This window comes from Polypterus senegalus, chromosome 9, assembly GCF_016835505.1.
Source record: "Polypterus senegalus isolate Bchr_013 chromosome 9, ASM1683550v1, whole genome shotgun sequence".
Lineage (NCBI taxonomy): Eukaryota > Metazoa > Chordata > Cladistia > Polypteriformes > Polypteridae > Polypterus > Polypterus senegalus.
The window spans coordinates 115,757,938-115,818,885 of record NC_053162.1 but is presented as its reverse complement, the minus strand read 5'-3'; the positions used below and the strand labels follow the sequence as shown (position 1 = coordinate 115,818,885).

Here is a 60,948-nt window from a genome sequence, read left to right as displayed (position 1 = left end):
CGGGTCTCCTAACTGCGAGGCAGCAGCGCTACCACTGCGCCACCATGCCACCCTACTCTAGACTTTCTGTACAGTAATCCATTAAGTAAATACCATGTCAGGAATCAATGTGGCGCAGCAGCAGTCCCCGTAAGGTGTTACATGCTTCGGGTTTAGTAAACAGCAAATTGCTGCTGCTATACAGGTGCTGCCATCTGGCAGCCATGTCAACGACATCTAGTAATATATCCGACTGATGTTACAGCAATTACATTGGTGTATGTTTAGACTTTATATATACAACAGCTTGGCACCATAAATTAATGCCATTGAACGACAGAATTATTAGCAGTGACTCAAACAAGGTTTTGCTGCAGTGATGCTAAACTTATGGCCATGACTGTATACAAAATGTTGGACAGAAGTGACAAAACCAATGCTCTGACTCAATGGATGATTGTTAGTAGTTACTTTTGACCCAACAACACGAAAATAACATTGTCTTGTCAGGAACAAAACAAAAATTTTTTTTTGTTGCCTTGTGATGTGTTTCCGGCCTGAACTGGGAGAAGGAGTTGTGCTACTACGTTGATTATTTATTCAGGAATGGGCATCACTTTTTCACATTTTGTTGTTTTTTCTGCTTATTAAAAAGTGCAGGTGGGATCAGCACATCTGACAGGACATTTACAGACTTTGACTTTATAACTGAATGCTCTGCTACTTAAATTTTGAGACTGTAAAGCGTTAATCCCACATGTTAAATTTCAGGGCATTGGTTGTCCCAGTAACTGAGGCAGATTTTGTCAAACCTTTTTTTTTCTGATAGAGGCAAATCCTGAAACATTCCAAAAAGCAGGATTAGCACATTATTTGCATCTTTGCCTCATGGATCAAGTATTTCTGTCTGTTCCAAAAATGCAGGCTTGTCTTAATCCTGTATTTTTTGGACTGGAATTTGAGCGATTTCTGTGAATCTTGATTTACTTTAAATGTATCTGGCCATAAGGATTGTTTGCATCTCTCAGACTGACACAGACAACCTGACTACAGATCCACATTGTATTGAAAAACTCATCAGAAACTTCAAAAGACTGTTGGACAGTTATCTTATCCAAAGATCTTGCCGATATATTGTTCTTCTCTCTTGCTTAATGAATCTTAGCCTGAAGAGGTCTATTCATTTTTTACATTTAAGATGTCTCACAAGGTTTTCCAATCTTGTATCTGTCCTGGTGTCTATATAAACACAGTTAACTCTAGTTTCTGTATTACATCTTGCCTGAAGAAAGGGCCTGAGTTGCCTCGAAGACTGCATATTGTAATCTTTTTAGTTAGCCAATAAAAAGTTTTATTTTAATTGACTTCTCACCACAGCATTTTCAGAAATCAAAATGCATACTATATGTAAAAAAGTATATTTTTTATTTGACATATCAATTTAAAGTAATGTATGTACATGTATATAAACAGTAAAAATAATAAAATGTAAACAAGGGATTTATACTTAATTTAGGGTGAGATTTTGATACACATCTACATGCTACATGAATGATATTATTAATCATAATCTCATACAGACATTTTGTATCAAGATCATTTTTCCATTTAGCATTTGTAGTGATTAACATTTAGTCATTTTCTTTAAAATTTGTAATATTGTGTTGTATTTTGCATCTTCTATTGGTCTCAACAATTCATAAACTTAATGTTTAAAACTTTTTTATTTTAGTTTTTAACTTTTAGTAATTATCTTTACAATTTGTAAACCCTATGAGTCTCAACAATCCATAGACTTTCATTTTTAATGTTCAGTATTGTTTTTAATGTTCAATACTTTTTTTACTTTAAAGAATTTAGGAGAAAAATAAAACTTTTCTTTATTTTTCATTAATCAGACCAAGAAGATGCCAGCTTAGAAAAAGATGTGAGGATGTTTCATCAGCAAACCCAAGTGGCGTTGAATTTAGACAGTGAAAGAGATGTTTTTATATTAAAGACTTGGTCTGATCAATTAAAAACAAAACACATACATCATGTAGTCACTGTTTTTATTAAGTTTCATGTATGGCACACCAAACAAGATCTTTCATATACCTCCCAGTCACTGACTGTAATGTGAATTTATAATATAAAGTAACATAAATATCATACAGAATGTAAGCTGCTGACAAATTCCAATCTTTAAAAGTCTACCGATCCAGTTTGTGTAACATAGGACCCGAGTAAATATGAAATACCAGTTGGAACCGTGAACTGACTGTCTAGTGCTGAAATCTAAATGCAGAATTGTTATTCAAATCAAATAAATTCATCAGGTGTAAAAGTAATTCACAATACTTATGACATCACTTGCAAAATCCTCACTTATGAGCACAACTCTTGACAAGCCCATTCCAGGATATTTGTCATGTGTAATAATAAAGTGCATAGCATTCTTATACCAAACAGATGGTACATACAAGAGACACTATAACCTAATAAAAGAATTTTTAAGTTGGAACAGACTGACAGAAGTACTAATTCCATTATAGCCCAGTGACAGTTACACAGAAGGAGGTGTTCGATAGTATGACTGCAGGCATCTCAAACTCAGGTTCTGGGATGCCAGTGTACCCACTTTATAGCTGTTTGTGAGATTTGTTATTTATTTACACAACTTACTGTATTCCTGCTCTCATTTTGCAACTTCAATGAGGGCAGATCACCATAATGTTTATTGCACTTAAATTAGATTAATACTCCTTCTATCATTTGTTTTTGTGTTTTTCTGTTTAGATTATCTTTTATTAAGTTATAATGCCAGTTTGTCTGTTGTCTCAATTATATGGCATTTGCTGCAGGATTCTCAGCAGGATGTGTCTAACTCTAGCCCCGATACCACTGAGGTCAGCAATGTAACACCCACAACCTCACAGAAATCCCACAACTGATGTCAGTCTTGACATGCCAATCGTGTTCCTTATTGGAGTTCACATGAATGGCAGTCAATTTTCACAAAACTTTGCATAAGTCTATTGGTCTAATTGAGTAAATAAGAACAAACTTGTCATGAAATGTAGTCTCACACATGGCAATAAGTTTGGAGGCCTCCAATAGAAGCTACACAAATAGGTCAGGAACTTTACCAATGAGCCCAGAAGGGGCTAACCAGGTCCAGCGTACTCCCAACTACAACAGTAGGGTTCAGCCTCACTATGGCCATAAAATGGGAAAACCAGATCAAAGGTTAAAATTTAGCAAAATGCTCAAAAATAAAACAAGTGGGAGAAACTGAGCAAAACTACAGCTTGTGACCAAAGGAAAACAGCAGCTTATGATTCTAAAGAGAAAAAAGGCATTAACACTGAGCATGATTCTGGCTTGGAATGCTATTTTTTAATTAAATTATTCAGCCTGTATATGATGTTAAACTGCATCTGGCCCTGCTGTTTTCCTCCATCTTGCAGGGAAAACTTGGGGTTTGATGGCAGGATTGGCAGTCCAGCCACCATAAAAATTTCATGTAGTTCCAAAATGGCAGACAGGGCTCCTTTCTGCTCTCCACAGGAGTAGCTCTGCTGCACAGGAAGGCTGCTCGGATTATGAAGGGGATGGGGGAAAGCCCTTTGGAGTTTCAGCCCCAGAAGAGTCAAAACTGCCGGAGAGCCAATGGGGTCTGGCCTGCTGGGAATCAGAACTAGTGTGGAGCTAAGGTTTCGACCTCTGCATGGCAACACTTGAGTCTGAATTGAAAGCATCCCATCTGGGTGGGCACGTGGAATCTGTTGTCTTTACAGCATGACAACCATCTTCCTCTCCTGTCGGAGAAGCTTTGTAAACTCCTCATTTCAGTGGTGGCACTCTCTGAGGTACACAGACCTGGGACAGGCCAGATCTCTGTAGATGGGTACATCTTTTAATGGTCTGGTTGCTCTGATGGCTGTCATACTCAGGGAATAGATGTTGCTATGGCAGATTGGCTCCTCTCAGGGTGTCCAATGTCACTCCTTTCAAGGAGCGTATTATAAGACTCAAGTTATGGCACTCTCTGGGTGCCTTGTCTGTTTCCTCAATGTATGCTCTCACCACTTTGAGTGGTGTCTCTGTGAGGGAGACATTCTGTTTGCAACTTCGGTCAATGGCTGATGGGTGCCTGCAAGGTGATACTCCTCTGGTCATGGGTGACTTCAATGCGACCACTGGCACTGACAGTGCTGGCTATGTGTTGGTCCCCATGGGTCTGGAGACCGTGGTGAAAGTGGCTTCATGTTTTTTGACTTTGCAAAAAGGAAGGGACTGCAGATTGCTGGTTCCTGGTTTTAGTACCCTGAACTGCATTGTTGGACTTGGTTCTCCAATATTGGTGATGTGGTGAAGGAGATTGATCATATCCTTTTGTGCAGATGCTGGAGGCTCCTTCAGAACTGCAGGGTATACAGATGGGCCCAGTTTGTGAATTCTGATAATTAACTTGTTGTTACTACTCTGAAGATCCAGCTTAGGTTCAGTAGGCTACCACCTACTGGAAGAATAACGCTGGTCAGACTCCAAGATCAGACTGTTTCTAATGAGTCTGCATGCAGTTTGTGTGAGGAACTTGCAGACTTAGGTGCAACTGCTGATCCTAATGTGAATTGGTACTCCGATACTGTTGGTGCAGCGAAGGAAATCAGTCACATCCTCGTGGACAGATACTGGAGGAACCTACAGAACTGCAGGGTTTACAAAAGTGTCCAGTTTGTGAATTCTGAAGATCTAGCTTAAGTCTAGTAGGCTACCACCTACTAGGAAAACAAGGCTGGACCTGGCCAGAGTCCAAGATCAGGTTTCTAATTTGTTTGCACACATTTTGTGTGAGGAACTTGCAGAATTAGGTGCGATTGCTGATTCGAATGTGATGTGGGATACCTTCCGTGACAAAACCTTGATGGTTGCTGAGGGTTGTGTTGGTGTTGCCGGTGTTCACAGAAGGAGGTATTTCATCTCAGAGGGCACTCTGGATATCATCGAGAGGAGTTGCAGTGCATGGCTTATTGGCAACCCCGGACTATACTGGGAACTGAGAAGGACGGCTGCAAGGATTCTGAGGGCAGATAAGCAGTTGTTTGTTAGAGGAATCTGTGAGCAAGTGAAATGTCATTTATGGTCAAGTGACCCACGTCATTTTTACAGAGGAATCAAAGCATTACGCACATCCAAATAAGTTCCTTGGAGAGTCACAGTCAGGGTGGGTGATGGAACGGTTCTTACAGATGATGCTGCAGTTGTGACCTGCTGGGCTGGCTACTTTAGCAGCTGTGTAATGCTGATCCTCTGGCTAGGATGTTGGACATCACGGTTCTTGAGGCTGACCTCCATTTATCTGTGAACCACTCAAACTCACTGAGGTTGCACAAGTGGTGAACCAGCTGGGGGGTAGGGAAGGCTGCAGAGATCTGTGGTATCCGAGGCAAACCTCTCCAGGCTGATGGTAATTGGCATTGCAATTAATCTTTGCTTACATATGGAGACAAGTGTCATCCCAACTGACTAGAAAACGGGACTTGTTGTCCATATCTGGAAAAGGAAGGGTGATCACCTGGATTGCGGCAACTACAGGGGGATAACACTGATCTTGGTGCCAGGTAAGGTCCTTAATAGGAACCTACCAGCGACTGCAGCAGTGTGGTTTCACGCCTAAGAAATCTACCATTGACCACATCTTGGCATTGAGGGTTCTTATCGTGCTCAAACACAAATATCTGTATAGTTTCTTTGCAACCTTTGTTGATTTTTATAATGTGCTTGACTCAGTTGATCAAGCTGCAGTGTGGGACATCCTGAGACTTTGTGGGATGTCATAGCTGGCCTGTACACTGTTAGTGTGACTGCTGTGCAGAATGGTGGCAAAACCTCTCCATTTTTCTCAGTTGACTCAGGGGTTTGTCAGTGTTATGGTCTTGCTCCTTCCCTGTTCAATGCTTGCATGGGCTGGGTGTTGAGCAGGGTCGGGGGTTCCAACTGTTGAGGGGCATCTGTTGGAGAAGAAGGATTTAATGATGTTGACTTTGCTAATGATGCTGTGATCTATGCGGAGTCAATGGAGGATCTGATAGGGGCTCTTGAGAGACAGAGGGAGGAATGTGAAGTGTAAGTGTCCTGGATAAAAGCCAAAATCCAGGCCTTTAATGACCTCTTGGGCATAGCCATCAGCAGTGTGTCTGTTTGCCCAGAGAGTGTTGACTGCATTGAGCGGTTTAATTACCTTGGCAGTGATATTCATGTCTCTCGTGACTCTTCCGATAAAGTCAGTAGATGGATTGGGAGAGCAAGGGTGGTCATGAGATTGCTGGAATGGGGTATGTGGTTCTCCCAATATCTTTGCAAAATGATGAAGGTCCAAGTCTTTACAGTCCTCGTGCTTCCTGTTTTGCTATATGATTGTGAGACATTGATGCTATCCAGTAACTTGAGATGAAGAATGGAGTTCTTCGGTACTGTCTCTTCGGAGAATCCTTGGGTACTGAGCAATGAGTGGTTGCTCACAGAATCCCAAATGAGGTCTATTACATTGTTACCTGCATTGTGAGGGAGAGCAGTTACAGCACTATGGCCAGGTGGGGCGACTACCAGAGGGTGATTCGGCTTGCAGGATCCTCATTGTTGAGGACCCGAACAGCTGGACCAGGCGAAGGGGACACTCATGTAACACCTGGGTGCAACAAATACGTGGTTACTTCCAGAGTTTGAGATTGGACGATGTGTCTGCCTGGGGAGTTGCCAACCGGTAACTCGAAGTGTTTCATCGTGTGGTGGGTGCAGCAATGTGCACTACCAGTGTATGCTCCCCAACCTCAACTGACCTGGCCAAGTTAGGCTTAGGGTAATGTTTAATGATCCTCTTTAATCCTAAATAACTCTTGGGACAGTGTTCTGCTGTCATCTAGTGGATGAAATACCATCATGGTGCAAAAAAAAAACATGACTATTTCTATGTTTTCTGCCATTTTATGGTAACGCTGAGGTAACTCATCAATATTCATGAGTGAGGTGGAGCCTCCAACTAAAAATACAATGGCAAATGCCATATAGGCAGTTTTAGAGCAAACTGAAATGGAACCATTGCTTAAATCCAGTGATAGTGATGACAATGTAAACTGATCATCTGATGTTGACATGGCATTGTAAGACCAAACCTCATGATCATCCCTGGTGAATTTGGTCATGTGAAGCTTCACCTTGTGTGATAGTATCTATATGACAGAAAGGCAAAAAATTGCTATCAAGTGGAAAGAAAAGGAAGATGTTAGTCCCCAAAGCAATTGTCAATGGTTGTGTTAGGGCAAATGTGGTAGTCATTAAGGCTTCCGCAGTGGTAGCCTGGAATAACATAAGGGGTGTGTCAAACATGCAGCTCCAGCACTGACATTCTACCCATTCATGAGCAAGCAACAGAAAGCAATATAAGTAAAGTGTGCAAAGAACACGCTTCTACTGTCCCAGTTACAACATTGAGTTGAGCACTGATGACTTTCTCAAAACATGTACTATTTCTGCATCACTTTAGTAGTGGGCACTGGACATTCCTTTTCTACTGTATTTGTGTTGACATTTAGATATTTACATGTTTCTGTTACATGAAATAACATTTTTTTTTATTGAAAAAAAACTCAATGTTTTTGACTCATTTTTCCTGTGTTAAATATAATGCTAAGGAAATTACACACAAAAGGACTAACAAAAAGTGCTCAAAAGAGCAAAACGGAGTGGCCAAAAGGCAAACCTGTCTCAATATAAGTTTCAGTAAAGAAGATCCAAAAACCAGTACTAAAAAGTATAAAAAAACTTGAAAATTCAAACAAAAGAAACACAATACTGACAACGTCTACAAGATTTCAATGAAAATTCTGTCTGAGCTTCACTCCTTTGGGCTTTAAATAGCTAGGGGGGGTTTGGCAGCAGTGACGTCAGGATGGCCCTACCACCCACAAAGAACATGCAAGATAGCACACTTAAATAGACAATACATAATTATAAAAATAAAAGAAATTCTGAAAAATTATTCAGATTCAACAGAAATGTAACCATGCATAAACACAGGTTAATACATAACAATGATGTAGTTAGAGTTTAATATTAAGATGGCATTGAGTTTGTTGTAAATTTTACTAATATTAGATATCATCCTATTTAACTGACAAAGCACAAATTATATGAAGTGTGATGAAGACATCAGTTAAATTGCCATGCAAAGAATTTACTAATACCAAGTGTTCTAAGAAAATATTGATAGTTACAAACAAACAGGTCAGTTTGTGTAGCATGTTATTACAGGACTCTGTGGAATACCTGATTCTGACTAGTAAATCAAAGCATCTCGCCATCAATTATTTTCTGTAAAATTATTGTTTATATTATTGTTAAATATATTTGACATTGCTACGTATAACTGTAATCAAGTATTAGTGGTTGCATCTAAATAATTAAGAAGAAAAAACAGTTTGTAATACGGTACTTTAGATACGTAAATACACTCCAGAAAGATAACAAAGACAGGCAATATAAGGTGTTGTGGCACAAAAAGCTTCTTGTGTGCAGAAGTTTGAAGACTAATAATAAAGTTTTTACAAATACAGTAATTATACTAGTCAAATGTTTAAGTACACTTAGGTCACTTAGTCAATCTCTTTCCTTAATTGTCAGTGTATTAAGCTTTACAGTACATATGTACAACACATACTGTAAATCAAAATGTAATCAAATGACTGCAAACAAAACATTCCATAAGTACCAAAGCAATGTTCAGTGGCTTAATGTTCACTAAAATTGAACTTATGCCCTACACAGTTATGGAAAAACATGATTCCATTCTGACTGTGATATTTCTTTATATTGAAGGTTTATGTATAAACTTTCAAAACAATATTAAAATATTAATGCTTACATGTTCTGCGTCCTTCAAAAATACTACATTAGTATTTTCTAATGATATGATAAGAAATATTTTTGTCATCCATACTTGCCAGTTTTAGTATATGTTTACATTTCTTTTATTTTTTAGAGATACATACTGTAACTATATCAAAGTCAACAGAGAAACCAACAGTTTTGTTCATTGCTCAGAGTATGGTCACAAAGTAACAGATTATGCAGTCATCATTAGCCACTTACATAGCTACAGAAGGACAGTGCTGATTCATGGAAGTACTGTACTGGATAATTTAAAAACTGCACTTCCATAGTCGAGTTTACAGACAGCTTAGCATTTAACACTGTTATACCATCAAAACTGCTTGCCAAACTCCTATATTTTGGACTTTGTGCCACCCACTATAACTCAGTATTGGACTCCTTAAGCAACAGACCTCACCATCACATCCTTCTTACTGACCCTTAACACGGGCATGTCACAGTGTTGTGTGCTGAGCCAGCAGTTATGACCGTGTGTCAATGCACAGAACTAACTCCATCATTAAATTAGCTGATGACACCACCAACATAGGGATCACCAATAATGATGAGTTGGCTTACAGAGAAAAGACCTGGCTGCTGACTCAGTGGTTATCAGGACAACAATCTCTCCTTTAATGTGAACAAAAGTAAGGATGTGGTCAATGACTTCAGAAAGCAGAAAGGAGAATTTGTACAGAGGGTAAGCAGCTTTAAATTTCTTGAACTAACCATCACTGATGAACTGAAGTGAACACAGCACATTTTGACTATTGTTCACCAATGCCTTTACTTCCTAAGACATCTAACACGTGTGCAGTTCGGTTCATCTTCACTGGCTGCACCACATTCTGGTAGAGCACACCCGCTTGGCTCAATGCAGAGGGTAGTGAAGGTCACATAAAATATTACTAGCACCAGCTGTTCAGGACATCGGTAATACATGCTGGTTACATTCTGGGAGATGGTTATAAGGTTATTGATCCTCGCACCAGTAGATTCAGAGAAAGTACTTCTTTCATATTAAAATATTTAGATATATATGTATAAAAGTGTGGGCGGCATGGTGGCGCAGTGGTAGTGCTGCTGCCTCGCAGTTAGGAGACCCGGGTTCGCTTCCCGGGTCCTCCCTGTGTGGAGTTTGCATGTTCTTCCCGTGTCTGTGTGGGTTTCCTCCCACAATCCAAAGACATGCAGGTTAGGTGGATTGGCGGTTCTAAATTGGTGCTTTGTGTGTGTCCTGCGGTGGGTTGGCACCCTGCCCAGGATTGGTTCCTGCCTTGTGCCCTGTGTTGGCTGGGATTGGCTCCAGCAGACCCCTGTGTTTGGATTCAGCGGGTTAGAAGATGGATGGATGGATGTATAACAATTGTGACTGACAATCCTGGGTGGCTGCAGGATTTCATTCTATTTTCTTAATTAGTGACCAGTTTTTGTTACTAATTAACTCTTTTCCCCTTATTTTTATTTGTCTTGCTATTTAAGATTCTGCCCCCTTAAATTGTTTCTTTTTTTCTTAATTAGCAGTCAAACAGTAATGAGTTACAAAATAAGTAAAAGCATGACCAGCTAACCTTTGTCCATCAAACAATATTTGAAAATAAAGTAAAAAACATTTAGACTCTTAGTATTGTCTGCTGTGACATAATGAGATCAACAACAAGCTGTGAAATTAAATAATGGGTTTAATTAACAAGAAGAATTGACTTCTAATTAAGAAGCTAGTTGGAGTGAAGTTGGTTGGAATTTAAAGCCTTGACTTATCTGGTCATCTGTTGGCTCATTTTACTTCACATCACATTCTTGTTTGGTTGCCATTTAAAGAAAAACAGAAGCAATGCAGAAGACTGAGTATTAAAAGCATAAGGCAATTAAAATAAAGGGAACAGAATAAATTGGTCACTGATTAAGAAAGTGGCAGCAAGGAAAATGAACAGCTACTGTAGCCCTCCACGATCAGAGTTGGCCACTACTGCTATATTTAAACAGTTGTAAATACATGCAGTAATTTGCAAACTGGTTCAAGGTTAATCATTGTTTTCTCAGACTCAAAAGTTGTTAAAAATGTTGAATTATGTAAATCTCAGCTCTCACATAATAGCCATTTGCTTTAAGCATGGCATATTTTACACCTACAACTTTTTAGTCAAGAAAACATCGATGAATAAAATATTTCCTGAGCTGTTCCTGTCAGTTTTTTTCAACCAATTTTACTTGCAACACTGTCTTGGAAACATTGAAAATCTGTGGAGTTTTATAATGTTTCACATCTGTATCATCGACTGATGGGGAGGCAAAATAAATTTGTAAACAAATCTCTTTGTAAATATGTACTTTTAAATATGTATATGCTTTTGCCAACATCCTGTCTTGTGTTGAATAGTACCAAAAATATAATTCTATAATACAGTATATATGTATATCATACATTTTTAGATTGCTGATTGGAAATCTCTAGATATAACTTCCATTCATTTAAGTGCATTGTAAGAAGTGTGGATACTTGGGGGTGATGTTGCCCCATGAAACCCAACTGACAGATTCTCTGGACACAAGTTTAAAAGCACCAAGCAGATTTTTTAATTCTTTCTTTGCAATAGTGCCTCCAAAGCACCAAACCTACCAAACATACAATAAATCAATAGAATACACACAGTAATTCTCCTCCTCTCCTCCCAGCAGCTTTGTCACACTCCCTTCCAACTCTGGCTCGCCTGCTGAGTTCCAGTCAGTCCTTTATATAATCCTTGACCCAAATGAAGACTTGACTTTTCTTCAGCCCGGAAGCACCTCTGTCCCTCTGTCCCCATGACTTGGGAGCACTTCCGGGCTATAGGAAAAGTAGAAATCCCCTTGTCTTCCTGCAGCATTACCTGGCGGCACCCACGGTACCCAGCAGGGCTGGGAAGCTAAACTCCATCCCCCACAGTGGCCTGCGGGTATCCGAGGTACCGCTATACTGCAGGGGAGTCTCCACTTAGCATCCCGGCCGTCTATAACAGAAGGTAATGGTGTTTCTTAATATTGGCCCCTTAAAGTTTATGTATTCAGTACGTTTTAAGGCTTTTTCATTCACCTAAAGACCTGTGTGCCCTCTATCCCCATTTTAAGGTGCAAGAATTGTCATATTACAAACTGTAATATGTGTAGCCCTCAGAATATTAAAACAGAGAAAAGCCACACTTGCATACAGCATGTCTATGTCAAAAAACAACTCTGCAGTCCTCCTGCTTTTTCTTGTACTTACAGTAAGTCGATCTGTAATGTAACATAACTAGTTGCACCTCTCATATTCTTTAACCACCCTTTTGTAGTTGTTCCTCTCATTCCTCACATCTCTTTTTCCACTCTGTCCAATTTGTTCTCTTTTCACTTTAGCATGACTTGACCATCCTAAACTAATGTGGTTTTCTGCTAGACACACTGCACCATATTTATAAATACCATACCATACCATACCATATTTATTTGTTGAGCGCTTAAAAACACAGCATTACAACTGACCGAAGCGCTGTACAGTTACAACAAGCAGGACTAAAAGCAAAATATTAAAAACAAACATTAAGAGAGAATTAAAACAGAGATACTAAAAACAGGTCAGGGGACCAAATAAAATAGAGAAAATAGCAAAAGGCAAGTGGAAAATGAAACAGGTTAAGAATTAAAAGCCAATGTGAAGAAGTGCGTTTTTAGGCGAGATTTGAATGTGGCAACTGAAGCGGCTTGCCTAACCACTAAGGGCAGGGAGTTCCAGAGCCTGGGTGCACAGACGGAGAAAGCCCTTTCACCACGAGCTTTAAAACGTGCCTTGGGAACGGTTAGGAGCAGTTGATCTGCGGATCTAAGAACACGAGGGGGATTGTGACAATGGAGCAAGACACTCAAATAGGCGGGGGCTAGACTGTTTAATGCCTTATAGGTTAGGAGGAGAATCTTAAAATCGATTCTGAATCTAACCGGCAGCCAGTGTAGGGTTTTTAAAATCGGTGAAATGTGTTGGATTCTGCTACTTCCAGTTAGAAGCCTTGCAGCCGCATTTTGAGCCAGTTGGAGTCTAGAAAGAGTGGCTTTACTGATACCAAAAAGGCAGGAATTAGAGTAGTCAAGCTGGGACGTAATGAATGCATGGATTACTGATTCCAGGAGGTGGTTAGACAGAATAGGCTTGAGTTTGGCGATTCGCCTTAGATGGAAAAAGCAGGATTTTACTGTGCTGTTGACTTGAGCATCCATTTTCAGGAACGTATCCATTTTGATTCCAAGATTGGAGACAGACGAAGTTACTGGAATGGGAAGAGAAACGAGGCCAAGGGGTGGAGCCTGTTTGCAGTCGGGACTAAAACAATGACCTCGGTTTTGAATCGTTCAGGTGAAGGAAGTTTACAGCCAGCCAGTCCTTAATGTCAGATAGGCAGTCGAGGAGAGGTTTGGTGGAGTCAGTTGGCTTGAGGGAGAAATAAATTTGGCAGTCGTCAGCATATAGGTGATATGAAATTGCATGTTTTCTAAAAATTGCACCTAAAGGCAGGATGTAGATTGAAAAAAATAGTATGTATATACTATATATATTATACTGTATATAAATGTATAGACAGGTTCTAAAAAATGACAATGGCCAAGTATCCCAGACTTCCGCTAGAACATGGAGCGTACTCAAGCTCACATGGGTGTAGTCTTACGGGACTTTCTCTTTCCTCCTTATGTCTTCTATACTCTTGCTCCAAGGGTGCTTTACAATGGCTGACACAGCACTCTGACCTTCAAACGTCATGCGAAAAGACAATTTGCCCTCAGAGATTAATAAAGTATTTAAAAAAAAAGGTGATGTGAAGGGAGATTTGGGAGATAGGCATTGCTGCAGTAATGAATGCAAGTGAAGAAGAAGTAACAAAAGGAATACTGATAAGAGGAGAGAATATTCTTAAAAGACAGAATTATGTATTTAGGAGAAGGAAAAGAAACTCAGAAGGGATAGTCCAAATGCAATAAATCACACAAAAATGTTTTATTAATATTAATGAATGGAGGTAATAACATTACAAAAGGAAATAAGGTTAACTATTTTATAGATTATAGCATGTACAAGTGTTAGAAGGAGGAGCTGTGAAGAGATACATAATGGCCGAAGAATGAACAAAGTGAAATAGTGGACATGCAAACATAAGTAAATGAAAATTAAAAGGTTATAAAAACTAATACAGCAAAAACAATTCTTGGCAGAGACAGCTTGGCAGTGAGTAAGCATCAGACAGATGCAAATGAGGTTTTGGACAAGCATACATTTGAAATAACTATAAGATTTTTTTTTGTATTTATCAGAAAAAAGTTTATTTTCAATGTTACAGAGGGAAATTATGACACTAGTTTATGTAAACTAGTGAAAAGCCAGTTCAAGTGTTAATATGAATTGGGAATCCACAATGCAGACTAGAAATGAATTATTACGCTGAGAGAGGAAGATGTGAAAAATTACAATATGAAGGAAAGCTTCTAATATATTACAAATGCTTTGACTTGAATGTTTTTAAACATGATAGGCAAAGGTGGACTGATGCTCCAAAGAAACCCACAGTCACTATATGTGGAGTGCTGCTTGTAGATTTTGTGCTACACAGACTTTCTGCTAAACCGTAATAGATGTTAGTTTTCTAGGGTCAGTTCCTGGATTTCTTCACTGTTCTTTAAACACCTTAAAGAATTGTATGGAAAATAACAACAAATAAATAAACTTGATCATGATTTTCTGACAAACCAGATGCAATATTGCATCACAACCAAAATTTCCTTCATAAGTGCATTTAGGGCCAACTTTTTTTTGAGAAAAATATTCAAAAACGGTAACATCGCAAGTTTCAGACACCTTTAGCAAAATAAAAATGGTCAAGACAGAAATGCAAACAAATTTCCAATAAACAATTATGTAATTGAGTGAGATTCATGATTCAATTTAAGTTATATGTTTCAATCGGAATGAGTTGTATTTTTTTTTTAAGTTCTACAAAGTACATACTAGATAGTTACATACTGTGCAAAATGTCAGTGATAAGGTGACCAACATGGCACTTTTCTCCTTAAGCCAGTTAGCTCTTAAAAGTGAAGTGCAATTTATGAGTGGCCCTTTAGTGGACCAAACCACAAAGTCTAGAAAAAGGATAGATCTGTAATTACAGTATCTTAAAAGACATAAAGTATAAGTCAACATTATATACAACTGCTGCATATTTACAATCACACTTTGCTAGATGCAACAGGATGTCATGCATGAACAGCAGCTAGATCATCTGCCTTACAGCTCTGCAGACTGGTATTAAATCCCAATTATGTCCTTTGATTTGATGTTTCAATATTTTCGCCAAGTCTAAGTGAGTTTTCCTCAAGTATTTGCCCAACACACTAAAGAAGTTCAAGTTGTTTCATTACAGACTCTAAATAGGCGAATAATGGAGGTGAGTGTAAGTAAACCCTGCAATGGATGAGAACGGCCCAATTAGGATTGTTTCTTATCTTGCAACCAGCGCTTCCAGAACAGTGTACCAATGATTACAAATAGGGCTAAACGGATTTGAAAATGGATGAATGAAACATTTATTGCAATGAATTGTGACAAACCTACAGGATTATTACCAACACATCTGACCTGCTTCATAAAATAAAGAAGTGACAGTTTTAGTCAATGGTGCTATCTGGTATAACAGGTCTGTCACCCCTACTCTTGCTACTCTCTCAATTTGTTTTTTGTTGGGATTTTATTGATTTTAATAACAAACAACATTCCATACAAATAAGTCAAGTTTTAGAAAACAAATCAACCCCACCCACGTTACTCTCTCAATTTTGATCTGTTAAATGAATTAAGATAAACATTAGAATGTTACTTTACAAGGGTTTTGAAAGACAAGATAATAAAGACTAAGCAGATAATCCACTTTTGATAACTTGTGCCTGTTCACTCATCACAGACTGCTGGATTCATGTTCATTCATGCAGTTTGTACATATGCTTTCATAACATCAGAAGTAATGAGAGTATTAGAAACTACTGTTTTACCTCATTAACTTTATTTAATAAGGTACAAGAATACATGACTCTTAAAACACAATGGCATACTAGATAAAATCAAAAACATATATCACGATGACAAAATCAAAGTAAAATGGAAATATTTCAAAATAATAACTCAAACATAGGTGTGGGTTAGCTTCCAGTTATAGCTATAGTAAATCTGCATGAACTAAGGATTTTTGATCTACAGTATATATGGTTAAAACTACTTAAACTCCTATATATTGACAACTGAAAAAAAAGGTTGCAAATTCACCAAACAGAATAACTTAACATTCTCAAATCTGCTTAATTTATTTATGTTAAGGGGGAGCCAAAGCCTATCCTGGCAGGATTAGGTGCAAGGTAGGGATCAGTTCCAAGGCACTACATTCATCCCAGAACTCAAACACACAAGAGCAATTACAAACCACCAATCAACTTAACACACATAGAATTTGAGACGTGGCAGACGAAGTAGAGTAATGTGAGAAAAACCCACACAGATGTGGGGTACATGCAGACATAATGTCACAATAATTATGCAAGGGGCAGATGAAGCACAGTTTTCAATAAATTATCTGCCACTTCAAACTACTTTCCTTTCTCACAACATGTGGGTGTCATTCCCATCCATCTACAATAACATCTGAAAAGAACCATCACAGGGTGAACACACACACATGCCAATCTAACAGTGGGGCAATTTGCATAACCAGCTTGTATTTAGAATGTGGGAGGAAACCCAAATGGACATGGAGAGAATACACAAACTTCACATAGGAAACACCCAGGGCATTGATTATCATGTGATTCAAAACAGCTCACAGAATCTAAGTGGAATGATTATCCAGCCAGGACTGCACAGACACAGTATACCAAAAAACACATTAAAATATGCAAACAGATGTGGCAGCTCTCTCACTGTTAACAAATAGATGAGAATACAAAAGGAATAAAATTATGTAATTAACTCAAAATATTTTGGAAACTATTCCTTAACGTTTTCACTAAATTTCTGATTTTTGCTATCCTTTATGTTTTAAAATCTTATTAAAAACCGTTTTCTTTCCTTTATGTAAAATACAAAACTTTCATGATGTGCTTAATTAGATTATTAATTATACTTAAGTGGTTTCTACATTGTGCGCCTTCTGGTGCAATTTGAAGCTACTCTGGTGTCGGAAGCTTGCTCCACATTTACAGTGATAAGGTGTTTCCCCTGTATGGACTCGCAAGTGGATTTTAAGGTGTATTAACTGAAAGAATCTCTTCCCACATTCTGTACAGTGAAAGGGTTTCTCTCCTGTGTGGATTCGCTGGTGTTCTATTAAGCTTAAACGTTTTCTGAATCCTTTACCACATTCGGTACAATGATAAGGTGTTTCTCTCATATGGATTCTGCGGTGTACTTTGAAGCTGAGTTGTTGACTGAAACTTTTACCACATTCGTTACAATGATAGGGTCTTACTCCGGTATGAACTAGTTGGTGTTCTTTTAAGCGGTACATTTGCTTAAAAGTCCTTCCACATACACTACACTGAAACGCTGTCTCTTTCATATGAGTTCTTTGGTGCACTGTAAGTCCATTGAGATGTCGGAAACTTTTTCCACACTCTGAGCACTTGTATGGTTTTTCTCCTGTATGGATTCTGAGGTGCTCCTTAAAGCTGTTGCGAAGTCTAAATCTCTTCCCACATTCAGAACACTGATATGGAGTTTCTCCTGTATGAATACGCTGGTGACCTTTAAATGTAAAAAATCTTCTAAAACTCTTTCCACATTCATCACAACTGTAAGGTTTCTCACCTGTATGAATCTGCATATGTTCCTTTAAGTGTCCTTTGAGAATAAATCCCTTCCCACACTGTGGACAATGAAAGGGGGTTTCTTTAGTGTGAAGTCGCTGATGTACTTTTAAGGAATTCAGCTGTCTAAAACTTTTTCCACATTCTTCGCAACTATATGGTTTTTCACCAGTATGAATTTGAACATGCTCTTTTAAATGACCTTTACGAACAAAACTCTTTCCACATTGAGAGCAGCTATAAGGTTTCTCCCCTGTATGTATTCTCTTATGTTCTTTGAAATCACCTTTTCGAATAAAACTCTTGCCACACTCAGCACACTGAAAAGGTGTCTCCCCTGTGTGAATTCGAAGGTGCACTGTGAGGCCATTGAGGTGCCGAAAACTTTTACCACATTCGTTGCAATCATATGGTTTCTCACCAGAATGAATTAGTTTGTGATCTTTCAAATGACCTTTGCGTACAAAATTCTTTCCACATTCAACACAATGATAAGGAGTTTCCCCAGTGTGAATTCGCTGATGTTCTTTAAAGCTGCTGTGCCACCTGAAACTCTTGCCACATTCAGTACAACAATATGGGTTCTCACCTGTATGAATTCTCTTGTGAGCTTTAAAATTCTGCAAACTACTAAATGTCTTTCCACATTCAGTGCAATTATGAATTGTCCTTCCTATGTGATTTTGTTTGTGTTTCTCTAGATTTGACAACCGTTTGAATCTTTTCCCACACTCAGAACAACAGTAGACTGTAGTTCCAGCAGGTATTTGATCTGGGTGTATAATCTTCATATGTGTCTCAAAAGATGAGGCAGGTAAAAATATTTTGCATTGTGGACAAAGATAAAATAAGATCTCTTTGTTGTCTTCAACTGTGGAAAGAAAAGAAAATTGGTTATTAATATGAGTTTTGTAATACCTGTAAAAATGTAAAATATTAATTAATTTCTCTTCATTATATAATTTAATTATACAGTATTCTTGCAAACTTACCCATTATTTTACAACTGGCTATCTCTCTTAAAGCGGACTGTTCATTTACTGCTGTAGACATTTCTTCGGACACACTGTTTCGTTGCCTCACCATGACCTTCGTCTGGCAATTTTTCATATTTATATTCTGTAGAATTCCGTCCATAGCGTGATCTGCATCATTGTGATCATGTTCTTCTTTGATCTGAATACATTTCAACTGACTAATATCACTTGCAAAAGACTTTAGGTCTTCACTGGGATCACTGGAGACTTCACTTTTAACCAAAACTTTATAGTCATCTTTTAGTTCTTGCAATTCAAAACATTCCTCTTTAATTTGAAATGATTTCACATCACTGACTTCATTTTTAACTGGACCACAGTTCAGACTACATGTCTCCTTCTTAACGTTCCATTCATCAACTACTTTTTGTTTAAAAATACAGTTCCCTTCCATTATAGTCCTTGTAAAGCATTCTTGCTCTACGGTCTCATCCTTGACGTCAGTTAACTCCATTGCCGCAATATCCTTTGGAATGACAAAAGTCTTTACAATCTGATGGAAAAGAAAAAGAGAAGAAAACAAAACTTAAGAAAGAGACTTGCACCCTTCATTAAAAAGAAACAAAATAGCCAAAATGTACAAATATAATATTTGATATTGACTGTTCTAATTATTTGAACCTCACCACACCAGAGAAATTGTGACTTATTTTTTAAACCTGTGCCTGCCTGCTCACGCAACACTCCATCCAACGCCCACCAGTTCCCAATACACTTGGCCATATTTGTCCTGCTCCTGCCTGCACCCTAAGGTTTTGTCCCATTTCCATCCACAGAAACACATTGCTTCCATTAAGTAAAAAAGGTGATAGATAGATAGATAGATAGATAGATAGATAGATAGATAGATAGATAGATAGATAGATAGATAGATAGATAGATAGATAGATAGATACTTTATTAGTCCCAAGGGGAAATTCACAAATTTCATATATGGCTGATAAGCCTGTTTAACATGATCGTGTATGAGAAGGTGGCTGAAGCTTTCCTCTCTTTGGCCCAGTTGTCCTTTTCACTTTTTTGTGATGATTCTCCATAAGTATTTATTACAGATCATCTGATGGGACTTAAATAATTATTTCTGAGCACAAGTCCATATGTCTTTTTCACAGATAGGAATAACAAAAGAGCAGTGTAATCAATGTGTCTTGTTAAAGCTTTGCAAGAAGGCAACCGCTTACTATTCTAACCTTCTAAACTTTCACAACACTGTGCTCATTCAAAGTTCACCATAATTAACTACCAAACTGTATGTGTTGCAACATCAGAATCCACACATATTATGAGGCATCTCTTTGTTTTGAATACAAAGCAATGGCATCTAGTGATGGGTCGTTCTTGAACGATTCGTTCATTTTGAACGATTCGTTCATTTTGAACGAATCTTTAATGTGACTCGGGAAGAACGAGTCGTCACGTGGGAGTGATTCGTTCAGTCGCGCATGCGCATTTGCGCAACTTCCTATAGTTTTTGTATTGGAATTGATTCACTTGTTTCGAGTCTTCGGGTTTTTCGAGTCGTTCGTTCATCACGTGACAGCCCCATACGTTTAACCAACTCAGTCTGAGCCAGAAACAGAATTGATTAGTTCATCTCTCGAGTCTTCGGGTTTGAGTTGTTCGTTCATCATGTGACAGCCCCATAAGCTTAACCTATGCAGTCTGAGCTGGAAACAGAATTGATTAGTTCATCTCTCAAGTCTTCGGGTTTGAGTCGTTCGTTCATCACGTGACAGCCCCATAAGCTTAACCTATGCAGTCTGAGCCGGAAAAAGAATTGAACGAAATGACTCGAAAAATGATTCATTCATTTTGCTGAACGAGACTCAAAGGTCCGAGTCGGTAAAATGATCCGAACTTCCCATCACTAATGGCGTCTACTTTATAAAACAACTATATCATCTTGCAAATAATATTATTATAACATAATGAAATATTGCTTCTTAAATAATAGATGTTATTCAATAACACATTCAGATGTTATGAATCTCCATGTAAACACCCTTCAACTAAACTATTAGCCAAATTTATTTCCCTATTGGACATTTAAAATAATCTTGAATAGTTGAAATTAAAGATACAGTAATCCCTCCTCGATCGCGGGGGTTGCGTTCCAGAACCCCCCGCGATAAGTGAAAATCCGCGAAGTAGAAACCATATGGTTGTATGATTATTTTTATATATTTTAAGCCCTTAGAAACTCTCCCACTGTTTATAAATATTCTCCGCACAGTTATACAGTAAACCCTTGTTTATCGCGGTTAATCCGCTCCAGACAGATAAATGAATTTCCACGAAGTAGGATTCTTTATTTATAAATCTAATATTTTCGCAGTTAGCGCATAGAAAACCTGTTTACGACCTTCTAAATACGTTTTTTAACATTATTAGAGCCCTCTAGACATGAAATAACACCCTTTAGTCAAAAGTTTAAACTGTGCTCCATGACAAGACAGAGATGACAGTTCTTTCTCACAATTAAAAGAATGCAAACATATCTTCCTCTTCAAAGTGCGCGTAAGGAGCGGAGAATGTCAGAGAGAGAGTAAAGTAAACAATGAAAAATCAATAGGGCTGTTGCGCTTTTAAGTATGCAAGCACCGCGATAAAGCAGCGGCAATGAAGGGATCAATGCGAAGGTAGCCTTTCAGCATTTTTACAGGAGCATCCGTATCTTCTAAGCAAACAGCCTCTGTGCAAAAAGCCCCTCTGCTCACATCTCCTCCGTCAAGCGCAGAGAACGTCAGAGAGAGAGCGAGAGCGAGATTAAAGCAAACAATCAAAAAATCAATAAGTGTGCTTTTGGACGCACCTCGATAAAGCGGCATTTCTTAGAGGAGCGTCCGTATCCACTAGGCAAACAGCTTCTGTGCAAACAGCACCTCTGCTCACACCCCCTCCGTCTGGCGCAGAGAATGTCAGAGAGGGTGAGATAGAGGCAGAGACAAGCAAACAATCGAGCACCGCGCAGGAGGCATATCTTATAGCATTGAGGAGTTTTAGTTAATATGTAATACGTGCTCTGATTGGGTAGCTTCTAAGCCATCCGCCAATAGCGTCCCTTGTATGAAATCAACTGGGCAAACAAACTGAGGAAGCATGTACCATAAATTAAAAGACCCATTGTCCGCAGAAATCCGAATCAGCTTAAAAATCCGCAATATACATTTACAAATGCTTACATATAAAATCCGCGATAGAATAAAACCGCGAAAGTCAAAGCACGATACAGCAAGGGATCACTGTATAGCAGGAAGACTTGTGTCTTTCTATATTCTTCAGTTGCTTGAATTGTAGAGGTAAAAGAAAAAGAACCGGCCATCGTGACTGATAACAGCACTACTATGGAGCTACTTCAAGTCGGCTGCTTTGAGAACACGCTCACTTTTGTATCATATGTTGCTCTAAAAATTCCAATAATTGCCCACTTACTTTCATGGGAGAGATGCTTTGCAAACTTTTTTCATAGCAGCAGTACAGTGAACCACATGCTAAAAGAGAAGCAGCATTCATTGGACTTGACAACACACAAACTTGAGGTTGATTAAGTCACTCTATGAAACAGCGAACTGGAAATGCTAGAAATGTTTTTGGAACAACAGTGAATCATCTCAGCAGCTCTGCATATAGGCAGCAAGGGTGCTCCTAGTGTGACTGGTATGCAATACGTTTGTTCTAACACATCCGCCACAGGTGTCCAGTCATTTTCAATATGTGATTGTCACAAAGCAATCTGTTGCCCTGGATGTTCAGCATCAGTTAAAGAAGACACACTACTTTATGGGAGATAGTAAAGTGCTTTTTCCACAGAAAGCTTTAAAAGGCGCATTAGCAACATCTACTGGATTGGATGCCAAAAACGAAGATAAGCAAAAATCTACACATAGTAATTGAACTGATATCAAATTGTTTAAACAAAAAATCAAGACTAATTGGAAAATCAATATTTTAACACTAATTTAACATTAATATTTTATTTTATTTGTTTAAAATGGTCCACAGAGTTAGCGTGGCAAATTTCTGTAGGGGCCAAGGAGGTTGGGTGCAATGTGAGTTGGGTGGTGGCCGAAGGCGGGGACCTTGGCGGTCTGATCCTCGGCTACAGAAACTGGCTCTTGGGACGTGGAATGTCACCTCTCTGAAGGGGAAGGAGCCTGAGCTAGTGCGCAAATACAAGCGGCTGAAATGAGTTTCCTCCGCAGGGTGTCTGGGCTTTCCCTTAAAGATAGGGTGAGAAGCTCAGTCATCCGGGAGGGGCTCAGAGTAGAGCCGCTGCTCCTCCGCATCGAGAGGAGTCAGATGAGGTGGCTCGGGCAGCTGATCAGGATGCCTCCTGGACGCCTCCCTGGTGAGGTGTTCCGGGCACGTCCAACCTGGAGGAGGCCCCGGGGAAGACCCAGGACACGCTGGAGGGACTATGTCTTCCGGCTGGCCTGGGAACGCCTTGGGATTCTCCCGGAAGAGCTGGAAGAAGTGGCCGGGGTGAGGGAAGTCTGGGCCTCTCTGCTTAAGCTGCTGCCCCCGCGACCCGACCTCGGATAAGCGGAACAGGATGGATGGATGGTAAAGTATTCCAGATTTTAGGTGCATAGCAGCAAAAGGCCGCCACACCACTTTATTTAAGCTTGGTTGCAGGAATAACAAGCAGACCACCATTCGAAGATCTGAGGTTATGACTTGGAGTGTACGGAGACAAACATTCCAAAATATAGGTTGAAGCAAGATTATTTAAGGCTTTATAATCCATTAATATTTAAAGTCAAGTCTGAATGAAAAAGGAAACCAATGTAATCATGCTAAAAATGGCGAGATGTGCTCAGTTTTTTTTTTTTCTAGTTAAGATTGTGGCTGCAACATTCTGCACTAATTACTGTCTTTCTTAGGTAATCCTGTTAGGAGAGCATTACAATAATCAAGTTGACTAAAAACAGCATGAACTAATGTTTCAGCATCTGAAGTTATTAGAGGTCTAACTTTTGCTATGTTACTTAAGTGAAAGAAAGCAGTCCTAAGAATCTAGTTAATAGGTGATTTAAAGTTTAGGTCAGAGTTGATGATTACCCCTAAATTTTTCACTTCTGACTTAATTTTTAAACCTAAGGGATCAAGTTTATTTCCAACACCTCATTATATCCATTATATCACTAAGATTTCTGTTTTATCCTTATTTAATTTGAGAAAGTTACTACTCATCCATCTGGAAATAATGATAAGAAACTGGACACAGAGCTAAGAGCATTAGGGTCATCAGGCGCTAGCGATTAATAAGGCAGTGTGACATCTGCATAGCTGTACTTTGTGGTGATCTGACCTAATGGAAGCAAATAGATAGAAAAAAGCAGCGGATCCAGTATTGATCCTTGTGGTACACCATATATCTCTAAAGAATAATCACTATAACAAACAAAGAATCTTCTACCTCTTAAGTAAGGTTGAAAACAATTTAAGACACTCCCAGATAGGCCCACCCATTGTCTAAGGCGATTTATAAGAATGCTATGGAATATGGTATCAAATATTGCACTTTAGTCTAAGAGAACAAGAACAGATATATGGCCTATGTCTGCAATAATTTGCAAATCATTTACTACTTTAACTAGTGTAGTTTCTGTGCAATGATTTATTCTAAAACATAACTGAAACTTATCAAGAATAGAATGTTTATTCAAGTAATCATTGAGCTGCTTCATAACTACCTTTTCTAGAATTTTACTTAGGAAAGGCAGGTTATATATTGGTCTAAAATTGTCTAGCATGTTTTCTTTAATTAAAATCAGACACTATTTGAGTCTTCCATGGTATAACAGGGATGGAGGATTTCTTAAATATCTTTTCAGGTGCCACTATGTCAGCTGCAGCTCTTACCTCAGCATTAAAATTTTCCACTTTATTATTAACATTAGTAGTACTAATGAAGCAAGCACTAATACCGGATTGATTTTTTAGAATATTAACAAACATTGAAGCTGCAGATGTATCAAAATAATGTTTTTTTAACGATATGCTTCACATTAGTTTTAGTTATCTGTATTTCTACACAAAATAACATGCAGAAATGGTCTGAAATCATGACATTTTCACAAACTGCCTCATATCCTTTAGAAATCACTAAATCCAACATATGGCCTCCCTTATGTCTGGGCTGGCTGACATGCTGAATCAGATCAAAAACTGCAGTAAATTCAGGAATTATCTTGCTTTTGGGTCACATTGGCTATCCATATAAAAAATTAAAATCACCTACAATTAGATACCTATCATTGTTTGTTGTTATTATGGACACTAAGTCTGAGAATTCCTCAAGAAAAGACACATCATATTTTGGAGGTTTACAAATGGATAACATGAGAGACTGGGAGATTTCTTAAATAATGACTGATATATACTTGAAAGTCGTGAAGGGACCAAAACTGGAGATTTTACTGTTTAATCGACTTAAGCAGATATTTGCAAAACTGCCTCCTTTGTTGCCTTGGCAAACCGAATGAGCAAATCTATAGTTCAGGGGTGCTGCTTCAATTAATACTGCAGCACCATTTGAGGTAACCCATGTTTCACTTGGTGAGAGAAAGTCTACATTCCTATCACTGAGCAGATCGTTAATGTAAAAAGTTTTGCTGGTTAATGATCTAATATTTAACAGAGCAATTTTTAAGGACTTGGAAGAACAGAGCTGAGTGTTGCAGCAGCTTGAAATAGTAATAAAGTTATTCGTGTTAATGCTGCTTATCATTATTAAGTCAGAGAAAATTAGAAGAGAAAAAGGATTTTATTTCAGAAAGGCAGTCAGAAAGGATGAGGGAAGGAAGGGCAGAATTGGGCTTGGTGGATAAATACAGTGTAACAGCGAAACTGAATTCCAAATCTCCTAAAGATAATAGCAAGTGGCAGAAGATAGATAATTAATAAAAGATGGCCGAAAACAGAGCCTTGGGGAACACCACTAGAGACTGGGGTAGGCTGAGATCTAAAATACATGAGTTGAACAAATTGTGTACGACCGGAGAGATAGATTATAAACCAAGTGCAAGAAATATCACAGATTCCAATGGAGACTAATTTGTCTAAAAAAATACTATGAGACTGTATCAAATGCTGCACTCAGGACAAACAAAGCCAAAGAGTCAGCAGCCTAGAGTCAGTGGCCATTAGCAAAGCATTATTTATTTTAACCAAAGCTGTCTCTGTACTATGGAAATGGTGAAAAACAGACTAGTTCTCTGATAAGTTATTCTAGTGTTAATACAAAACACATCTGAAGGTGAATTCAGAACAGAATTATCAAATGCCAGCAAGGCATTATGGAAAACATTAGAACTAAAATTTCATAGTCAAGGAATTCAGATTACCATTGAGATGTTTTTGGAGAGCACAGAATCTGTTAGGATGCAACCTCTTTGTTCTGAAGAGATCCCCGTTCTCCACAAAGCAGATATTTCATCTTTTGCAGAAGCCTATCAGCCAGTTGTTCAAGGAGAGTAGTTAAATGTAGGCTTCATTCAACTTTCTAACTAATGTGGGAGACCTTCTGTGGCAAGACCCTAAAGGTTGATGAGGGTTATGCTGGTGTTTCCAGTGCTCCCAGAAAGAGGTATTTTATCTCGCAGGGCACCCTGATATCATTGAAAGGAGATCTGTACTAGGAACTGAGAAGGACTTGAAGGGCTCTGAGGGCAGATAAGGAGGCATTTGTTAGAGGAATCTGTGAGAAAGTGACTCCCCATCTATGATCTAGTGACCCACGTCCTGCTTACAGAGGAATCAAAGCATTATGCACATCCAAATCTGTTCTTCGGACAGTCACAGTCAGGGCAGGTGATGGAACGGTCTTTATGGATGATGCTATAGTTGTGACCTGTTGGGCTGGCTACTTTGAAGAGCTGTTTAAAGCTGATCCTTCAGCTAGGATGTTGGACATCCCTGGGTCCAGGGTTCTTGAGACTGATCCTCCAATTAGCTGTAAACCACACATTCCCACACTGAGACTGCACAGGTGTCGAACCAGCTGAGGGTAGGGAAGGCTGCAGGGATCTGTGGTGAACTTCTCCTGGCTGGTGGTAAGGCTGTCCTCCAGGCATTGCAAGCAATCTCTGCTTCCATTTGGCCTTTGTTGAATTTTGTAAAGCTTTCGACTCAGTTGATCGAGCTGCCCTGTGGGACATCCTGAGACTTTACAGGATTCCCCCGGAAGTTGCTGGATATCATGGCTGGCCTGTACACTGGTACTGTGAGCGCTGTGCAGAGCTTTTCCCAGTTGATTCTGAGGTTCATCAGGAATGTGATCTTGCTCCTACTATGTTCATTGCTTACATGGACTGGGTGTTGGCAGGGTCGTGGGGCCCAGCGGCTGTGGGGCATCTGTTGGTGAAGAAATATTCACTGATCTTGACTTTACTGATGATTCAATGCAGGCTATGATCGGGGCTCTTGACAGACTGAGCAAGGAGTCTGAGTGTCTGTGCTTGCAAGTATCCTGGATAAAAAACAAGATCCAGGCCTTTAATGACCTCTTGGGCACAGCCATCAACGGTGTGTCTGTCTGTGAAGAGAATGTCGACCTTGTTGAGAGGTTTACTTACATCGACAGTGATATTCATGTCTCTGATGACTCTTCCTATGAAGTCAGTAGACGGATTGTGGGAGCACAGGGTGATATGAGGTCACTGGAAAGGGGTGTATGGCACTCCCGAGATCTCTGAAAAATGATGAAGGTCCCAGTCTTTAGAGTCCTGGTGCTTCCTGTGTTGCTATACAGTACTGTATCTCTTTGGAGAATCCTTGGGTACCTCTGGTTTAACTTTATGTCGAACAAGTGGTTGCTCAAGGAGTCCTAAATGAGGCACATTGCCTGCATTGTGAGGAAGCATCAGTTATGGCACTACAGCCAAGTAACATGATTCCCCAAGGGTGATCTGGCTTGCAGGATCCTCATTGCTGTTGACCTGAACGGCTGGAACAGGCCAAGGGGATGCCCATGTAACACCTGGCTGCAACAGGTATATGGTCACTTCTGGGGTTGTGGGATTGGACCTGGGGGTTGCCACCTGGGATGCCAAGCTGTTTTGTTGTGTGGTGGGTGTGGCAACACATGGTACTAGTGCATGCTCTCCAACCTGACCTGATCTGAAATTATTCAGTGCTGTGAAGTGTTTTTGCTTAAACTATATTTTCTAATTTTGGGAAGCATGTATGTTACAATAAATATATTACAGCAGTGCATGCTCCTTAATACTAGAATTACCAAAGCTTACGAAAAAACATGTAAATCCGGCCCACCTTAAATCTGCTCCCACCTCTCCGTCAGCGTCTTTTGTCTTGTAAATGTGTCGATAAGCCCAAGCAGCCTGCTATACCACTCCAGCCGCTGCAGAAACTGCAAAAACCTCTCCCAGCTCAAGCATTGTTTATCAGGGAGTCAGGTACCTAGAGCTGTGTAGGCTAAAAATATATCGTTATTTGGAACACATGCATTTCATGTGTGTTCCGTGTCTACAAAGATCTATGTAAGTATAGGATGACAGAAATGTTGAACACATACCTAAAAGACAAACTTTTTCCATGCGTTAGTATTAACAACAACATTTTGATATGAAGTGTATAATGTGTAAAGACTGAAGTCCAAATATCAAATAAGTACTTTCACAAAAGATACAAATATAACAGAAAAAGTGTGCTTTTATTCAAGACTATAACTGGAGAAAAATAAATCGGGTTAGTGTATGTCTTTGTAGCGACAGCTTTGGTAGTACAGCGTTAAGACCTGCTGACTCGTATTCAAAAGGACGCGGATTCGAGTCTTCACGTGTCCCAGAATAAATGTTTTGAGGAGTGAGCTGCAATTATTGTTACTATTATATAATAAGAATTCATGTTTGATTTGAGTCTATAACAGCCAGTGTAAATGTATGGTACTTGTAAAGGTTGCCATTTTTTTTATTAAGTTTTATTCTCTCAGTTGCGTTCATGCTCGCCCCGATCTGACACTGCTGTTTTCAAATAAAGACGAGCTATAACAGAGGTGAACTCAGATCGGAGAAAGATGGCACCGTTTTGATGAAGGACGAGGACAGCTTACAGAGCTCACCAATGTATCGTGCAAACGCCTGTTTGTGATTATGTTTTGTGATGGTCTTTACATAAGAAATATTTATATGTTACTTATATAAAGGCCAGGTCGAATGTTATTTACCTTGATTTATTTACTTATCTTCCTACAGCGTAAAATCACAAGTAGACTGCAGAGCTTCCTCTGTTTGATCGACAAGGGCATGCTCACAAATTACATTACACATGTAATGCCAAGAAAAATGCCTGCTGACACTTCAGTACGAGAGCAATGGTACGAGAATGCAGTTAGACTTCATTTTTGGGCACATACACCGTCCACATCTAAATACTAGAATGAAGAGTCGCTCACGTAGTGAAGGTGCAGGTTTGCCCGTCACCCTAATTGGTGCTGGGAGCTGCTGATTGCTACAGCTATGCCACATCCCCACTTTAAACAGGAACAGAGTGCAAGAAGAGGGAAGAATCAAAAGAATCAAAAGGAAAAAGGTTGATTGGAAGAAAAGAAAGAAGGTTAAAAAGATGGAGAGAGAGAAAAAGAAGCAGCGAGGGTGAGATAGGATGTAAGAGAGCGCCAAAAAGTCAGAGAAGGTAGACAACCAGGAGGAAGTCCCTAGGAGTGTGTGGACGACGTTCTGGGACTGATGGCCACTCCAGATGAGTGTCCTGGAAGCTGGAGTGGCTGAAGTGCTGCTCGGTTGTAGCAACTTGCTGGAGAGAGGCAATGCAGCTGCATGGGAATTAGGCAGAGAGAGGTATTCTGCTGGTGGTGCCATGGACCATAAGGATGCAAGCGTGGCAGCAGGAGTCTGAGGCTTGATGGGGTGCCCTGCCTGGAGCCAGAGAGGAATACAAGGGGCCTGAGCCTAGAAAAAGCACTGAAGGTGGGCTGATCTGCAGGTTAGGCACCTCCTTGGCAAGGAGCAAGGAGCCAATCTGCACCATCATAATCAGATTTAAAATAGTAATCTACTCCAATTCGGACACTAGTTCAATGAAGGAAAAAACGATGCACACTCATATTGAATTACTTTATACCTGCCTTAAATTGGAACATTTACTCAATATAAACAAAAGGTAAACAGATTTATAAAATTATCAGAAAACTGTACTTTAAAAAGTTGAAATAAAAATTAATACCTCAGCTATTTTTTATTTGATGAACTGAACAATAGAAAAGGGACCTCATAATACTTTATGTGTAATTATGGTTATATAAATCACTTAATCATAGTGTAAGATCAGTAAAGATCACTACATAAAAGTTGAGTGATTACCTGGGACAACAACAGCAACAACATAACAACAACATCAAACATCCTCTGTAAAGACTTGGTATTGCAAAACTGTTAATCTGCGCCAAGATAAATTATAACTGTAAATAGCAATTAACCGTTGGGATAGGGTACGACGCACAATCCTACATATATGTCTGCTGGACTGGTGTAGAGGTAAGAACTGCTGTCAAGATGAGAGGTGGTGGGTTTGATTCCGGGATTTTCATGAATTGAACTGTTTTGAGTAGTGAGCTGCTATTATTATTATTATTATTATAAATTAAAAACATACATTTGATTTATTTGAGTCTGTCAAAGCCGGTGTAGACTAGACTAGACTAATTCAAGGGCAACAGGGGATGAATTATGAAGAAAGATTAAAAGAGCCTAGCTTTTTAAGTTTAAGCCAAAGAAGATTAAAAGGTAACATGATTGAAGTGTTTAAAATTATGAAGGGAATTAATACAGTGGACCAAGACACCATTGGAGACTTGTTCAGGGTAAATTTCACACAAACATTAGGAAGTTTTGCTTTACACATATAAACACAGACACCTGAAATAAGCTACCAAGTACTGTGATAGTAAGATCAATTTTCAAAACTATGATTTTTTTTAGAAGAATTAAATGGAGCTTTGTCGGACTGAATAGTCTATTCTTATGTAGATTGTTCTAGTCTTCTAATGTTCTAATATCACCCAGTAGACACATAAATCTGGCTACACATTGGACTTAGTTATCTTCTGTGGGCTTAGAACTGGTGTGACTCAGATACAGGATATTGGACTATCAAATCATTGCTGTATTTCCTTTAATGTAACAATGCTAGAACTAAAGAAAAACACATTCTAAGAGGTGTTTTTGATGCCTGAGCTACCTCTACCTGTTCTAATATTATAAAAAATTAGTCTAACTCTACTATCTACTCCAAAACAACTTGTAATGTAAACACTAAGGTCAACAATTGTAATGGAAAACTGAAAAATGTGGTGGACATTGTATCTCCTGAAAAACTTGTTAAAAAGTCAACCACAGCTGTAATACCGTGGAAGTGACAACAATTAGACCAGTAGGCTCAGGTACTTATGTGAAAAGCTGGCCCCAAGGTATTTCTTTATCACAAAGCGTCCAACTTATCATGACTGTAAGGAGAAAACTGCAGCCCACTAAGTGCAAACAGTCACCAAGTACAAAATGTGTTATGTGCAACACGTTTTGACAGAACAAAGAAATGTGCTCTATTTGTGGCACATGTACTTCTTAGCCTACATTCTGTGCAGTGCCATGCTTAAAGGATTCTCATTCAAATGCTGACTTTTAATCATATTGCTTGTGAAAATAAAGTACTTAACAGTTTCATTACATTTTTCATTGGATTTACTTACATTTTCAGAGTTTTCATTGTTTACAGTGGATTATTGCTTTCTAATACATTTCTTTACATATTGTATGATTTTTGACAGAGTTTGCTATTTATCATATATTCATAAACCTAAAGTGCAGTGTCCTGGTGATAAATCATCCAGCAGTCAATGTATTAATTGTTCATTTTACACTGGCTATTTTTCCTCTGAGTCTCTTAAAACTGCTGTAATTAAGAAAACTAATCTTGATGTTTATGTCTTGACCAATTTTAGACTCCTCTATATCCTGTCTTTTTTAAGTAAAACTCCAGAAAAGAATTTTTTATCATATAAATGAATACTTGCATAAAAAATATTCTGGATAAATTTCAGTCAGGTTTCAGACCAAATTATTGTACCAAAACAACACTGGTTAAAGTAGTCAATGACTTGCATCTTAATGCTGATTCAAATAACCTATCTGTTCGAATTATATTAGACCTGACTGCAGCATTTGACATTATTAATCACAGCATTCGTATTGACTGCCTTAGACAGTGGGTTAGACTTTCTGGCAGTGAGTTGGTTTAATTCTTTTTCAGTTGTGGCAATTACACATCAGATAATAATGATAATATGTATAAGGGGCCACAAGGGTTTATTTTGAAACATTAATAATCTCAATCTACATGCTCCCAATAAGCCTATTCATTTCAAAACATAAAGAGAATGATCAGTTATGCAATCAATACACAAATTTACCACAAAATTTAGATCACCCTCTAAAGCAGTGGTTCTCAACCTGTGGGTTGCAACCCTGTCAGGGGTCGAATGACGATTTGCCAGGGGTCGCCTAAGACCATTGGAAATATGGGTTTTGTCTACAGTAATCCCTTGCTATATTCCGCTTCGACTTTTGCAACTTCACTCTATTGCGTATTTTATATGTAAGCATATCTAAATATAACACGCAGATTTTTCGCTGCTTCGCGGGTTTCTGTGGACAATGGGTCTTTTTACTTCTGGTACATGCTTCCTCAGTTGGTTTGCTCAGTTGATTTCTTACAAGGGATGCTATTGGCGGATGGTTGAGAAGCTACTCAGAGTGAGCAGTTAAATTCCTGTGTGCTGATTGGCTCAGCGATGGAGCTCCACATTCGATTCCACTGTGTTAATCAGGAAGTCTCATCTCACTCATTCAGCATCAACGTGTTTCGCTGTGTAAAGAGTTAACTTTTGTGCTCTTTTGTGTTTATCTTTGTGCATAGTCAAGCCCTTCCTTATGGCTCCAAAATGATCTGCTCCTGCTACTGCTTCTGGGGCCATGCCCAAGTGCCAACGGAAGATGCTAACAATTTCCGAAAAGGTAAAAGTTTTGGATATGTTCAAGGAAGGGAACAGCTACACCACTGCAGGACGCCATTATGGCATTAATGAGTCCATGATTCTTTTTATTTAAAAAGGAGGAAAAGAATTTAAGATCTACGGCCCCAGTGTCCTTTAACCAGGGTGCAAAATGAGTTGTAAGTGGATGTAATAAGGCAGTAGTCAGGATGGAATCTGCTTTACGGATTTGGATTGAAGACTGCCAGAAGAAGAACAACAGCGGTGCTACACAATCGCCTGAAGAGGCTCCTTTACAAAAGCTGTAACGCTCTCCTTTGTTGTGCAGTAAAATTAAACTCATCGTTATCGGACAAGTCGTCGTGTCATTGTTGGTTAGTAACCATAATTAATTTTCTACGTACAATACTTAGTACATGTACATATGTTTAGTGTCACTGTACACACATTTTACTGTATACAATTTTTCTTGCATTGTACGTATTTATTGCTGGTGGCCTGTCTGTCGTAATGGCTGTAACATATGTGATATCGGAGACGCTCGATATCTTTAAAATAATATTTAGGTTTAACTGTATATAAACAGTGTGTTTACATACTGTACATAATTTCAACAAATCTTACCTAATATCTAAGAGAATACAAAGGGTTTATGCTGTATAACTGTGCGGGAAATGATTATAATAGTGTGGGGGAGTTTATAAGGGCTTAAAATATATAAAAAATAACCATATGAACATATGGTTTTTACTTCGCGGATTTTCACCTTTCACGGGGGGTTCTGCAACACAAACCCCACGATCGAGGAGGGATTTCTGTATTCTAATATGTAAAACTTGTTACTGTACAAATTTTTTCCCTTGGTAGTTACTAGTTTTTTTACTATAATTGTCATTCGGGGATAGATGTTGCAGACAATTGAATCAGAATAATTTCAAATGTTTTGTCGTAATTTTATTATTTTTAACTTTTACATTACTGTACATTGAATGGTGTGATGTTATGGGGATTTACGCACTTCTTCCATTTCCAACAACATATCTTTGCGAAACAGGGTTTTCCAGCTTGTTGGTTATCAAGTCTAAATACAGAAGTAGACTTGTTGCAGAAGATGTGCTCTTGCAAAGACTGCCCTGAGAATTTCTGATCTGGTGAGAAAGAAGCAGCCTCAACCCTCGCATTGACGTTGGCTTTTTACGCGTACTGTCACAACAATTTTGTTGCAATGTAGTTTACTGTTGTGATATTAAGACTGTTACCCATGCTACACCATGCTTTTCACATTTTCACATAAGTATACAACATGAATACGGTGAATACAGTTCAATACACAATGAAGAAAAACAAATAAACGTAAGTCATAAAGACAAAATTTCATTTATTTGTAATTAGAAATAAATATTTCACAATATATAATTACATATTGTTTTTGTTATTAATCGCTATGCTTTAATTATGTTCAATTTGTAACAATGAAAATACATCCTGCACATCAGATATTTACATTATGATTCATAACAGTAGCAAAATTAGAGCTATGAAGTAACAACGAAAATAATTTTACGGCTGGGGTCACCACAGCATGGGAAATTGTATTAAAGGGTCACGGCACTAGAAAGGTTGAGAACCGCTGCTCTAAAGCCTCTAAATTCTGTGATCCAGTGCATAGCGATCACTCATGCTCCCAGATTGCTCAACAGGAATGATCCTCGTGCCCACTTCTGAGTGCTGGCCACGCACTACTACAAACCGGATTCCAAAAAAGTTGGGACACTAAACAAATTGTGAATAAAAACTGAATGCAATGATGATGGCAAATGTCAATATTTTATTTGTAATAGAACGTAGATGACAGATCAAACGTTTAATCCGAGTAAATGTATCATCCATCCATCCATTTACTAACCCGCTGAATCCGAATACAGGGTCAAGCCAATCCCAGCCATGTATCATTTTAAAGGAAAAATATGTTGATTCAAAATTTCACGGTGTTGTCAACAAATCCCAAAAAAGTTGGCACAAGTAGCAATAAGAGGCTGGAAAAAGTAAATTTGAGCATAACGAAGAGCTGGAAGACCAATAAACACTAATTAGGTCAATTGGCAACATGATTGGGTATAAAAAGAGCTTCTCAGAGTGGCAGTGTCTCTCAGAAGCCAAGATGGATAGAGGATCACCAATTCCCACAATGTTGCGCAGAAAGATAGTGGAGCAATATCAGAAAGGTGTTACCCAGCGAAAAATTGCAAAGACTTTGCATCTATCATCATCAACTGTGCATAACATCATCCGAAGATTCAGAGAATCTGGAACAATCTCTGTGCGTAAGAGTCAAGGCCGTAAAACCATACTGGATGCCCGTGATCTCCGGGCCCTTAAACGACACTGCACCACAAACAGGAATGCTACTGTAAAGGAAATCACAGAATGGGCTCAGGAATACTTCCAGAAACCATTGTCAGTGAACACAATCCACCGTGCCATCCACCGCTGCCAGCTGAAACTCTACAGTGCAAAGAAGAAGCCATTTCTAAGCAAGATCATTGTCACTGGGCCAGGGATCATTTAAAATGGAGTGTGGCAAAATGGAAGACTGTTCTGTGGTCAGACGAGTCACGATTCAAAGTTCTTTTTGGAAATCTGGGACGCCATGTCATCCGGACCAAAGAGGACAAGGACAACCCAAGTTGTTATCAACGCTCAGTTCAGAAGCCTGCATCTCTGATGGTATGGGGTTGCATGAGTGCATGTGGCATGGGCAGCTTGCATGTCTGGAAAGGCACCATCAATGCAGAAAAATATATTCAGGTTCTAGAACAACATATGCTCCCATCCAGACGTCATCTCTTTCAGGGAAGACCCTGCATTTTTCAACAAGATAATGCCAGACCACATTCTGCATCAATCACAACATCATGGCTGCGTAGGAGAAGGATCCGGGTACTGAAATGGCCAGTCTGCAGTCCAGATCTTTCACCTATAGAGAACATTTGGCGCATCATAAAGAGGAAGGTACGACAAAGAAGGCCCAAGACGATTGAACAGTTAGAGGCCTGTATTAGACAAGAATGGGAGAGCATTCCTATTTCTAAACTTGAGAAACTGGTCTCCTCTGTCCCCAGACGTCTGTTGAGTGTTGTAAGAAGAAGGGGAGATGCCACACAGTGGTGAAAATGGCCTTGTCCCAACTTTTTTGGGATTTGTTGACACCATGAAATTCTGAATCAACATATTTTTCCCTTAAAATGATACATTTTCTCAGTTTAAACCTTTTGTTCCATGATTTATGTTCTATTCTGAATAAAATATTAGAAGTTGGCACCTCCACATCATTGCATTCAGTTTTTATTCACGATTTGTATAGTGTCCCAACTTTTTTGGAATCCGGTTTGTAACTCAGGCACCATTCCCGTCTGCCTGCCTCTATTCTAGCACCGGCTCACTCTCGCTGCTGCCTTTCTCTCCATCCCTTAACCTCTGTGCTCTTTGGTTCCATTTTCCTTTCTCAAAGTATGGGCCATGGTTTTGAACTACAAAGGGCAGTGGTGCTCTCATTAACCAAACAGCAAGCTTCTGATTACATTGGACTGTCTATGGGTGAAAAGCCACCTAATAAGACTTATATTAAAACATGAATATGTATTGAGTGTGCAAACTCAAAAACACAGACTTACGGACTACTGGTAAAATTGAAAAATACATTGTTGAAGTTGCTGTGTGTGTTCTCTATTGCTCAGTTATGATGATAGTTTAAGAGTTAATGTAAAATATGCATTCAAAGTATCGGAGAATCACACCCCATCAAAAGGAAGTGAAAAGGGCTGCTGTCAAGACAGCCACAGGATACGCAGTATGTAGTATTCAAAAGACTCAAATCAGTAAATGTGAGCTACACCTTCTGACAGCATGTCTAACGTAATAACTATCCATCCATCCATCCATTTTCCAACCCGTTGAATCCGAACACAGAGTCACGGGGGTCTGCTGGAGCCAATCCCAGCCAACACAGGGTGCAAGGCAGGAACCAATCCCGGGCAGGAACCAACCCACCGCAGAAGTAATAACTAAAAAAAGCTAAAATTACTGTCTAATTAGAAATCCAAACATGACATACCAGAATAGCTGCAGTGCTTTAACCATAATATATACATAGCCTCAATTTTTATCTAAACAGTATTTTCTGTTGGTATGCCATATAGTGAAGTAATATTTAAAATGGTGATAAATAATCCTTAAAAGTGTATATACTGTATGGTGCTTAAATAGTCATAGAAACGAAAGTGTTCTCTAACTCCTCTCTATATGGTTTTCTATTTGCTTCACTTAATTTTAACTCCTGTTAATTTACCAGCAGTCTTGTGATCCACTATTCATTTAAGATACGGCACCAATATGGAACAAACTTTAAGGATGGAACACTCTTACCAGTTGGACCTTTATATAATAATAACGCATTCCAACTTTTTTAACCTATTTAGAATTCAGCTTATCTGTAGTCACTAAGTGTCAAGTAATTAGAAATGTTTATATAGACAATGTCAATGTCTATTCTTATTGTAAATTAGCTTTCTGGGTTATCGCCTAGGAGAAAGAAGTTGTGTGTATTTTCTTTCTAGTTTAATGGATTTTATTATTTTTTGTGAACACTGGCTATATTCTTAAATTTGCTGATGTGACTGGATCATTCACTGTGTCTTTTATGTGGAAGTGAGCAACACCAGGACACCACAAGGAACAGTTCTGTATCCTTTAATCTTCATACTATGCACCTTAGACTATAAATATAACACCAGATCAAGTAATTTGCACAAATTTTCTGATTGTTCTGCACTAATGCATTGACAAGGGGCAGTACAGGAGTATGGAAGACAACTTTGTTTCTTGGTGAGAAAAGAATTGTCTGCAGTCTAACATCAGAACCAAGAAACTGCTCATTGATGTCTGCCTCAACAAACAGCCTCTACACCTTGTTACTATTAAGCCACTGGATTTATAGATGGTGTACTGCTACTAGTACTTGGGGATCCACATCAATGACAGGCTGGACAGGTCTTGTAACACAGAGGAACCACACTGTATATAAGAATGGGCAGACTTTTCTTCAAGGAAACTGTATTCCTTCAATGTGAAGGTGACATTTTTTACATGTTCTAAAATGCTGTGATTGCCAGTGTAAATTTCTATACTGTGGTGTGCTGGGCAAGAAACATCACTTCAAGAGAGGCCCACCAAATCAGTAATGGGATGCACTTTCAATCTACTGGAAGTAGCAGCAGAGGTGACAGAATGAAGGTAAAACTGATACCCATTATGAATAATGTTGCACTTACTATCTCTTACACACTAACATTAAGAACTTTTAGAAAACAAATTACTCAACAGAAGTGTGTCAAGAAAAGCTAGTGGGGGTAATACACAATTTTATAATGCCTCACTGTGACTGTTCTTTTTATGTTTGCTCAGAAGTCAGAAGTTTTCTCTTTTTTTCTGTAATTCTGGTATGTAAGAAGGGGTTGTTTGCTATACTATTTATTTATTTATTTATTGAGCTTCTGTAAAATGACAGTTTTCCCTGTGTTCAACAAATAAAGTCAAGTGGACAACATGTAGCTGCAGGTTTTTATTCTAATTAGATTTATAATCAGTTAGTTATTTTATCTCTCACTCACCACATTTAAGTAATTTGTCTTTTTTCTTTTCTTATACTGCATTCAGAAAAGAACAGCAGTGTGATTGTTTTATAGTTATAATATATATCTGTAGTTTTAAATGCTTATCTCTCTTTTGTTGTAATTATGGTTAATTTGATTTTTTCTGTGTTACTTGTAACCTTAATTGTATCCTAGTAAAGATGTTTTAAAAATGAGCAGAGTCCTGAGCAAATGATACTGAATGATGAAAGGCTGCAACTACTTTAGCATCAGACTTGCAAAAGTACCCTTTAGTTAATGATGGATTAAATAAATGAAACACTGGAAAAGCATAAAGAAAATCATGAGGATGCCAAGTTACAAAAACACCATATTAATCCCAATTAACATACATAAATTCTTGGCACATTACATTAATACAATTTCTATACTGACCCCAAAATGCAGAAACTAGTAAACAACAGTTAGGCTAGGAGTCCATTTAAAAACATAAGTTCATTGAAAAAAAAAAACTGCAGACATTTTGGGTACCCTGGAAAATGTTTAAGAATCTCTTGACATAAGTGAAAGGCACACAACTCACTGCCATACTGTCCCAAGAAGTACATCTACAGTAAATTGTTTATAAAGAAGCCATCTCTAAGCTCATTGTTGCACATTTCACCTCTTCTGAAAACAGCCACACTGATTTCTTCCTATTCTTTCATAAGAGTTTCAAGACATCTATTAAAGAAAAAAAGCAAATTAATTTATTTTTCAACTTAATTCTCATGTCACTCAGCACCCAGATTGACAATTCTTTTAAGCTCATCCTTCATTAGTTTACATTAACTGCATTTTTTTAGTTAAAGGGTCCTATGGAGAAGACAGAAAAGTAGAATTAACAGACCAACACACACTCCATGTAAGTTGTAAGGGGTAAGCCAGCCAGCAATCAAAGTATACAGTTTATTACTCTAAATATAACAGTACTCTTGTAAATGACATATATCAGTATTGATGATTTGTAATGTTTACTTGGCTATCAAATATAGTCTATTAATGGCTACTAAAGCCCTTGACTTAGCCAGTTAAATACAACATACTATACTTCACATTGCCACTGCAAGTCATACCCAACAAAATATGTGAAAACCACAGTGCGTAAAAGCAATCTGTTCTGAGCCATTAGCTTGTTGAACATACAATAACTTTGTCACCGTTGACACAACTTGGATGGCAAAACTAATACAAACTAGAAGCCAGTCCAAGCATAAAGGGTCAGAAAGGAGACCCAAGGACCACATATGTTCTATTCACATGTCCACCAGAGACATTCAGATCAAAGGGAGGTGATTTTGACAAACCTTGATGGGAAGACTAGAGCCCTGTCTTTGGGACTGCTACACACATTGCTGAAGCCAAAATAAATACAATCTAGAAGCACACAGAACTAAGAAGGGGACAAGGAATTCAACTTCCTGTAAATAATTAGAGTATAACCAGTAGGCCTCATTTTAAAAAGCTGATAAATTGTCTTAAGTATTAGGGTGAAGCATCCCCTTGCAGAATTGTAGTAATAACCCTATTGTCTGTTCTTTATATATACTTATATATAGATTACTTATTCTTGCATAATTACTAAACACTAATGTTTAAAATCACAGCTCAACTTGTTACATGTTAACTGCAGTATTTTAAAATATTAACTCCATTATTTTCAGCAATACAATAAATAAATCATCCACCACATTTATTTTTCCAGAGTAACACATGTAGTCAGAACCAAAGCAACTGTGCTGATTTGTGTTTTACATTAAATAAATTAAGTTATTAAGTAATTAAGAATATATTTGTACTTGTAATGGTGCAAGAATGGTGAACATGTTGCATGTTGGCTTCATGTTGCCAGTAAGAATTTCACTGCACTCTGTTCATTTGACAGCACCACTTCTAATAACAGTAACATTTGTTATTATTGGAAAATGATGGGGTAAAGCACCAAAAGGCATTTATCAATCATAATTGAGGATTCTTATCAAAGAATGTGGAGCCACCACAGTATTATATATCAGTTTTCAATGCCTTTACTACAATTAGACCCCAAAAAGGCCAGCGCTGATCTTCCTTAGATATGTGTGTTAATATTCTGCAGAATTATTGTTTGAGATTACTACCATATGTATGAAATATGGTGAAATTTGAACTTCCCTGTCTCCTATAGACTAACGACAATAATACTCACAATCAACTGACAAAAAAGACAATAAATACCGCATGATACTTTGAACTAAACACATATACACAAGGACATGCATTTGTCATTATGAGTTGCTTTATGGCCTGTGGTTAAAAACTGTTATGGCATTGAGTGGTGCCATTGCTAACTGTCCTGTAAACTCTTTCAGTAGCTACGCATATATAAAATATACATATTGACATATTTATATATATATATATATATATGCATGTATAAATGTGTATATATGCATTTGTTCTGAATAAGTGTGACTGCTAAACTTTATTTTATGTACTTTGTGGTTTCCATGCAATTTCATAATCAAATTCTAACTTTAAAGTTGCTCTGTGACTAGATGGATTATTTTTCCTTTGACAGTCTGGACTCAAAAACTGTGAAAATAAGTATATACATTAAGGAAATTTTATAGCTTTAAGTTTAATTGCTTTATATCTGATTGTGGAAATTAAATATTAGTACTTTTACAGCACTCACTTCTTCTAGTGACTTGATTTTTGTTCATGGTCATTGCCAAACACCATTTTTGCAGGACAGTGGATTCTTTTGAACTGAAATGGGCAATTAGTAGGAATAATGTAAAATTTGAGTTTATATTATTATCATTATTAGATGTTCATGTTTTTCATTTCTTTACATTGTTCACTCAAGTACAGTATTTTAGTGTTTTTAATGAGTTGCATGGGGTCCCATTTTAAAGTTCAGAGGTGTAAATGTATATACAAAGCAGTGCTTGAAGTATACAGAAGTGCTGATAATGTATGCATTACACTTGTGACACAATTTCTATGGCTTTCCCATTAGAAATTCAGGAACCACTGTTTAAGACCGTTTCTCCCTTTGAGTTTTCAGCACCCCACCAAGGGGATGGAGGTTGACATAACTGAAGAGATAACTAAGATGAGAGCTTGTACGCATCTAAGAGTACTGGCAGTCAACAGCAAAAAAAAAACCAGTACTTGCAAACCACTGAGCTTTGCATCTTTGTTGAGCTCTGCCGAAGCTTCTCTTTCCATTTTAGAATGTAATAATGTCTCTTTTTTACTGTTCAGGTCACCACCTTATTTTCATTTGCCCATCTACCCTATGGGTTAGAGGTGCAATTTGCATGGACTGACAATCACTTCTGCTGTATGCTGCATTTGCATGAAGCATGCTTACAGTACAATGCATGTAAGTTAGCATATTAATAAATATCGACAAATAAAAAAAAATGTATAGGTTAATTTTCTTTATTTCTATAACATCACTAAGTTTCAATCAAATGCATCAAAGCATTTTTGAGATTTTGGGCTATTTATTTATCCCCAATGATATATATCGAAATGCTCTTTTTTAGCGGATACCCGTTGCCCAAGATATACCATCCTGCCAAATTTCAGATCTTTAGTTCAGCAGGAAATATTACTTTTTCTATGAGTTTATATATATATTTGTTTAGATTGTGTTTAATGTACTTATTTAACTATTTTGAAAGAACCAAGAAAATAAAATCACATCAGATTACTTTGTGATTAATACATTCGTGCATATACAAAAATATGCTTAAAGAATTAGTGCGCTGGTGTCTTTGGGAATGGACAAAGCAAATGGTTCAAAATCCTCCAAACACTTCCCATGATGCCCTGTATTTGTAGAAATACAAAGCTAGTGACATTTTTTATTAATTTACAAAACTCATTTTACTTTGGAGAAAAGCACCAGCTAAATTAATATAAATCTATTAAAAAACAATAACAAAATAAATCAAACAGATATTCAATTCAAAATCTCTTAACACTGATGGTTAAAATACAGCAATCCATTGCATACTGGATTATTGTAAAATATATACCGTACTAAATTATATTATACCCAGGATCAGTTCCAAGTCATTTATGGAAATCCGTTATTTACTTTTGTAAGACCTTGTACCTTGAATCGCCTACCTCACTTATTATACACTTGTGTTGTTCCTTTCAACGACGCACGCTGCACATCTAGATTGGGCACATCTATGTAAGTATACAAGTATTAACTACCTGTATATTCAAAGCTACACTATTGTTAAGTAAATGCGTTAATTTGTGATTAGTTTAAACAATCGACTGAAATATATGATATTGTATTGATTGTATATATTATAATGTTGCGATATAAGCAGTCCTTGACCTGTTTATAATTTTGTATATTTACAAAAAACGACTTCAAAGACGTCAAATGGGAATTCTGGAGTTTAAATTAAAGTTCTCATATTCTGTGTGAGCTGTATTCAGCTACCTATGTGCTGCTTTTCGGAGCTGCCTATGAAACTATCAACGCCTTTCTTTTCAGATTCGCTTGTGTACTGACTGTCTGTTCCTTAAAAATGTATGCATGTTATATTCATGTTAAATCAGACCAGGCCGTGCGGTGTGTTTGAGTTTAGGAGAGGCGCTCGTTCCCATTTTCTGAAGAGAAAGTAGGCCACTGTATCCACGGAGCAGCTACTGCCTTAGCCGGAATGCGCTTCACATCCAGGGCGCCAGCTCAAAATGACTCAGTCGTTTCACGAAAACAGCAATGCGCGTGCTCCCTACCTAGTGTAGTTTTCGGCAGATACTAAACCGGTACAAATGCAACGCCTCATTTGCATCTTCACTCAAGACAACGAAATCTGTACATTTCCATGCCAGTAGTGTCCTACTTCTCATACCTACCTTGTCACTGAGTGTCGTTTGTTATCCGAATGGCGACAGCTACTGCCCAACCATTTTTTTTTACTTTAATTTGACTGTCGTAGTCTTTCAGCGGAGAGCCCTGCAGCAGCCGAACGGAGGCGGGCACGTAGACGACTGGCATTCATATGAGTGAATGAACACGTCCGTGGACTTCAGTCTGACCAATAAATACACAGATTAACTGACACAGTTCACGGTTGCACGTAAAGAAACAATTTACTGGGTATGTTAAAAAAAAGCTTTTTCAAATACAGTAGACTAATAATATATAAATAAAGCTAAACTTCGCACTTTAAATAATGTTCGATTTTTAAGCAGAATTAGGCATTGCAGCTCGTTAATAGGATGCACAAATTAAACTAAAGCTGAACCTTTCAATAAATAAAATTTTTGTCCAAAGAAAAAAAGTTGTTTAAGTATTATTTACTGCATATATTTTTTGTTGTGAATTCAGTAATTCAGCCTAATGATGCAAAAAGCGTCACATTGTTGAAGATTATACACTTAAAATTTATAAGTAGAAAAGCACTGATCTGTGCTAGAATTTAATTAATTTAATGTACATTCCCTAATGATGTGTCTGTTACTGGTATCCCTGCTAGTTGAACAAGTTCTAGGCCCCATCAGCATTACTGTAGTTTAAGTGTTTTCAATAAATGATAGCTGAAGTGTCTGTTTTTTATTTAACCAATGTTTTTAAGCAAATGAGCAGAAACATCTGAAACCACATCAAAACAAAAAAATAAATTATGGATAATATGAATGTAATTAATTAAAATATTACTTGGTATTGTATAAACAACATGTAATACTTTATAAGTTCATAAGTTGATTCAATTTATGGCTATACTTTATATATTATACTATCATGAAAGCTATCTATTAATTTTCTGAACCCACTTGATCCAATTTCAGGTGCACTGGCAAAACATTGGACACTAATACCTGGACAACTAAGAGGTACCAGTCAGGGCCGGATTAAGATGAAATTGGGCCTGATGCTGCAGCACAAAAAAGGCCTATTTTTTCTCAGCATTGGTGCATGTGCATTCAACACTCACCGTACATGTGCATTCAGAACGACCAAGGAGCCTTAATTGCTTGCAATGCAACCAGCCAGCCTTTATTGAACATGAATAATAATAACGACAGAGTATTGTAACAACTCGAGATTAACATCAAACTATGTAACATCAACATTCAATAGCAATTGTCTGAAAAGTGCACTTAATGCAGAAAACCTAACAATGAAATACACAAAATTTCGCAATTCTCTTACAAAACAAAGTGAGAAAAAATGAATTTGCAGAGACATTGGGTCAAAGTGACTCAGTTAAGGCTCTTGAGGGTAAAAATTTGTCCAGGATTTAAATTTCATAATAGACCAGAATCCTGTTGAGGATTTAAAAAAATGTAAACATCCATGCCAGGCCCATGGGCCGGCTTTTAGTTTTACCTTTACAGATAACCATTTAAATAGCCATTGATTTTTACTGTACAACTAACTTTCAAGGTGAACAATTTACTATGTGGCACTTGCCCAACAATAATAAAGTGGCAAGAATATTGCAAAAAACGCATCTAATTAACTAAGTAAACTGTTTAACGTAAAATTGATAGCATTAACTTGAAATCTTCGGTTAACAATAAACACAACGATGTTATTGTTACGTCACAGCGCAAAGAACAATAGTAACTGTATAATAAGTAATAAATAAGTAATGCTGTGTCTAAGCATCCGAAAGTTGGATTCCAAATATTATTCTAAGAATTATTTTGAGGTTAATATTGCAAAGGAAAACTGTTCAGCTTCCAGAAAATTCTTGTCTGTTTTCATCTGGGCCTATTTCAGGAATGGGCCTAATGCTGCAGCATCAATAGCACCCACCTAAATCTGGCCCTGGTACCAGTTAACTGTCATTTGCAGATATTTGACACCCAGGGGAAAAATATTGTGGTACCCGGAGAAAATCTCATACAGAAATGAACAGAACACAGAAACTCCATACTGTGAATTGGCCAGGTTTCAAACCCAGTCTCCTGGTGCTGTAATGCCAACTGTTAATCCATGTCACACCCATGTCACCGCTAAAATGAAAGGCATGTCAAAACTTAATTATGGTGAATGGTGCTTTAAATGTAAAGAAATGAATGATAAAGAACTGATGTTATTCACTGCTATTAAAATGAAATGCTTTTATTTTTTATCAATAGGGATATGCCAGACTAGAATTATGGATCATTAAAAAAAACTCTATAAAAATAACATGGTTTTGTAGCTACATTTTAGTTTTACTCCTAATAGACTATAGATGCACAGGTTTTATATATTCTTCATGGATTTACAATCTTTATCTCTATTCTTTCTTTTCAATTTTTTGTATGGCTTTTTTTTTTTGCCATCAGCACCTAGACAAGACACTGTGCAGCTGGCTGTGATGTTCGAATGTAAGTAGCTGCCCCAGCTATCCACGAGACACGCTACATCAACTCCTTTAGGACTAAAGGACCTACTTTAGTATATTTATGTTAGGTAGAATGCCCAGTGGATGCTGGTGATCTTTTGGCCTTGGAACCCCTGTATATTTTTTTCCAGCTTATTTGGAGTTTTTTTTTTATGTTTTCTGTCCTCCCAGACCATCTGACCATATCATCAGCCTCATCTTTAGAGACTTAGAAAAATTATGCTCTAAGGACTCCGCCTTTCTGCTTATACATATACTGTATCTTTTTATGTAAGTTGGTATTGATTGATTTTTTGTTATTTATTCATTATTGTTCTTACCTACTTTTAATTTGTTTTTGTTTACTTGCAACTATTTCTTTGACATCCTGCAAAGCACATTAAGCTACATCCTGTGCATAAAATTGTGCCTATAGAAATAAAAGTTGTTTTTAAAATGGATACAACATAAACATTTAGATAATTTCCAGATATAATTTTCTGTTTATTTTATTATATAAAACTAACAGAACTAAGTGGAACTGAAAGATTGCTCCACAAGGATGTTTCTTTATAATTTATCAGGATAATCAGATTAAAATCAGAATACTGTAGTTATGTAATACTAATCTTTGCCTAATTCACATTAAATGTTGTTAAACATAATAAATATAACAGTAGACATTTTCACAAATGATTGTATGGCCTGCATGTACAGAGTTCATGCATGGCTGACTCATGTCAAGACACACCCTAAAAAATAATTCAGGAGACCTTTATCTAATAATTAAATAAATACATGATTGGAAGGTAAAAATTAAAAATTAATACTTTTGTTGAACTTTCTGAATTGCAAACATTATTTAATATGTTGCATTGACGCAACAATAATAGCACAATTATTTCAACCATTAGTTCAACTTACTAATGTAAGTAATTTGAACTCCATTTCATTAATTTACAGATAAAAAAATAAGTTGTGGTAACTTTATCAGGTTGGTGGGGTGACATGATTTTTGTCTACCCTTATTTGTAATGGGATGTCTAAGTTTCCCCCCCACTTAACATATTTGCACAAGTTCAGGGCATGTTAGCTGCCTGCTGAACAACGCTGTCTGCAGTGCAGAAAGACCCACTTAGCATTAATTACTTTATTCACTTTCCTTTAACCAAAGTGATGTCTGTTTACAGGCTTTGGTTCATGATATGCAGCTAAAGTATCACTTGAATAAACATGCTATTCTTTACAAGTTTCAGTCAGGTTTAAGAACAAATCACAGTACAGAAACTGCACTTGTTAAAGTAGTAAATGCAGACAGAGGCTGTTTATCTGTTCTCATCCTCTTAGATCTGAGTGCCGTAATTATTACCATTGATCACGATATTCTTATAAGTTGCCTGAGTCAGTGGGTGTGCCTCTCTGGCAGTGTCTTAAATTGGTTTGAGTCTTACTTGACAGGTTGAAAATTCAGTCTTAATTGTGGTAATTATACTTCAAAGACACATGATATTCTATAAGGTGTTCCACAAGGATCTATCCTGGGTCCACTGTTCTTTTCGATTTATATCCTTCTATTAGGTTAGATTATCTCAGCGAATAATGTGAGCCACCACAGCTATGCTGATGACACACAACTGTATTTATCAATAGTGCCAGATGACCCCGACTCTCTTGTCTCTCTGACACAATGTCTTACTTGTGTTTCTGAATGGATGAGTAGTCATTTTCTTAAACTAAATGGGAGAAATCGGATATCTTAGTGATTGGCAAAAATGAATAAATGAGGGTATTAGAAATAAACTTGATCCATTAGGCTTGAAAGTTAAGACAGAGGTAAAGAATTTAGGAGTTATTATTGACCTAAATTTTAAATCACATATTAATCAGATTACTAGGACAGCATGTTTTCTCTTCAGAAATATAGCAAATATTAGACCTGTTATAACTTTGCAAGATGCTGAAATATGAGTTCACGCTTTTGTTTTTAGTTGACTAGTTTACTGCAACGAGCTCCTCTCAGGACTACCCAACGAAGACATCAATCGATTGCAACTACAGCAGAATGCAGCTTTCAGAATCTTAACTAGGAAAAGAAAATTAAAGCACATCTCTCCAGTTTTGATGTTGCTACATTGGTTATCCATGTCATTTAGAATTGACTTTAAAATACTGCTTATGGTTTACAAAATCTTAAATAATCTCGCTCCATCCTATATTTCGGAATGCTTTTCTCCTTACACTCCAAATCAAAACCTTTGATCTTCAAATGAGTGTTTGCTTATAATTCCAAGAGCTAAACTTAAAAGAAGTGGCGAGGCAGCCTTCTGCTGTTATGCACTTAAATCTGGAATAGTTTACTGATAGAAATGCGTCAGGCTAATATGGTGGAGCACTTTAAAAAACTGCTAAAAACCCATTACTTTAACATGACTTTCTCATAGCTTCATTTTAGTGTAACCCTGATATTCTGTATATGCATTCAATTATCATTTTTTTTCATGTGTATACCACATTGTGAGTTCGGCCCTCCGGTTGTAATATGACCAAGCTGTGCGCTGAGCTTACTCTTAAGCATGCAACGTACAGTTGGCCATGTGAACAGTAATCTTGTTTCAAATTTCACAGCTTGGATTGCTGCTGTCATAATCGGTTTGAGTTTCATGGTTTGTTTCAATTACAACAGTATTTGTAGGACTTGTGTTGAAGAGACATTCGGCATCTGTCAAGCGTTGTAAGTATACAACCAGTTTCATCGATAACTTCACATCCAGCTTTTGAGAGTTTAAACATTTATAAACATCAAAGTGTCCACTACTGAAATTGTCACCTGTCAATCTAAGATGTTTAAGAGCATTGGTGGTAGTCGAAAGGTGTAAAATATTTGGCCATTTCGGTACACTTGAAAGCGACAACCGAACAATTCAGCGGCAGCCATCAACTCACATGCAGATGCATAGGTGAAGGGCCTAAGCATTTCACTCTTATAGTGCTCCTGTGTAGTATAATTATCTCCTGTACCGTCATCAGTCCACACCTTGAACATGTCCCAGTCATTCAATACATAAGACACAATGTTCCTCCGGATATCAAGAGTGAGCCTGATATGGCCGTGCAATATGTAACAAAGAGAATGGAAAAGGTAGGTGCCATCTCCGGGCATGGAAACCACTCAGTAAGTGACAGTTCTTTGATCGATGGTGATCACCTCAATAGACATGTTAATGCGGGAACGGTTGGAATGATAAAGGAAATGGGTACCTGAACAATGTAAAGTAAGTCTAAAATACCTACAAAATAACTATAATTATAATAAATGAACAATAAAACAGCGGAGAAGCCGTGGATTAAATAAAAAGGCTGTAGTTATCAGCAGGGAGACGTAAATCCCGTGGCGAAGCAAGGAAGGGAATGTAGAGACTGGTGCGACAGACGGCCTTATATAGGCAGGCAGCCAACAACGTGGGAGGCGTTGGGATGGGGGACCCAATGCTGTCTCACACGGTGACCGAGCTGCAGGCTATGGATGTATATATGTACGTAAGTAGGATTCAGTTAGCGTTGGGAACCCGCGTACCAAATTTCTTGAAGATGGGCCCATAAGTAACAAAGACCGTTGAAAAGTTCAATATGACGGCCGACAGTGGCATCATACCACCGAAATAAGTACCAAATTTCAGCCTTCTACCTACACAGGAAGTTGTAGAATTAGTGACGTTGGAAAGTTCAATATGGCGGCTGACAGTGGCGTCATACCATCAAAATAAGTATGTACATTGGTTTCGGTTAGTGCAGGGAAGCCGCCTACCAAATTTCGTGATGATGGGGCCATGAATAAGAAAGTTTAACATGACGGACTTTGTTGACCGTTATGACCGTTACGCGTAGAATTTCGAAATGAATCCTGCTTAACTTTTGTAAGTAAGCTGTAAGGAATAAGCCTGCCAAATTTCAGCCTTCTACCTACACAGGAAATTGGAGAATTAGTGATGAGTGAGTGAGTGAGTGAGTGAGGGCTTTGCCTTTTATTAGTATAGACTAGCAAAATACCCTTGCTTCGCAGCGGAGAAGTAGTGTGTTAAAGTAATGAAAAAGAAAAGGAAACATTTTAATAATAACGTAACATGATTGACAATGTAATTGTGTTGTCATTGTCATGAGTGTTGCTGGCATATATAAATATATATATATATATACACATATACATACATATATATATACACATATACAAATATATACAGATACAGATATATATATTGTAAAAAGAAGCAATAGGCAATATAAAGGTTTGGGGTTTTTCCGGCCCCATTTATTGCAGACAATTGCACAATATTTCAAAAAAAAGAACAGGTCAAAATATAAACAAAATAGTTCATATGCGCGACGCCTTTCATAGGCGTCGGCGGCCATTTTATAGAGGAGGGGCCGGAAGTGGAAGAATTTTTGGAAGGAACCGTGAGGGAAGATGGGATTGCTGACGTCAGGAAAGATGGAGGAGGAAGGGCGAAGTGGACGTACTGCGGGAAGGCTATGATGGCGGAGTGTCTCTTTTTCTGGAAGACAAAGGAGAAAGGTTAGTACCCCGCCACTCCCCGCCGGCTAACGTCTTTCGAAGCGGTTTAAGATCCGTCCGCGGCCTCCTTCTCGCGCATGCATGAAAATATATACAGATATATATATACATACATACATATATATATATATACATACATACATATATATATATATACATACATACATATATATATATACATACATATATATATATATACATACATACATATATATATATATACATACATACATATATATATACATACATATATATATATATACATACATATATATATATATCTATACTAATAAAAGGCAAAGCCCTCACTCACTCACTCACTCACTGACTCACTGACTCACTCACTGACTCATCACTAATTCTCCAACTTCCCGTGTGGGTGGAAGGCTGAAATTTGGCAGGTTCATTCCTTACAGCTTCCTTACAAAAGTTGGGCAGGTTTTATATCGAAATTCTACGCGTAATGGTCATAACTGGAAGCCGTTTTTACTCCATTTACTGTAATGGAGATGAGATTCAACGCCGTGGGGGCGGAGTTTCGTGTGACATCATCACGCCTCCCACGTAATCACGCAGCACATAGAAAATCAGGAAGACCTCAAAAAAGCGCTGAAGAAAACATGTAATTGAGAAGGCAGCGAAACAATAAGAAGCGGCGAAAGTGACATATACAACCATATTGATGAGTTCTGCTACTTGGAAAAAAGCACGATGTAAACCTACACTTTAAATTAAGTTTATAGACAGGCTGCCGCTGGCGTTTGTAATTTAGTGCCTGCCCATATAAGGCCATCCGTCAGCGGCAATCCAATAGCAAACTCCCACTAAATATTCACGGGTTAAGGACTGTGCTTATGCAGAGGAAGATGACATGGTCAGGGTGGTGTTTGGCACAAACTCAGCTAAACTGCGAGAGAAAGTTTTAAGTGCCAGGACTAAGGTAACATTAAATAAAGCTATGGACATAGCACGAGATGGCACCAGCACAGCTGGGAACCTTCGATGCAAGTACACCGAGTGGCTCACGTGAACTGACGCAGTGCACAGATAAAAGCAACAGTTCCAAAGAGCTGAACAAAACCGAATTACACAATTGAAAAGGCAGCAAAAATATGAAGCGCCTGATAAGCATATTCATAAATGCAGCTACTGTGGAAACAAAGCACACGGTGGAAAAAGTCAATGTCCCGCTAAAGGAAGACAGTGTAAAAAAAACCCGTGCATGCAGTGTGTCAGGTCTCAGATAAAGAAGAAGACGAGCTGTTTATTGATGCAGTAAGAAACGAATCGATGAATGAAACCTGTCATCTTTACAACGATTGACAAACACGGAATGTAACTTGAACACAACACATCCTACAAATACGAACCTGATTGAAAGAAATAATGATAATCAAATCCTTGATGACAGCAACACTCAGTAACACTCACAAAACAAATACTGTATATTGAAAGTCATGTTACGTTATTTTTAAAATGTTCCCTTTTCTTTTTCTACCTTTTTAACACACTACTTCTCCACTGCGATACGCGGGTATATATATATATATATGTATATATATATATCCCGCTCTACATACTAATAATGGATACTTTATTGGCCATCAATGATTATTTTGGTAAAGCCATACTCAGTGTATTCATTAGATGAACGGTAAAAAAGTAAGAGCGAGGGGAGGATGACTCATTGAGGCATGCAGGCTGTAGTGCTTGCCAACTCTATCTGAATTGCGATCACATTTGAAAAATATATCTTTTCAAGTTCTATTTAGTCCATATGTGTCAAACTCAAGGGTCAGGGCCACATCCGCCCGGTGTAATTATATCCGCCCGAGATCATTTTATATACTGTATTATTGTTATTAAAGCCCGGGTATATGAAGCGCTGGTAACACAATAAACTACAGATCCCATAATGCAGCGCTTCAGCTGCCTTGCCGAACACTTACAGCTTACTAGAGTTATTGCGACTGAGTTTGCACGGCGCTTTGGTGACTTTGAAGAACAAAAAGTCCGCTACATGCGGCTCGAACCTTGTGCATGTTTGGTAGCACATATCTGTGTGAGAAGCTCTTCTCAGTGATAAAGACTAACAAAACAGCACACAGGAGTCGCCTCACTGATGAGCACCTGCAATCCATCCTGAGAATCTCCACAACACAGAACCTCACACCAAACAGAAACGAACTTGTGGCCAAAAAAAGATGCCAGGCGTCCAGCTCTAAAATGACATATGAGCAAAGACAACTGAATGATTTGATTTGTTATTGCACGTAAGAGCGGAGTCAACTGTTTTAACAAACAGCGTATTGCACTGATACGAAATAGCTGTGTGTGTATATATGTAGATATGTATGTATATGTATATATATGTTTATATATGTGTGTGTGTGTATGTATGTATATATATATATTGTTTTGTTAATTCTTTTAATAAAAGCACTTTGCACTTTTTCACCATCCCCTTGCTTTGTTGTTACCGATGAGGTTAGCAGCGAGGCACATTACCGACGGTGTAGGATTCAAGGGTTCCCCTGGCAGCAGATGGGAGCATACAGCAAACCTGCATCGTCACAACGTGATTTTGTGTTTTTTCATGTAAATTTGAATTGATTGTTGAAAAGTATGAAGGTGGCATGCGATCCGGGACATGGCTGTTGCATACCATTTGCCGAGAACGACAGTATCTACGATTGTGAAAAACAAAGATGTTATTAAAAAGTAAAGTTAGGTAAAATTTTCATTTATTTTGTCTAATTGCTTTTGTATTTATGTATTTTAGTATTAAGCAGTGTTTAAATTATTTTATACAACCCCATCAATGTATAATATGCCAATAGCAATAGGATTTTTTTTTTCCATGGGAATGGATTAATCATTTTCCCATTAATTCTTATGGGAAAAATTTGTCCTGTTTGGTATAAGTCAAAAGGGTCTGGAACAGATTAAGGATGTATACCGAGGTTCCACTGTATATGTATTTGTGTGTATATATGTATGTGTGAGATAGAGATATATATATATATATATATATATATATATATATATATATATATATATATATATATAGATATATATATATATAGATATATATATATATGTATATAGATATATATATATATATATGTATGTGTGAATGTAGATAATAGTGACAAAATATTATTGACAATATGTTACGTTATTAAGATGTTTCCTTTCTTTTCATTACTTTTAACACACTATTTTCTGTTGCGAGCTATTTTGCTAGTATATATATATATACACTAGCAAAATACCCGCGGTTCGCAGTGGAGAAATAATGTGTTAAAGAAGTAATGAAAAAGAAAAGGAAACATTTTGAAAATAACGTAACATGATTGTCAATGTAATTGTTTTGTCACTGTTATGAGTGTTTCTGTCATATATATATTATATATATACACACACACACATATAAACATATATATATACATATCCACATATATATACATATCTACATATACACATACATATACCTACACACACATATATACACACAAATACATATATATATATAAATACACACATATCTACATATATACATATATACACACACACACACACACACATATATATATATATATATATATATCTATATATATATATATATATATATATATACACATATATACAGTCTTTGGGGTGCGAGCAACTGTTGCTGGGGGTGGCAGAATCCTTGAAGGAAGAAAAATGAAAAACATTATTTGTACAAAATCTTAATTTATTTATCCATTCCTAAATAATTAAATGGACAGGCTATTTCATATCAGTGCAATTCGCTGCTTGTTAAAACGGATGACTCCCGCTCTTACGTGCAAGTCTGCGTGGATATTATGAACTATCGTTTCTGTTCAAGTTCTATTTAAATTTTAAATAGAAGGAATTTTATTTAGTCGACAGAATATTATTCCGGAATAAATCAACTCAAACCTTAAATAACTTATAATATTTTGCTCTCCATAAAAATATATCCTGTCTAAATTATACAAGTTAGAAATAAAGTAAACGTTAAAAGAACAAACATTCAAATTTCTAAATTTTAAATATCCCAAAAGATTTTGCTCTCCATAAAAATATATCTTGTCAAAATTATACAAATTCAAATATGAACATGGTGCATAACAAAACCTGGAAATATAAATAAAATTTGTTCTTTTCAGCAATAACAAATCAAATCATTCAGTTGTCTTTGCTCTTATGTCATTTTATCAGAGCTGGGCCTGGCATCTTTTTTGGCAACAAGTTCGCTTATGTTTGGTGTGAGGTTCTGTGTTGTGGAGATTCTCAGGATGGACTGCAGGTGCTCATCAGTGAGGCGACTCCTGTGTGCTGTTTTGTTAGTCTTCATGACTGAGAAGAGCTTCTCACACAGATATGTGCTAACAAATATATACAAGGTTCGAGCCGCATGTAGACGGAGCTGAAGCATTTGTGCGGGAATGGAGTGAATAAACTGTGCGGGCCGTGCAGTATCGTACTTTGCCTTCAGTGTGCCATTACACTGCAGCTCAATCACCTCCATCTGAATCTGCACAGGTGCAGTTTCCACATCGACGGCAAATGGGTTGCGAAACAACTCAAAATTCTTTTTGTTCTTCAAAGTCACCAAAGCACCGCGAAACTCAGTGCGCAGTGCGCCAGTTTATCAGCAAAGTGCGATTTGGGAACACCGTTGCCGACTTGGTTCAACATTACTTGGCAACAGGGAAAGTGGGGCAAGTTGCACTGGTGCATTTGTGTCTCCCATAAAAGTAGTTTCACTTGAAATCACTTTGTGATTTTGCACGGGTAAAAACGTCTGCTGAAGTGTCAGATTCTTCTTTAACTCTTCTGCTTTCTGTATCTTGTGCATTGCATTCAGGTCTTTCAGGTTATCTTGATGTTTTGTCTCATAGTGCCATCTTAGATTAAATTCTGTAATTACAGCCACATTAGCTCCACAAATGAGACACATGGGTTTACCGGCAATGTCAGTAAACATATACTCAGCCTCCCATCGGTTTTTAAAGGATCTATGTTGAGAATCGCCTTTTCTCTTTGGCATTGTGTGGGCTATCTTCGCAATAACTTGCAGCATCATAAGCTAGACTTGATTAACGCGGTAAGTGTTCGGCAAGGCAGCTGAAGCGTTGCATTATGGGATCTGTAGTGTATTGTGTTACCAGCGCTTCATATCCCCGGCCATTAATAACAATAATACAGTATATAAAATGATCTCGCGGGCCGTAATATAATTACACTCCGGGCCGGATGTGGCCCGTGGGCCTTGAGTTTGACACATATGGACTAAATAGAACTTGAAAAGAAATATTTTTTCAAATGTGATCGCGCAATTCAGATCGAGTTGACGCAGCACTACAGTACATCGAGCCCGCGTGCTATTGTGGTTTTGCCTGTGTGCCTCAATAAGTTACCCTCCCCTCGCTCTTACTTTTTTACCTTTCATCTAATGAATACACTGAGTATGGCTTTACCAAAACAATCATTGATCGCGAATAAAGTATCCATTATTCATAAAGCTTCAATTGGTGATCTGTCTTTCTGCTAACCGCATATTTTTCATACATCTCAAACCAAGGGGATGCGAAGGTAAAATGAATCGAGAAGCGCGCGTACATACTTAGTGCATCCCCTCTCGGGAATCGAACCTCGGCGCTAGAGGTGAAGGCTCTACTATTGCGCCACGGCGTGTGGTTTGTCTATTTGAGCGTAACAGTGTAATTCGTTTTTTGTTCAGCACTCTTTGGAACTGTTGCTTTTGTCTCGCGCACTGCGTCAGTTCACATGAGCCGCTGAATATGGTTTTATATGTCACTCGCTCACTTCTAATTGTTTCGCTGCCTTCTTAATTATATAATGCATGTTTTCTTCATCGTTTTTTGTAGCTCTTCCTGGTTTTTTACGTAATGTGTGTTTACGTGAGAGGCGTGATGATGTCACGCGAAACTCCGCCCCCCCACGGCTTTCGAGCTCAACTCCATTACAGTAAATGGGGAAAAATAGCTTCTAGTTATGACCATTATGCATAGAATTTCGAAATGAAACCTGCCCAATTTTTGTAAGGAAGCTGTAAGGAATGAGCCTGCCAAATTTCAGCCTTCTACCTACACGGGAAGTTGGAGAATTAGTGATGAGTCAGTGAGTCAGTCAGTCAGTCAGTCAGTGAGGGCTTTGCTTTTTATTAGTATAGATACACATACATACATATAAATATATATATATATATATATATATATATATATACACATACATATTTTATTGTTTCGCTGCCTTCTCAATTATATAATGCATGTTTTCTTAAGCGCTTTTTGGAGGTCTTCCTGGTTTTCTACGCACTGCTGACAGTCAGTTCACGTGATTACGTGGGAGGCGTGATGATGTCACACTAAACTCCGCCCCCCACGTCTTTCCAGCTCAACTCCATTACAGTTAATGGAGAAAAATACCTTTCAGTTATGACCATTAGGCGTAGAATTTCGAAATGAAACCTGCCCAACTTTTGTAAGTAAGCTGTAAGGAATGAGCCTGCCAAATTTCAGCCTTCTACCTACACGGGAAGTTGGAGAATTAGTGATGAGTCAGTGAGTGAGTGAGTGAGTGAGTGAGTGAGTGAGTGAGTGAGTGAGGGCTTTGCCTTTATTAGTATAGATATATATACACATACATATATATACACATACATATATATATACACATACATATATATATATACACATACATATATATATATATATACACATACATATATATATATACACATACACATATATATATATATATATTGTAATAACTCCAAAAGGAGACAGCACAAAGGTTTGGGGTTTTCCGGCCCCGTATATTGTAGACGATCCACAATGACGTCAGGACAAGATGGCGGAGGAAGGGTGGAAGTAAACGTACTGCGGGCAAAGCTGGCTTATGGCGGCAGAGCGTCCTTTTTTCTTTAAGAAAGCATAGGGAGAAAGTTAGTACCCCGCCATTCCCTGCCCCCTGCCGGCGAATGTTTTCCCAGGTGTGTCTCCTACTCACGCGTGCGTGACATGATCCCCCCCTTAGCCCAAGACTGTCAGGTCGGGCGGACCTAACCGAGAGGTCGTGGATACGAGAGAGGGCATCGGCATTGGCCTGAAGGGTGCCCCGACGATAAGTGACGGTGAACTTATATGGTTGTAAGTCCAGAAACCACATGGTGACCCACGGATTCGACTCTTTATGTAGGGACATCCACTGAAGTGCAGCGTGATCAGTCACCAGAGTGAATTCGCGACCCAGCAGGTAATAACGGAGATCGGTCACCGCCCACTTTATGGCCAAGGCCTCCCTCTCCACTGCCGCGTACCGGGTCTCCCGGTCCATTAGTTTCCGTCTGAGGTACATCACGGGGTGTTTGACACCGTCGACGCTTTGGCTCAACACAGCGCCCAGGCCTGTGTCTGAAGTGTCGGTCTGGAGAATAAAAGGGAGCCCAAAATCGGGTGTCCTTAACACAGGTGTCGATGTAAGGGCCTTCTTTAGGTCACTGAATACATGCTCCGCCTTGTCATTCCACACCACGTATAAGGAAGCGCCCTTTTTTGTTAAATTGGTCAAGGGTGCCCTTTCAGAGAACGGGCACTAACCGCTGTAGTACCCCACTCACCCCAAGAAAGCTTGCACCTGCCTCTTGGTATTCGGACGGGGCCATTCCAAGATGTCTTTAACTTTTGAACACTGGGGTCTCACCTGTCCTGGTCCCACTAGGTAGCCTAAATACTTGGCCTCCTTCAAGCCAAAGAAACACTTTCGATGATTTATGCGGAGGCCGGCTTTAGCTAGTGTCGTGAGGACAGCAGAGACCTGCAATAGATGCTCTTCCCAGGTGGCGGAATAGATGACGACGTCATCCAGGTAGGCGGCACTATAGGACTGGTGGGGTTTCAACACTCTATCCACCAGACGTTGAAAGGTTGCGGGGGCCCCGTGCAGCCCAAATGGGAGGACCTTGTATTGCCAGTGTCCACTAGGGGTGCTAAAGGCCGTTTTTTCTTTTGAGATCTGGTTCAGACGTCTAAAGTCTTTACAGAATCTCCATGAGCCGTCTGGCTTGGACACGAGGACGATAGGGATGGACCAAGGGCTCTCTAATGCCCATATCTAACATTCGCTGCACCTCTAATTCCACTTCAGCGCGTTTTGCCTCCAGGAGTCTATAGAGCCTCTCCCGAACAATTACGCCGGTGTCTGTGACTATGTCGTGAGCAATCAGCAAGGTCCGGCCAGGCGACTCGCTCACTACTTCGGGGATGGCTCGGATCACATACGTTAACTCCTGCCGTTGTCTGGGGTTTAGCTCATCACCGAGGTTAAGGGCTGTCATGCACGAGAAAAGGGAGAGGGACCTAGGGGCGTTGGGAAGCTCCTCCCGATCTTTCCAGGGTTTCAACAAGTTCACACGGTAGATCCTCTCAGTTGGGCAACGATTGGGTTGTTTTACCAAATAGTCGACCAATCCTTTTCGCTCCTTAACCTCGTACGGCCCTTGCCAGTGAGCGAGCAACTTGGAGTGGGAGGTAGGAACGAGCACCATAACTCGGTCCCCCGGGGGGAACTCCCGAAGGACGGAGTTGCGGTTGTAGCACCTGGCCTGCGCTGCCTGCGCACGAGTCACATGGTCCGTTAGGAGGGGCCTGATTTTTGTGAGCCTGTCACGCAGTTGCGCCACATACTCCAATATGTTAGAAGAGGGAAGGGCCTCGGCTTCCCAGCCCTCTTTAGTATATCCAGAATGCCTTGGGGTTGTCCCCCATACAACAGCTCAAAAGGGGAGAAGCCCGTAGAGGCCTGAGATACCTCCCGGTAGGCAAAAAGCACCAGCGGGAGGAGCGCTGATCCCAGTTCCTACCGTCCATCCTACTTTGCAGAGCATCTGTTTAAGCGTCTGGTTAAACCTCTCTACCAGCCCGTCTGTCTGAGGGTGATAGACAGACGCTTTCAGGTGCTTTATTCTGAGTAATCTGGCCACCTCCCTGAACATATCCGAGGTAAAGGGTGTACCTTGGTCCGTGAGGACTTCTTTGTGTATACCCACTCTGGAGAGCAAATTAACTAATTCCCGTGCGATGCTTTTTGTGTTAGCGGAGCGCAGGGGAACCGCCTCTGGGTATCGGGTGGCGTAATCCACCATAACCAATATATATTTATAGCCACGGCTTGAGGGCTCCAAGGGTCCTACTAAGTCGACCCCTATTCTGTCAAAAGGGATGTCGATCAGGGGTATAGGGACGAGAGTAGCATTGTCCCTCCTGGGAATCTGGCGGGTCTGACACTCCGGACAGGATTGACAGAAGCGCCGGACCTCCTCGTTAATCCCAGGCCAGTAAAAACTGAGCTTAATCCTCTCCAAGGTCTTTTCGGCCCCGAGATGGGCGCCCAGGAGGTGAGCATGAGCTAATTCGCATACCTCCCGCCGGAAGGTACGCAGAATTAGCAGCAACTTCCGCACCTCGCCCTCATGGGTTGCCACTCGATACAGCAGATCATTTTCAAGCACAAAGAAGGGTTTGTGTGGTGTGGAACCGTTGGCTTGTGAGCTATTAGGCAGAACTAACGCATTCTGGGCAAACCGGAGGGAATCATCATTCCACTGCTCCCTCTTAAATGAGGCCGGCGTGGACCGAAATTGGTGATCCAGGCTACCCAGAGGGTCCTGTGGCCTGGACCCCGGAAGAGTTCCCTGGCTAGTCCCTTCCCCGGCGGAATCTTCCTGGTCAGGGCCCGTCACCGTGGGAACGTCTCCCGAAGTACCAGCGCCATTAGGGCCTGCCCCAGAGCACGCCGTGGAGACCGCGGGAGGGGCGCCTTGCCCCCTCATGACCAGATCCAACGAGGCCCCGGGAGCGGTGTGTGTCTTACTGCAATTTTTTTCTGACCAGTCATGTCCCAAAATCACCAGATAAGGGGGTTCGGGCAACACAGCGACCATCAAATTAGTTAACTCTCCCTTCCAGGTGATATAACATTGTGTGGAACGATATGACTTGGTCCCCCCATGCACACAAGTGACTTGTAGGTGTTTTTTCAGCCACTGTCGCAGTAACACATAACAGCGAGCCACAATGGTTATGTTGCTGCCGGAATCAAACAAAGCCACCACCGCGTGCCCATTCAATAACACCACTCCCGTATTCGGACTCGCCAAGGGATGCGATGGGGTACAGTACCTCTCCGTAGATGCCCAGGTACAGTCCATCGGCTCGGTCTTGTTGTTCAGGGGACAGGCTGGCAGCAGATGACCGGTCTCGCCGCACTTGTAACAGCGCGGAGGGACCGGCCTTCTCTAGGCCTTGCCGGCGCTTCCGCAGCACGTCGTGGGGGCTCGGGGTTGGCCGCCTGTCCCATGTCGGTTCCCACGAGCAGACCTTTCTGACTCCCCGACTCGGAGAACCGCAAGCTGACGCTCCAAGACTTCCAGGAGACCCGGCATATCCTTATAAGAATATCGCCGGACCTGCTGGACGAGGGAACTGGGCATGGCGTTTACCAGGCC

The 60,948-nt window shown here is 38.8% G+C and overlaps 1 protein-coding gene across 2 annotated transcripts; it reads right to left on the bottom strand.

Moving 5' to 3' along the window:
* Positions 1-15,458: 15,458 nt before the first annotated feature.
* Positions 15,459-43,521, bottom strand: LOC120535644 (zinc finger protein 883-like). Of its 2 annotated transcripts, XM_039763597.1 has the most exons (4): positions 43,371-43,521; positions 39,121-39,179; positions 18,732-19,269; positions 15,459-18,610 (listed from the first exon to the last, which is right to left on the bottom strand). In XM_039763597.1, exons 3-4 carry the CDS (start codon positions 19,228-19,230, stop codon positions 17,058-17,060), a joined length of 2,052 nt encoding a protein of 683 aa, XP_039619531.1. In that variant the 5' UTR covers positions 19,231-19,269; positions 39,121-39,179; positions 43,371-43,521; the 3' UTR covers positions 15,459-17,057. The 2 variants fall into 2 exon arrangements, with proteins under 2 accessions (XP_039619531.1, XP_039619530.1); XM_039763596.1 differs by lacking the exon at positions 39,121-39,179.
* Positions 43,522-60,948: the final 17,427 nt, after the last annotated feature.

Coding starts and splice junctions, on each gene's coding strand:
- LOC120535644 (XM_039763597.1), bottom strand. CDS start 19,230: ATGGAGTTAACTGACGTCAAGGATGAGACCGTAGAGCAAGAATGCTTT. Junction 18,611..18,731: donor AGCCAGTTGTAAAATAATGG/GTAAGTTTGCAA, acceptor TTCTTTCCACAG/TTGAAGACAACAAAGAGATC.